Below are 72,089 nucleotides of genomic sequence, written 5' to 3'. Positions count from 1 at the left end.
TATAACAAACAGACAACTAATAAAAATACAAACCGAAATACTGAACAGAGTCAAAATGTAAAACAGTCTCAAAATCCCAATAGACAACAGAGTCAAAATACGAGACAGTATCAAAATCCGAATAGACAACAGAGTCAGAACGTAAGACAAAATCAAAATTATCAGCAACCACAAAATAATCAGCAACCACCAGCAGAAGCAATGAGTGTAGATAATATAAATGAGGAAGTAGTAAACAGCACAGATAATCAAGAGTTTTTTACCAACTAGCCTCGGATGAAAAAAAAATTTTTATAAAAGGAACAATAGAGGAAGATACTTATATTATTTTAGTAGATACAGGATCAAGCATAAGCATTTTAAACACAACTAATGTACATAATTCCAAATACAAAATAATTGAAAAATATTCAAAAACCATACATACAATAAAGGGAAAAATAGAAAGTGACAGTTACTTAGTGAAAACAAAAGTGCCAAGGGAGTTTAAATATATAAATTATGCAAGAACAAAATGGGTGGCTATGCCCCTGGAAAAATCATATGATTTTCTATTGGGTATGGACTTCATTCAAAGGAATTTTGCAAATATTGATTTTCAAAACAAAATTATTAAACTTAACAATGGGGTCGAAATTCCATTCCTTTCCAAACAATCAGAAGATGTTTGCGTAATGGAAGTAAGTGAAATTGATGATCTTAAGTTAAAAGAACTCAATACTGAGGAAGAACAAATAATAAGAAATCTTTCAAAAAAGTACGAAAAGTTATGTTTCAAAGAAGGGGATCACTTAACCAATACTAACACTATAGTTCATAGCATAAAAACTACTACAGACCAACCTATTAATTCAAAACTCTATCGGGTCTCCCCAAAATATGAAGAAGAAATAAAGAAACAAATAATTTATATGGAAAACAATGGAATTATAAGAAAAAGCAAAAGCAAATATAGTTCTCCAATATGTGTCATACCTAAAAAAAGAGATAGCTCTGGAATTCAAAAGTATCGTATTTGTGTAGACTATAGGCGTTTAAACCAAGTAACCGTTCCAGATAAGTACCCAATACCTATCATGGACGCTGTATTAGACAAACTCGGTAAAGCCCAATATTTTACTACATTAGATTTAGCAAAAAGCTATCACCAAATTTTAATGGCAGAAGAAGATATAGAGAAAACAGCATTCATTTCACCAATGGGTTTATATGAATATGTTAGAATGCCTTTTGGGTTAAAAAATGCCCCAGCCACATTTCAACGTTTAATGAATGAAATACTGAGGGATTATATAAACAAAAGTTGTGTTGTATACATGGACGATATTTTGATATTTTCAACAACACTTGAGGAACATAAGATTGCTCTAGAAAACATTTTCAAAATACTTAGAAAGCATAACTTAAAAATTCAACCAGACAAATGTTCCTTCATGAAACAATATACTGAATATTTAGGACACATTCTCACAAAGGATGGGATTAAACCCAATCCACATAAAATAGAAGCAATAAAAGCAATGCAGCTACCTAAAACAGAAAAGCAATTGAAAGGATTTCTGGGTATGACAGGATTTTACAGAAAATTTATTAAGGACTATTCCAAAATAGCTTACCCAATGATCAGATATTTACAAAAAGGCACACAAATTAATACAAATGACCCACAGTTTATAGATGCCTTTGAAAACCTTAAAACACTTATAAGCTCACATCCAATCTTAAAATATCCAGAGTTTGATAAACCATTTACCATTACAACAGATGCCAGTGACTTCGCAATAGGTGCAGTATTGTCTCAACAAGAGCAACCAGTTCCATTCAAGAACTCTAAATAAACACGAAAAAAACTACAGTACAATTGATAAAGAATTTTTATCCATTATACATGCAGTAAACTATTTTAGACACTATGTGATAGGTAATAAATTCCAAATTATAACAGATCATGCTCCGATAAAATATCTAAACGCAAAATACAAAGGGAAAGAAATGACAGCAAGACACCAAAGATGGATTTTAAAATTACAAGAATTCGATTATGACATAATATATTTGAAAGGAAAAGACAATAAAGTGGCAGATTTTTTAAGTAGACAGGAAACAGCTGAACTAATAAACAAGGATAAAACAAATGAGTCAAACTTTGAACTATCAGATACACAGCATTCAGCAGAGGAAGGAGAAATTTCTAATATAAAATTACAAATTTCTATATAAAAGACGATATTGTAAACAAATATAAAACTCAGATAATAGTAACTTATACAACAACGGACAATATTAATATTCAGCATGGTAGAAAAATAATAGAAGTAAGCCCAGCAGAAACAGAAATTGAAATCGAAATCAAAATGCAAAATAATATAAATAAAGGAACAGTAGGAATTTTTTCAGAAGTTCCAGACTCAGAATATTATAAGATACAATGTATCTTAATGAACATTTTTTCACACTGTAATAATATAAAATTTTTTAAATGTACTAAGAGAGCTCAGGAAATTTCAAGCGAGGAAGAGTTACACAAACAAATAGCTATTTACCACACCAAAGATTCATTACATAGCGGAATAAATGAAGCTTTTAATTCGTTAAAGAACAAAATATATTTCCAAAGCTAAGAGACCATATTCAGTTGATAATTTCAAATTTTAAAAAATGTAAGGAAATTAAATATGACAGAAAACCAATCAAACCTAAGTTTCAATTCACAGAAACACCGGATGTCAAAAATCAAATTATACATTTGGACATATTTCATATAAAACACAAATCGTTTGTTACAATCATAGACAAGCTCACAAAATTCGCAGTCGCTTATAATATAACAGATAGAAACTGGAAAACTAAAATGGAAATTATGATTGAACACTTTGCCAAATTCAATAAGCCACATAAAATAATAATGGATAATGAATTTAGATCAGAACAGATAAAACAATACTTAAACCAAGAACAAATAGAAATCCATTATACAAAGCCAAATTCACATACAGGAAATGCAGACATAGAAAGACTACATTCTACTCTCATTGAAATAATAGCAGGAATAGATGATGATTTATCAATTTCATCCAAAATGCAATTAGCAATAACAGCTTATAATAACCGTTATCACTCTACAATAAAATGTACACCAAATTATGCAAAAAACATAGAAGATGAGGAAAAACTAAAAAACACTATTATCAAACACAAAGAAAAAATTTTAAGCAAACAAAATAAAACAAGAGAAGATTATGAGGAGGAAAGACAGGAAGGACCAATTAAAAACTATAAACGAGTTAGGCATAAGGATGAACCTTATTTTAGAATTACAACATTAAATAATATTCATCCATGTAATATAAAAAGACCGTCAAAGCAGGAAAAAATTAATTTCCAACAAAATACAGATTGACATCTTTGAAACAAAAATTTTTTTTTCTCTTATCCTCAGATTTTCATAATTTTTTATGTTATAATGTGTGTTCAAGGCAGATTACAAATTGAACCAATTCAATCAAATGCAGGATATGCACCTATACAAACTTATTCCACGGAAATAGTTAATGAAACAGTAATTATACTACACATTATTAATATCGACCCTTTAAATAATATAATAAATCAAATGGAGACAAACATTAAAAATTTTAACATCACAGGAAAAAAGGAGCTATTAGCCGAAATAAATCTAATTAGAGCTAAAATAAAATCCATAACCCCAAACAACAGAATAAAAAGAGGAATGTTAAATATTGTAGGAACAACATACAAATGGCTTTTTGGAATTATGGACGATGAAGATAGAACAGATATTTTAGACCACCTTAACAATATTGACCAAAACAACCATAATATTATACAAGACATGAACCAACAAATTGTTATAAATACACATTTTAATAAAACAATACACAACTTAGCAGAAACAATTAAACAAGACAGAACAATAATCAAGGACATACTTACAAGCATGGACAATCAAAATCAAGAAATAGAAATGAAAATACTTCATAATGACCAAATGGGAAAATTAAAAAATATAGAATTCAAAATAAATTATATTCAGGAAAACATAGCATCAGCAAAAAATAATATAATCGTACCAGAAATTTTATCAGAAGAGGAAATAAATAAATTTGACATTGATTTTTATAAATTAAAGCTAATCCGTATGGGCATTTTAAAATATAAGAATAATTGCATCATAATCGCAATTAAAATCCCAAAATCATTTATAACCATAGATGTTAAGTTAATTATTCCTATACCAAATATAGATTATATACAAATAGACCAAGAAAATCAGTTAATTGCAGAAATAAATAATAAAACATTTACATATGAACCCAACAAAATTTTAAAAGAATTAAAATTAAGTAAAAGTTGTACCATTAATAATAATTGCAAATTTATATTCAACAATATAACGAGTATTGAAGAAATTGACGATGATACAATTATAATCAAAAATGCCAAGAATACAAAAATATATCAAAATTGCGATAAAGAAATATTATACTTAATGGAAGTAACTTAATTCAATTCGGTAACTGTAAAATTCAAATTCTAAATGAAATATTTTTTAACGAAAAAACAGAATTTCACGAAAAATTTTTTTATCCAACAGAACTATTGAATCAAACCTATAAAAACACAATTAACTTTGATCATGTAACAATAGATAATTTTGACAATTTAAAAGAAATCACAGAACTTAAATACGAAAAGAAAATGACAAATGGCATATTTTTAACACTTTTTATTATTATTATTATATGTTTATCCATTTATATACATATATACTGTAAAAAGAAAAATATAAACATTAATGTAAACAGAATTCAGGAGAATTCATACTCTCAGAGGGGAGGAGTTATGCCATTAGCAACACTTCCCATAACAGCCGACCCAAGAGGTCTACACTCCACATTAATGTAAACATAAACAATACCATTCCATTAAACATAGAGTGTCACAAGATAAGTGACAGTTTCCCTAAACATAGAGTGTCACAAGATAAGTGACAGTTTCCCTAAACATAGAGTGTCACAAGAAAAGTGACCAGAAGAAAACATTATAAACACTTAGATGTAAGCCAAACCAGAATATGATTTGATTCAATAAAGCAGTCTTGATTTAACACTCAACCAGAACAGACTCAATCTTAATTCGCGCAAGAACGTCTTGTCTGCGTACGTGCAGTCCAGTCTAGCAATAATGGCGTCGAAATTAAGCACTGTGTTGTGCGACGTAAGGATTGCTCGAGCCGGCCCTGTGATTTTGTTTTTAAAAATGGCCACAGCCTCGTAGTGCGCCTCACTGCCTACGTATCTTCTGAAAATTTCATATGCGTTTGTAGCCGCTAGGCACTAGGCACTGACTTTACAATGTCTAACTTAATTTCACACTTCACACTAGGGTCGATTGTCACTCTCTGATATGTCTCAACCTGTGGAGTCTCTATCCTTAAAGCAGTAACTTGACCTCTAATGGTTTTAAGTTCCGCTCGGAACTCGTCTTTCAGTCTCCTCTCTTGTTCTATGAGTGCACTGTTCACTGCACCTTCCACTAATGCTTTTAGCAGAGACGGGTCTATTTCTAATTGATTGTTTACTTCTGGCCTAAATCTTACTTCTTGTTCTTCGTCACTGTCGTACTCTACCCTTATATTTCTATAAGCCCAAGTCATGAGCAACCAACGAAGCGTAAAATATTTATTTGTTTTTCTTGTTTTTTTCTTTTTTTCTGTTTTTTTTTTAATACGAACTTACACGTCAACAATATCACAATTAACCTGTACCGCAATGCACAATTTCGCGCTGCCAACTCACTCACAAATTCTTTACTTTTTATTTTTATATTTTTAAAATTTTATAAATTTTATTCCAAGTTTTACCAAACATTCGCTTACATGTTCTTGTTTAGGGCCATGGTATTCCTGTCTTAATATCGTCAAATATAGTTGTGACGTCACCGGTGTAGCGGCGGTTAGAGTTGTATATCAAAATATTTACGGTGGAGGACTTGACTTCGTCCTCTTGCTGAACGGTTGGCCTTGTAGCTCAACGGTGTATTAATAAGGCAAATATTTAACGGCAGTGTGCCGGAGTAAATGTTAATTGATCAATATCTTTATTAGCCAATCGTCTGACAAAAACTGATTATAAGAATGGAATGAAATAAAGACTAAAGCTAAGTACATAAAATGGAAATACGAATCTACACAAAATACATAGGATGTACATAAAAGATCATGACCATGCTTGTGGTCAGCACAGCCGACTCAGCATATTCCCGACAAGAACTCAACGCTTGCGACACAACTAAAACGGCTGACCGTTGCTTCGGCCAATATTATTTTGGTTACGTTGCATTTGGCCGTTCGTTGACTTGGCTGTTAACTTGTATGTATGTACGTATGAGTGTGCTTACCGCGTTAAAAATTATTACATATGTATGTATGTACATATGTACCTATGTATGTATGTATGGATGTACAAATTATATGGCATAAATAATTTATGCCGATGGACTAATGTTCAGCCCGTGGAGTGTGCTTTACACTTTAAGTAAAGGTAAGTGGTACTTTATAAATTCTCGATTATTAAACACTTTTACATGCAGGGTAGAAAACAGCTGTTTTTAAATGTATGTATATATGTATGTGTTTTTTTTTTTTTTTTTTTTATGTGTATATACATACATATGTATTGCTATGCAATTGGTCTTTGGGAAATCAGAATTTCGAATCATGTAGATATTTATAAAATGCATTTCATAAACACAAAAATGATCAAGTATGCAAAAGTGTGTAGGTTGCTATGGAAGAGCGGGAAACCTCACACTTTTATAAGTTTGTAATGGGATATAATGTGAATGCGAGTTTTAATAAGAAATGTTGTACTTATCAGGAGTTCCGCCGATGCAAGCTGGAAGAGCGTAAGGATATCCGGCTCGAAGGACCAATGTTCGTGGAGGGGCGGAAGGATCCAAATAAAAATACAAATAATTGGCAGGTGCCAATTTCTTCTGGTCGGTGAGCTGGTAAATAATTAAAAACGCGCGGGAACTTCGTTTAAAACTATGATTTTTATTTACTGTACAATCTCACACACGAAAAGGTTCGGTTAAAGTTAAACTGAATGTTAATAGCAATTGGAAAAAAAGTGCGGGTATTCGGGGGAAAATCTCGTACTGGATTGAATATGGCGATTTACCGGAGAACCCTTCGTCACTCTCCTCAGTATGACCGATTTCGGTTTTGGGAAAAAACCCTACCCCTCACTCTCTGCTGTTCACCCGGTGGCGTGAACATCAATTATCAATTTTTACATCAATCGCAACAACAACAACTTCTCTTGGACCACATACCTCCACGCAGCGATCGATAATTGTATATCTCAATACACACTTCATTCATACTGTCTATTTCAACAGCTTAAGTACCGTCTGTTTCAATGGTTTCCATACTGTCTATTTCAACAGCTTCCATACCGTCTCTTTCAACGGTTTCCACCTGGCAATCTTCTAAAGCTTTCATGTAAATATTTATATTGTCTCTTGTTCTTTAGATTTTTAACAAATACCATACTCTTATGCATCACACGCCATGATCAAAACATTTGTTTTGCACTTGTGCTCGTGTAGGTAAAGATATTACCACCATATTAATCATGTTTTTACAGGTCTTAACTTTATTATCTAAATCAAGTACATTTCATCTCTCTCTTAGACGGATAACATTCGTCCCTCATAGACGGATAACCATCGTCTCTCATAAACGGATAACCATCGTCTCTCATAGACGGATAACCATTCTGACATTCACACATCCTCGTGTAATGACCAAATATCAAGTTCAAAGACACCTTTTGTGTTTCATAACATAAACTAAACTTAAGCTTTTATTCTTAACCATAACATACAGAGTATCTTCTTTTTTTTTTGTTTTTTAACAAAATTCATAAATTTACTTAAATTTTAACGAAACAATTAATCATTGTGCTTGCACTATGCAACTTCAACAAAACACCAAAGTATTTGCTTAACTTTCAAATGATCGTGTTCCAGAAAATGAATGTCCATATTATTAAATTACATATGTATGTACCTATGTATGTACTTATTGTGGAGGGGCCTTGATTAAAACTTGCAGCTCAAAAAAAAAGAAACAAAGGAAGGCCGAATTTAAATGACCCGCGAATGCACTGCTTTGCTAAGCTTTGCTTAGTCTCGGAATGTTCATTCATACTGCCAAAATAAGGAAATTCAAATGTATGTGATTAAGCAGAAGGTAATTATACAGCTCTAGAAAAAAAAAACCCATTAACGACATTCATATTTATCCCATATATGTATATGATTTTTTTGTTAAACAGATATAAACCCCGAATTTTGGTATCGATGATTTCCAAAGCCAGAATTCCAAGATATTCATGTTGGATAGTGCAAGCAGCGAAGAAGTTATTCACCAAAGGGTGTAGTATCCAGTTTCTGCCGTTAGATTTATTTTAAATTTTAAGGAGTTAGTTTGTATTTCAGTAAGTGGTGGGTAATTGTGTCGATAAAAATTATCAGCTGAGCTTAGAAGTTCGATAGATTTACTAGTGCAACCCTAGCGAAGTCGCATCGTGCGCGATCGCATTCATTGGTCACACTCTTTTCTGACGAACTTCCGCCCTGGCTAGACACATAAACCACGCTGCTCCTCCAGAAAATAAATAAAAATTTAAATCTTAAATTTTCTTGGCCTTCAAGCCAAATTATTAATTAATTACTAATCTGGAGCATCTAGGACAACAACTATTATAAAGTTTTGTGAATCTTATTATCGTAAGTTAATTTTTGTGGATATTTGAATCTTTGGAAGTTTCTAATAAGTTATTTTGAAAACTTAGCCATAATTGAATTGAATATATGAATTGCTTGAATTGCTGAAAGCCTAAGCAAGGAATTTCATATTCGAATTCCGAGAATTTGCCAGGGATAATTTTTGAGACACCGTAGGCTCAAAAGCTGCACACCGTGAAGGGCACAGAGACATTTCGACAAACACAACCAGCTTGGAATATCCGCCCGAATCGGATACGGGCAGAAAAAGTTTCTTCGTTACGGATTGGGAGTCCGTTATATCACTAACCATAGAACACATAGATGGGACAAACTCATGATTTTTTGATTTCAAACGCTAGCCTAGTCATGGAACCCCAGAGAACTTCGGGAAAACCCGAACGCTCGTACTCTCAATGAGAGCGTAAAGTGGGGAGAGGGCCAAGCAGCTACGAAAATAATTTAGTCTAGCACAGACTACAGAACGACGAAGGCAGGCCTATGTCGCTTGTGATTTTGTTCTGTCTATGTATGTGTACACTCGTCGGTACATGCTCAGGCTTCGTAGTGTGTGTGTGACGTGAAGTTGTACAACATCGCATTTCAACAGCTCGCTCGACCAAAATTTTTAGTTTTCCACAAAACAGCGACAATGCGAATAGGATATGCCCCTGTGGAAAGAATATCAAGAAATATTGGCATCTGCTTTGTGTGTATCCCGGTGGCTGTACCGATAGAGTGCTCGCTTGGCAATAGGAATGTCCCTGGTTCGATTTCCAACTCGAAATCGTTGGCTTAAATAAGGTTTTTTCTATTTTATAATTTTGTTTTTTTTTGTGGATTTTTTGTTTCTTTATTTTTTGTTTATTTTTCTTTTTTATTCATTTATTATTTATTTATTTTTTATTTATTTATTTATTAAAAAATAGAAAAAAAAAACCATATTGGTCGGTTCTGAAATGGGAATCGAACCAGAGATATTCCGATCGCCAAGCGAGCACTCTATCGGTACAGCCACCGGAACATATACGAAGCAGATGGCAATATTTCTTGATATTCTTTCCACAGGGGCATATCCTATTCGCATTGTCGCTGTTTTGTGGAAAATTAAAAATTTTGGTCGAGCGAGCTGTTGAAATGCGATGTTGTACAACTTCACGTCACACACACACTACGAAGCCTGAGCATGTACCGACGAGTGTACACATACATAGACAGAACAAAATCACAAGCGACATAGGCCTGCCTTCGTCGTTCTGTAGTCTGTGCTAGACTAAATTATTTTCGTAGCTGCTTGGCCCTCTCCCCACTTTACGCTCTCATTGAGAGTACGAGCGTTCGGGTTTTCCCGAAGTTCTCTGGGGTTCCATGACTAGGCTAGCGTTTGCAATCAAAAAATCATGAGTTTGTCCCATCTATGTGTTCTATGGTTAGTGGTTATATCGAATCTATTGCATAGAAATGCCAGACGCTTGATTTAACCTAAAATGTTATTAAGGTAAGGTAACGCTTTTTATTAAGTAAGCATCATCCAGCGGACGTCGAAGGCCTTCGACGGACCGGACGGATGGGTAAGTCCTTAGTTCTTGACATAAATCATGTTTGATCTGGTATTTCCCTGTTTGTATGCAAAAAGAAAGCGAGTTCAGTGCCAAATAATCAGCAAATAAGAAAAATTCTCTCAAGTACAGTAAAGCTAAAACAAAATATTAAAGAAAAAAGAAAATTGCCAATCATTGTTGAAAAATTAAAACGATATTAAGAATCGCCTTTGACTGTGTGAGAGAGCCTGCAGTTATTTATAATTAATATCGTAATCTGAGTTTGAGACTTCCAAATTCCAAATTCGAATTGACATTTTCATTTTTGAATATCTATAAGTTTATATATATCCACCTTACAATTAAGATTCACAAAACAAAACATATTAACCCTAATTTGGATTTTGGATGCCTGAAATGATTCAATTATTTAATTTGATTACCCTATATTATAAGAATCATCATTTTAGTTTAGTCAACTCGGATTATGTTTCCGACTTATTGAAGTATTTTGGTATTCCGTAACCCTCGTGAATAAATATGATTTTGTAATGTTTGAGTAAAAGTAAAGAGTAAGTAAAAAGTAAGAGTAAAAAAGCGGTGAGCTGAATTATTTTGGGATTTTTCAGAATTTTGCGAAAGGAAAATCATTGGTTGGGAGGGCTTAGACGCGAAGCTATAATAACATCCTCATAGCTTCCCTATTCGTGCGACACTAATATACCGTTTTTGTCTATCCTTCTAGTTCATCTCTTTTGGTTAAGTAATTGTGTAATATTCGTGCTCTAGGGACTTTGTTTTATTTTATGTACTACGGGTGTATTGAGTAATGCTGGTCCAAAGAACCCCCCCAAAGACTGTTTGCTAGCCGACAGCCAGAAGTCCCACCCGGACTAATCTTTTCGATACATTAAGCCCGTAGATGTGTTGGCTTTGGCCTAATTTGTGGTACTCTTGCCCATCATAACATCTGATGATTAGGGACTGCGAGAGAGACTACCAATATAGGCTGAACCTGACCTCTTCTTGGATCAAAGAAGATTCTTTGACTAAGAGGGGATGTACATGATCTGGATTCATTCCGGGTTGTGTACATTATAAGGGGACGAAGCAACTACATTGGCGACCAACTGAAAAAACGAAAAATATATCAGAGTTAAAAAAGTATAAAAATTGCAAAAAAAAAAAAAGAAAAAAAAACCAGAGGGCCGGGGCTAACTTCGACCGCGTCAAAGTTTGTATACCCTTGCAACTTTTTTGGTAACTCTTTCCTTACCTATAGCCATCAAAGTGGAAAAACGTTTAAGCTAAAAAGGCTAATGTTTGCGAAAGAACGGCCTACATAGAAAATAACGGAGATATTGATCAGTCACTGTTTTCCACCGATCGTTCCTATGGGAGCTATATGATATATTTACCCGATCCTTATCAAAATTGGCACAGTCATTAACAGATATATTAAACTAACAAATGTTTAATTTAAAAGCAAACGCGTCAAAAGTAACGAAGTTATTCACCAAAGTCACCGTTTTCGAAAGATCGTTCCTATGGGAGCTATATGATATAGTCACACGATCTTGATCAAATTTGGCATAGTCGTTTGTATGTATTATAAACTCACCAATATTAAATTTCACGACAATAGCTAAGGAAATAACGAAGTTATTGAGAAAAGTCACTGTTCGTGACTTTGCGGTTTGTATGGGAGCTATATGATATAGTGGTCCGATCCGGCTGAATCCGAGATATACAACGCCTGCAGTATATACAAGCCTACATGCAAAATTTCAACTTTGTAGCTCTAACGGTCTAAGAGGAGTTTGCGTTGATCCAGACGGAAGGACAGACAGACGGACGGACATGGCTATATGAACTCGTCTCGTCGTGCTGATCAAGAATATATATACTTTATATGGTCGGAGATGCTTCCTTCTACGCGTTGCACACTTTTGACCAAAATTAATATACCCCTTTTGCAAGGGTATAACAACCCATGTGAAAAACAGTCTAACCAGAGTGAAAATAAAGTAAAAAGGTTGAAGCAAGATGAAGAATGTTGAAAACGAGTGAAAACGAAAAGTGTTAACTTCTTTTTTTGTTTAAATCTAGGTAATGTTATACGATCGAAAGTTAGAACAAGTGCATGAGAGGTTATTGTAAAAGTAATAATTGGTAATAAGAAAGAGAAAACAGAGGGAGTGAAGCAAGTGAAAAAAAAACCAGAGGGCCGGGGCTAACTTTGACCGCGTCAAAGTTTGTATACTCTTGCAAGTTTTTTGTCTTAATGGTCTAATGTTTGCGAAAAAACGGCTTAGGAAATAACGAAGATATTGATTGAAGTCAGTGTTCACTACCGATTGTTCCTATGGGAGCTATATGGTATAGTCACCCGATCTTAATCGAATTTGGCACAGTCATTAATTGTTATGCTAAACTGAGGTATATAAATTTTGATGGCAATTGCTTTTAATGTAACGAAGTTATTGACCAAAGTCACTGTTTTCGACCGATCGTTCCTTGGGAGTTATATGATATAGTCACCCGATCTTGATCAAATTTGGTACAGTCGTTTGTTAGTGTAATAAATTCATAAATATTTAATTTCACGACAATAGCTCAGAAAATAACGGAGTTATTGAGAAAAGTCACTGTTCGTGACTTTGACGTTTGTATGGGAGCTATATGATATAGTGATCCGATCCGGCTGAATCCGAGATATACAAACTGTGCAGTATATACAAACCTACATGCAAAATTTCAGCTTTTGAGCTCTTACGGTCTAAGAGGAGTTCGCGTCGATCCAGACGGACGGACGGACGGACGGACGGACATGGCTATTTGAACTCGCCTCGTCGTGCTGATTAAGAATATATATACTTTATATGGTCGGAGATGCTTCTAATATACCCTTTTTGCAAGGGTATAAAAAGGCAAACAAATTTACAAAGAAGAAAACGCAAAGCACACACATTGTGCAAAAACAAATTTTTTTTTTGTCAAGTCGCGAGGTAACATACACTGAAAATGAGAAAAAAAATGAAGACATAAATAAATAAACAAAATTTAAGCAGAATAAAAGGAAAGGAATGAAATCTAATGAAAAATTGAAAGGTCAAAAAAAAAAATCTATAACAAAAAAAATGAAGAAAGTGAAAACATAGAAGAAAAGAAACTGTTCACGCCACCGTGTGAACAGCAGTGAGCGGCGAAGAGCAGTGAAGAGTGAGGAGGGTTTTTTGATCCTCGGCATCTACGGTCACACCAGGAGGAGTGACTTGATTTTTCCCAGGCATCGCCATTTAATCTAATACGAGCATCTCACCCGAACACCCGTTCTTCTCTTGTAATTTGCTTTTTCTCGATTGTAATATTTTCAAACCCGCAGCCATCTCGTGTGTGTCGGGACATATTGCCACTTAAACAAATATTAGCGGACGTTGACGATACTACCAGGACAAAGCCTGTTACGCGCGAGCCCAAGCAGATAACTGCCCACCTCCCACCCGACCGACCGAGGGGTGCAGCCGTATAACGCACGGCACGAATCGCGTGGACAAAATACACAATAGAAAACAGACAACAGACAAACACATAATACTAAAGCTATCTATTAACTAAATGGGATAGGATAGATGTCTTAAGCATATTAATAGAAAACTCTGAGCCGATTACAGTGGATAGAAGATTGTAATCAGAGCAGAGGACCCTAAAAGGTTCATGCATAGCATAGTTAGAAGAACAACGACTAAGGGATAAAGGTATTAAAGGATGTCTACTCCGTCTACATGGTACCGACAGATTCACCTGAGCTAATAACTCAGGCGAGTCGATATCACCAATTAGGAGCTTGTGCATAAAAATGACACCAAGCATAATTCTACGGTTAGTTAGGGACGGAAGGTTAATCAAGAGAAGTCTACTAGAATACGAAGGCAAATTGACGTTGCGATCCCAGCTTAAGCCACGAAGAGCAAATAGCAAGGACTGCTTTTGAACGGATTCTAGTCTAATCTGGTGCGACTCATATTGAGGTGACCAAATGCAAGATCCATACTCTAAAATAGGACGGACAAGCGAAGTAAAAAGAACTTTAGTTGTAAAGGGGTCATCAAATTCTTTCAACCATCTTTTAATGAAACCCAGGACACTCATGGCCTTTGCGACCGTGGTGGAAATATGGGTGTTAAAATTTAACTTATGGTCCATAAGTACGCCCAAATCATTCATATTATTTAGACGTTCTAAAGGGCTGTTGTTTAGAAAATAAGTGACCCGTTGAGGAGAGTTACGAAAAAAAGTCATTACCTTACATTTGGTAGTGTTAAGATTTAGTAGATTAAACTGGCACCAGGATTGAAAGTTTTTAAGATCAGCTTGTAACCGACTAAATGAATCTGTATCTTTATAAGTAAGACAAAGCTTGACAACGTCAGCATACATAAGCACACGCGAATGAACAATGACTGATGGAAGATCGTTAATAAATAGTGTGAAGAGCAGAGGGCCAAGATGATTACCTTGAGGTACACCCGAAGTCACAGAAATGGAAACGGAAAAAGAAGACTTAAAAAGTACCTTCTGTTTTCTATTTGTTAAATATTCTCGAACCCAAGAAAGGAAAAGGGGTGGAAACCCAATGTCGCTCAGCTTAGAAAGTAATTGGGTATGATTAACGGAATCAAAGGCTTTGGTGAAGTCATTGTATAAGACATCAGTTTGTTTACCATTTTTGAACCCCTTGATAATTATTGATGTAAATTCTAAAAGGTTAGTGGTTGAAGATCTACGTTTCACAAACCCATGTTGGGATGGCGAAATAATAGAGCTTCAAAAATGTTGCAAATGAGAAGTTATAATTCTCTCAAAAGCTTTCGGAATAGCGGACAATTTTGAGATACCCCTATAGTTAGAGGCTTCGGACTTTTTGCCATTTTTATGCAGAGGAATAATATACGACTCCTTCCAAATAGATGGAAAAGAGGAAGATTCTACAGACAATAGAAACAATTTTAAAATGGGTTTACATAATGCGTTTGCACAGAACCTGAGTACACATCCAGGAATACCGTCTGGCCCAGGAGAATAAACAGGTTTAACTAATTTAAGTTCGCTAAGAATAGAACTTTCATCAATCACTGGATTGAAAATGCAATTAGCCTTTTTTAAATGATAAGGATACGGACTTGCTCGATATTCCGTTGAGGAATAAGTTGTTTTGAAAAAACTTGCAAACATATCGGCAATTGCCTGATCAGTGCTCGCTTTTTTATTTTGAAAAGACAAAAAAGATGGGTGCACAGAGGTCTTACGTTTAGAATTAACAAAATTATAAAATTGTTTAGGGTCAGAAGAAAACTGAAGTTTACACCGCTGAAGATAATTCTTATAGCATTGTGTATTAAGCATCATGAATTTTGAACGAGCGACTGTATACATAGCATAATCTGATGAACGACGTGTTTTTTGAAACTTCTTATAATATCGTGTCTTCACATTTTTCAAATTGGATAGCTCGCGAGAGAACCAGGGAGGTTTGTTAAGCCGCTCCAGCCTACCAAGAGGCACACAAATATCAAAGAGTGAATTCAGAGTATCATAGAAAAAACGAACAGCCGAGTTCATATCACTACAATTGTACAGATACCCAATCGGTAGTAGCAATGTTTTCATTAAGGCTGGCAAAGTCAGTCTTACGAAAGCACCTAGTTAGTGGTAACTCATTTGAACCAAGTAATGGTGAAAGCAAGGGCAAATCAATTTTTAAATTTAATGTAGGATGATATTTGTCTTCTGGAAGAACAAATGGTTCGATCCTAGAAACCTCATAATAAGAAGAATCCAATACAAAAATAAGATCTAACGATTTTCCATTAGAATTTAAGACAGGATTGACTTGGGATAAAGATAAGCCTAGAAGGCCATCAATAAAGTCATGTGACAAAGAGGGCAACAACGTGGTAGATTCATCTGTTAGTGACCATGCTAAAGCGGGTAAATTAAAATCACCTACAACTATGAGCATGTCTTGACTCGAAACTAAAGAGGAGACAAACTGAATTGTCTCTAAATGATTAAAATATACCACCATGTCTGACAATGGTGGAATATAGGAACAAGTAATGAAAGCATTAAAAGATTTAAAATTTACTTTAACACCGACAAACTCAATCTCCTGGGTACTAGAAAATTGAATCATTTCAGATGATAAAGCAGCATCAACAGCTATCAGAACGCACCACCTATGCGAGAAATCCGGTCACGTCTGAAAATAGAAAAGTTTGTGTCAGGTTTTAGCCACGTCTCTGTGAAAGCTAGAATGTTATGCTCAAAAGAAAGACTATCTACATAGAGATTAGGAAGTTTAGATTTCAGTCCTCTAAGGTTAAGGGACGAAGCTAGTTTTTTGACACACCAGCAGATGCTGATGTGGCAGGAATAGTATTAGGTGTTGTTGTAGGCAAGCGAATCGGTTGCCGATTTTTCTTTTTTACAGTATATTCCTTAAGTATTATATGTTTAGGCCAAAAATTTTCTCGACATATAGTGTCGAAGATATTGGCAAAAACACTAATTTTAAAGGACGAAATGTTCCGAGAATAAGAAAATTTAAACTTCTCCACCGCAATATTCGAGACGTTAACTTTCTTCCGAATATAGGCTATTATGTACATCATCAGATGTGACAACAGGGTCTAGCCTAGAAACAAATATATGTTTCTTTGGTGGTATGCCAACGAGAGGCCGCGGTCCCGAAGCGTCAGCCGCAGCAGTAACGTTGGACAAGTCACCCACTGCAGCAGTCAACTTGTTTACGGGGCCCTCGATACTTTTAGAACTATCGGCAATTTCCATTGGAATGGGTAATTGCCCAGACACATCGGACACTACAATAATAAAAAGAAATGAAAACACAAAAACAAAAACACGTATCACAGAGTCGCGGGTAGGCAAAAGACGAGAGCGCAAATCAATTAAGAATAGGAAAGAGCGGGAGAGCGCGTCAAATTGAACACATGCAACAACAATTTGTGTGCAAGAGCGCGAGAGTTAGTTAAAACGGTAAAGACACAAAAGCAAAAGAGATAAACAAAACAACAACACCGCTAATGCAAGTATTGTTGTAAGTTTTGATTTTATTTAAATTTAAACAAAAACGACAGAAAGAATTCGCGAAATGAAAATAAAATTCGGAAGTTGTAATTATTATTAATTAAACCGATAATTTAAGAGCTATGTAAAAGTATTTAATCGCGAGAAAAAATAAAAGTTGATAAGCGCAAAAAAAACACGTCCGTCCTCTGCAACGAGTGAAAGTTTTGATGAAGAAGACAAATAAATCGTAATTAATTTAAAACGAAGTTTTTCGCGCGTTTTAATTATCTTACTCACGCACCAGACCCCTGAAGACATTGGCACCCGCCAACCACTTGCGTCTTATTTGGATCCTTCCGCCCCTCCACAATCATTGGTCCTTCGAGCCGGATATCCTTCCGCTCCTCCAGCTTGCGTCGGCGGAATTCCTGATAATATCCTGATAATTCCTGACAAAATTTCATTATTCATTTCATTTGCCCCTACATACTAATAAAAGTATGAGGTTTTCCCGCTTTTCCATAGCGACCTACACACTTTTATATATTTTATTCCAAGGTTACATGGTAGTTCCTAATTCTTAGCGTGTATGTCCAACGTTTTCGTTTTCCATTCCACGATTACCCATTTTTATTTATGTTCTTTTCCTCGCACTTGTCCAATTCCACTTTTTACATATGCATTCACATGTACATGTAATTTCCACAGCTGTTTGCCAAGTCCGCGTAAAAGAAGAATTTAAGACAGGATTGACTTGGATAAAGATAAGCCTAGAAGGCCATCAATAAAGTCATGTGACAAAGAGGGCAACAACGTGGTAGATTCATCTGTTAGTGGCCATGCTAAAGCGGGTAAATTAAAATCACCTACAACTATGAGGTGGAATATAGGAACAAGTAATGAAAGCATTAAAAGATTTAAAATTTACTTTAACACCGACAAACTCAATCTCCTGGGTACTAGAAAATTGAATCATTTCAGATGATAAAGCAGCATCAACAGCTATCAGAACGCACCACCTATGCGAGAAATCCGGTCACGTCTGAAAATAGAAAAGTTTGTGTCAGGTTTTAGCCACGTCTCTGTGAAAGCTAGAATGTTATGCTCAAAAGAAAGACTATCTACATAGAGATTAGGAAGTTTAGATTTCAGTCCTCTAACGTTCTGGTAACCCAGGTTAAGGGACGAAGCTAGTTTTTTGACACACCAGCAGATGCTGATGTGGCAGGAATAGTATTAGGTGTTGTTGTAGGCAAGCGAATCGGTTGCCGATTTTTCTTTTTTACAGTATATTCCTTAAGTATTATATGTTTAGGCCAAAAATTTTCTCGACATATAGTGTCGAAGATATTGGCAAAAACACTAATTTTAAAGGACGAAATGTCCCGAGAATAAGAAAATTTAAACTTCTCCACCGCAATATTCGAGACGTTAACTTTCTTCCGAATATAGCCTATTATGTACATCATCAGATGTGACAACAGGGTCTAGGATAGAAACAAATATATGTTTCTTTGGTGGTATGCCAACGAGAGGCCGCGGTCCCGAAGCGTCAGCCGCAGCAGTAACGTTGGACAAGTCACCCACTGCAGCAGTCAACTTGTTTACGGGCCCTCGATACTTTTAGAACTATCGGCAATTTCCATTGGAATGGGTAATTGCCCAGACACATCGGACACTACAATAGGCATCGTTTTTAAGAGATCATTCCCAGGTGATACCGGTAATTCATTACTAATAGCATTCACAACCGGGCTCTTAAACGATATCAATTGCTGTACATTAGGAGTGGACGGTGCATGAGACCGGTCGGGGACGATAAGAGACGCTGGCGGATCTACAGATACAGAAACACCCCAAGGACTGGTCCTTTTACGTTTCGGAGACTCATTCATAAGCGATAAACTTCTGAACTGAGTCTCCACCGCAGTAAACTCCGCTTGGAGTTTATTAAAACCTGCCCTTAAAGTGTCAAAACTATCTCTAGTCCGCCTCATGAAAGAGCGCATCTCATTCTCGACCTCCCGGCAAGCATCACATCCATATTTTAAGCCACCACCTTTAGCAATAGACTCCTTGATTCTGCCTGTGTAACCTGCACACTTAACGTGAACCGCATTGTCACACAACCAACAAAGAATATAATCATGGGAGTCAACCGCATTAGTGGCAACTATGCAATTATTTTTTGAGCAGACAACCATTTTATCAAAAGTTTAATTTAATTACAAAAGGAAATACAAAAAAATAAAAAATAAAAATTCTAAAGGTAAAAAATCTGTGTATAAGAATATACTGACCAGTTCTGACACAAGGGTTAATGTGCAGAGTAAGCCTTCACTAAAGAATAAAAAGAAATGAAAACACAAAAACAAAAACACGTATCACAGAGTCGCGGGTAGGCATAAGACGAGAGCGCAAATCAATCAAGAATAGGAAAGAGCGGGAGAGCGCAACAACAATTTGTACGCAAGAGCGCGAGAGTTAGTTAAAACGGTAAAGACACAAAAGCAAAAGAGATAAACAAAACAACAACACCGCTAATGCAAGTATTGTTGTAAGTTTTGATTTTATTTAAATTTAAACAAAAACGACAGAAAGAATTCGCGAAATGAAAATAAAATTCGGAAGTTGTAATTATTATTAATTAAACCGATAATTTAAGAGCTATGTAAAAGTATTTAATCGCGAGAAAAAATAAAAGTTGATAAGCGCAAAAAAACACGTCCGTCCTCTGCAACGAGTGAAAGTTTTGATGAAGAAGACAAATAAATCGTAATTAATTTAAAACGAAGTTTTTCGCGCGTTTTAATTATCTTACTCACGCACCAGACCCCTGAAGACATTGGCACCCGCCAACCACTTGCGGCTTATTTGGATCCTTCCGCCCCTCCACAATCATTGGTCCTTCGAGCCGGATATCCTTCCGCTCCTCCAGCTTGCGTCGGCAGAATTCCTGATAATATCCTGATAATTCCTGACAAAATTTCATTATTCATTTCATTTGCCCCTACATACTAATAAAAGTATGAGGTTTTCCCGCTTTTCCATAGCGACCTACACACTTTTATATATTTTATTCCAAGGTTACATGGTAGTTCCTAATTCTTAGCGTGTATGTCCAACGTTTTCGTTTTCCATTCCACGATTACCCATTTTTATTTATGTTCTTTTCCTCGCACTTGTCCAATTCCACTTTTTACATATGCATTCACATGTACATGTAATTTCCACAGCTGTTTGCCAAGTCCGCGTAAAAGTTTAAAAACCAAAAAAAAAAATTATTAAAGTGTAATAAAAAAAATAGGAAAAAATAGTAATCAAAGTGTTCACCGCGATTTCTTATGTGTTCGAATTATTTCCATGCCAAACTAATTTCCTCACGCGCGTATCTACTTACATACATACATCGTCATCTGTTGATGTACGCGCATAGGTACATATCCATATACATATAATTCCTTCGCACATTTACCACAAAACAAACAAAAAAATAAATAGCAATTAATGTATGCACCGCGAATTCTTGTGTCCGAATTGGTTGAATTGCAAAATTAATCTTCTCACGCGCGTATCCACTTACATACATACATAGTCATCTGTTGATGTACGCGCATATGTACATATCCATATACATATAATTCCTTCGCACATTTACCACAACACAAAAAACAAAATTTTAATAGCACTTAACGTATGCCACGCGATTTCTTGTGCGTTCGAATTGGTTGCGAAATTAATTTCCTTACGCGCGTATTTGAAAACCGGTGCACTTGCATATGTACATACATACTTACATAGTCATACATTGCACATATGTACATATCCTTAACACATAATACATTTCAGTGTCGCGCATTGATTTAACAAAAAAAAAAGGAGGGGAAAGGAACCCAACATCCAACTAAATGACAAATTACTTACGTTTTTTGTGAACAACTGCGTTTGTCACTCTGCACCATCGTGGTGTGGATCACCATATTCGGGCGTTGATCGACACTGGGGACGATTCAACTTTTCTCTCCGAGCGTGTCTTCAACATGGTCCAGCCCCCCTTTTACCCAGTAAACGCCGCGGTTACTGGCATGGGCCAGAGTGATGGAGGCTGCGCCGACAAGGTGTGTCTGCTAATGCTGTCTCCCCCGTGTGACAGACTGAACAAGATTGAGGTCTCCGCCCTGGTCGTATCCAAATTGTCAGGGGCCATTCCAACGGCTCCATTCCTTAACACGGTTCCGACGCAGTGCCTCGATCGTCCCCTGGCTGACCCGTACTACAACAAGCCCGCGCCTATTGACATGATTATCGGTGTAGACCTGTTTCCTCACATCCTCGGAGAACGGATCAAAAAACCATCTTTGGATGGGTTCTGTGTGAGGCTATCATGCCTGACCCTCCGGTGTCTCGATTAGTTTTCGCTGCACAGACGCGAGTTAGTCCGGAAGCAAAACTTGAGGTACTCCTCACCAAGTTTTGGGAGGTGGAAGACCTCCCGCAAAGCCGGAAAAGGATGTTGACGTATTCTGCGAGCGGAAGTTCCAGGCGACCACCCAAAGAGGGAATATGTTGTGTCCCTACCGTTCAAAGGTCTGAACAGCGTCGACTTGGGCCACTCAAGACCGATCGCGCTGGCTCAATTCCTGCGGAATGAAGCACGCCTTCTCATGGATCCCGTCCTAAAAACGAAGTACGATGCCATTATTCAAGAGTACGAGGAATTGGGTCATATGATTCGGGTGACGCCCGAAAACTTCTATCTCCCCCATCACGCGGTGTTTAAGCCCGATAGCACCACCATCAAGGTACGCGTGGTATTTAACGCGTCGAGCCCCTCCACACGAGGCGTCAGCCTTAACGATGTCTTGCACACCGGCCCTACTCTTCAGGCCGATCTCATGCTTCAGGTACTGAAATGGCGGTTCTTTTAATTCGTTTTCAACGCTGACATAACGCAGATGTATCGACGAATCCGAGTCGACCCCAGGCATACCACCTTTCAGCGGATCCTCTACCGAGACCGCTGCGGCAATATTCAGGATTATGAGCTACAAACTGTCACGTTTGTGGTTAACTGCGCGCCATTCTTGGCGATCCGAGTCCTTTTTCAATGTCACGAATTTCTGCAGGATTACCCAAGTCTCAGTCAACTCCGCATCCCCCGTTGGCTAAACACCAGCGATAAGCTCTCGTGGGAGCTTCATGGCTTCTGTGACGCGTCACAGAAAGCGTATGGAGCAGCCCTATATGTGCGGGTTCGGTACGGCGATCAAGTTAGAGTCCAATTATTAACGGCTAAGACCCGTGTAGCTCCAGTCAAAACAGTCTCGCTGCCTCGGCTGGAGTTGTGCGGAGCGGTTTTGCTAGCCGTGTTGTCGTGTAGTCGTGTTGGCTAAACCCCCATGTAGTTGGTCCACCCAGACACCCAGCTGGAGCAACGAGATCGCAGAGATACGGGCCCTGGGTGAAGGGCGACCCCTGCCATCATCCAGCACGCTACTCAATTTGAATCCATTTCTCGACCAGCATGGGATACTCCGCTCCTGCGGACGACTCCGGGCCGCTGAGTCCCTCCGGTATGATGAACGTCACCCTATTCTTTTCCCCTATAGTACTCATTTCACTCGCCTGCTTGTCGAATTCGCCAACCGCATCACGTTGCATGGCAGCAATCAACTGATGGTGCGGTATCTGCGCACCAAATTCTGGATCCCACGGATCAAGAACCTGGTGAAGTCCCACATAAAGGGGTGTTAAGTCTGCATCGTTCATCGTCGACGACTACAGACTCAGATGATGGGTGATCTCCCTCGAGAGCGCATCACGTACTCCAGGCCCTTCACCCACACGGGCATTGACTTCGCAGGGCCGTTCGAGATCAAGAATTACACCGGGCGTGCGAGTCTCATAACTAAGGGTTATGTCTGCGTCTTTGTGTGTTTCAGCACGAAGGCGATCCATCTCGAGGCTACATCCGACCTCACCACTGAACGATTTCTTGCAGCCTTCTCTCGGTTTGTCGCGCGGAGACAATGTCCACAGAGCATTTACTCCGACAATGGCAAAACCTTCGTAGGGGCCTCAAAGGCGCTCGAAAAAGATTTCCTGAACGCCACCAAGCTTGATATAATGAAGGCATTTCCCCAGCACATTTTATCCTGGCAGTTCATTCCGCCAAGCGCGCCCCATATGGGAGGACTGTGGGAAGCAGGGGTCAAAAGTTTTAAGACCCTGTTTTACAAGTCTTCGTCCACTGTCAAATACACCTTCGAGGAACTTTCCACTCTCCTGTGTAGGATCGAAGCGTGCCTAAACTCCAGGCCAATCTCTCCCATGAGCGAGGATCCAGAGGACCTGCTGGCCCTAAGCCCGGGACATTTCCTGATTGGAGGACCGCTCTTATCCATTGCGGGGCTGACGGTCTCGTCCGAGTGGCTGATGTCACCACAGCGCGTGGGTCTATCCGAAAACCCGTAGCGAAGCTCATCCTGTTGCAAGACAGCAGGAGTCCTGAGCCTAAAACTCTATCGGGACTCCCAATCCCTCTATGTTCCGTCCGAATGTCCTCGACTCCGTGTATGTTGTTCGTTCCCGTGCATCGACTAATCCACTCCCCTACGTAATTTGTTTCGTTGCAGTTCGTTCAGCTCGCCCCTCCATAGCGACATGGCCCCCACGCCGCACCACCGCAGCAAACGATCTGCTCCGCAGGGCACGAACGTGTACCGATGCCGGGTCTGTCGGGGGGTTCATGCACTCCGGCAGTGTCAGCGCTTCCTGAACCTCCGAGGGGAAAAGCGGCTCCGGGCGGTGCTTATAAATAAGTACTGTCCCAATTGCTTGGCACACGAGCACTCATCCGACGCGTGCCGGACTCGCCATGGTTGCCGACAATGCGGGCAAAGGCACCATCCCCTGCTCCATATGGCTGACCAACCGCCGAGACAACGGGCCTCAGCCCGGCGTCGCAGCCAATCACCCTCCCCCGGGCGTGCTGCACCACCGCTACAACCCCGTTCCCGAGCATCGTCCGACCGCTCCGCTTCCCCAGAAGGCGCACCCGAGATCTCTCTCTCCTCCCTGCTCCATGCCAGGACGACGACTGTCATGCCAACAGCAGTTCTCCGGTTGGGCAATGGCTCGAAATCCTTCGAGACCCGCGTCCTCCTCGATGCGTGTTCGGCTGAGAGCCGCATCAATCTCTCCTTTGCCCGGTCCCTGGGGTTGGCTGTGATCAAGGTCGGGGTCGTCCAAGCCTGCACGGCCGTCCTCGAGTCGAGGTCCGACAAGACGTTCCCACGGAACGTTATCTTCCGGGTCGAAGAGGACCTGCTCATCCGCACTCCCATCCGGGAAGTGTCGGCGCCGGTCCGGGAGAAATTCGCCACCCTGATCCTGGCCGACCCCTATTTCTATCGGCCGGCGTCGATGTCCGTGGTGCTCGGGGCAGACCTCTATCCTGAGGTCATCCAACCAGGCTGTGTGGCCGGTCATAGCGGTACTCCCGCAGCCCAGAGCACCGTGTTCGGATGGGTCGTCTCCGGCTCCTGTGGGATCTAGGCGCTCCAGGACGCTGCCGTCCCCCATCATTTATATGTCCAGGGTGGCAATTGCAACATGTTGCAAGGGGGGGCGGTATGTTCACACCACCGGGTGAACAGCAGTGAGCGGCGAAGAGCAGTGAAGAGTGAGGAGGGTTTTTTGATCCTCGGCATCTACGGTCACACCAGGAGGAGTGACTTGATTTTTTCCATGGGCATCGCCATTTAATCTAATACGAGCATCTAACCCGAACACCCGTACTTCTCTTGTAATTTGCTTTTTCTCGATTGTAATTTTTTCCAACCCGCAGCCATCTCGTGTGTGTCGGGTCATATTGTCACTTAAACAAATAAATCGTAATTAATTTAAAACGAAGTTTTTCGCGCGTTTGAAATTATCTTACTTACGCACCAGACCCCTAAAGACATTGGCACCCCCCAACCACTTGCGGCTTATTTGGATCCTTCCGCACCTCCACAATTGGAAACAAAAAATTTAAAAAAAAGCAAGCATGAGCAATTGCTTTACAAGACTTGGTAACAAAATCAAAAACAAAAAAAAAATGTGAACATAACTAAATAATAAAAAAAAAAAAAAAATTAAATTAAATCTATAGCCTCTACAGCAGTTCCTAGAAGGCCTTCGTCGGACGCTACAAGGGTGAGTTTTTCTACTGAATTTTTTTGTTAACAAATTGTATATAAAGCGAAGTAGGAGAGATTAAGCAAGTGTATTCAATGCAAAGAGCGAAAACAATTGTCGTTGCTTACCTCCACTCCGTTTGTCCCACTATATATTTTATATACTTCTAATTTTGTTTCAAATAAAATCATGCGTAAAGAAAAGAAATAAGAATGAACTGAAAAAGTGAAAAGAATCAAAAAATAGGAAAGAGTGAATAGATATATGCATAGTTTGGAAAAGAATTGAACACTTGATTTTATACGCTGCATATGTGACGACGCATATGGCGTGACATTTTGCTTTTGCACAGTGGGTCAAAGTTTGAAAGAAATGTTCATAAAATTATGCCGAGTGTTTAGAATATTTTTTTTTGATTTTGGATTTATTAATCTTTGAATATGAATCGTTATGCGGTAAAGTTTCGAGCTATATTTTTTTTAGAAATTACAAATTAATATGTTGATCATTTATGAAATTGTAAATTTTCTTATATATTATAGAAAGATTTTGTGTTTTTTTTTATGAGTTAACTTTGTTCTCAGAGATACTACTGAATGAACTATTAGATTTTAAGAAATGAATGATTGTGGAAAATTTAATTTAAGTGCAAAATAATGATATTTATAATGAGGTAATTTTCCGATTTTTCTTTTTGGGCAATCTAATGTGAATGAGGACGTTTGCTTTGGGATTTTCCACTAGCGCTGAAAGGAAAATGATGGTAGGGTGGGTAGAGAGCGCGGTTGTAAAAACACCTATGCAGCCAACACTAGGACTATTTTCTTCTATTCTTTTCTCTCTATTCTATTTCGAGTTTCAGCACAGGGACTTTAAATAAAGTTGCTGAAAGTTGTGAGTGGGTGAAACACATTCATCAAAGAACCACCCCAGCCGATTGTCTTGCTAGCCGCATTAAGAGTCCCTCAGATGAATCGTGTTAACATCAAGATAGGCCTCACACAATAACGTATAGTTGCCGATTGCAATGGTTGGTGGCCTTTGTGGTTTCGTATTTATGGATATTTAGTTGCCCATCAACAGCATTGAGGCTTTGTACGTTACAGTAATTTTTGGCGCCCAACTGAGGGGCCTATTCTAAATAGAAAATTATCTCGTTAAGTTTTTTTTGAGGTAGATAATTTATTTGGTTGATTGACCCCGTTTCTTCTTTTAATTTCTTTGTGCATTCTAATCTTTTATTCTATACTATCAACAATTTAAAGTCGTGAAAGTTAAATATCATTGGAATTACCGTCTCCGGCAATGCCCAGAGATCTGGTCCGGATATTCAAATAGCTTACAAATTGTTTCAGATATTTTAAAGCTAACTGCCAACATGAACTCAAGTCTAACGAGAACAGTCAAAACAGCAGAAACAACTAACTTTTGGCAAGTGACTGAGAGCTAGACACTGGTTTGAAAAGTGTTGAGTAAACGAAGGCGTGGTGGTAGTCTAGACTCTGTATCTCTTTCTTTGCTATAGGATGCGTATCACCTGGAATTATGTCACAAACACATGGCTGAAACATCATCCAGGGATCATGCAACCGCTAGTATTATCGTAGATAGTATTAAGTCATTCCAGTTTTGTTATTTCTTATAGTATAGCCCATAGCAGCTGAATTGTGAGTGGTCAGGACATTGGTGAGAACATTAGAGGTTTAATGAGCCAACCCCAGATCATAATTGGCATAGCAATAGACTATATTACAAAAGGTAACAAATCCATTTTTTAAATTCATTTATGTAGGTGCAACTCAAAAAAGAAAGGAAGATGATTTTTTTTAGAGAATGGAACTATTGGATTTAGAGGCAAGAGACCCCAACCCAACCGCTTGAAAGAATGATACGACCAATTTATGAGTGTACCTATGTAAATTTCGATTTCCCGTTACTAAGCCAAAAAAAAAATAAATAAATAGTAGTAAATAAATAGTGATAAATTAAATTATTACTCCCGAATTCACTTAGAGTAAGTGAAAAGAAAAATTATTTATAAATTGATTTCAAAAAAAAAAAAGAAGGAAATTTAATAACATTTGGTTGATTTGAAAACGATATCAAATATTTAAAATGCCATTAACACATAGTGATAAAGATTGCGAGGAGGCACCACGATCATCCTCATCACAAGTGTGTAGCATTTGTTCACAATTTATCTCAGACTTACACGAGAGGGCAACAACCAAGTGTATGCACTCATTCCACAGAAATTGTTGACAAATCAAGAATGCCCGGTAGCAAGTCTTTATGCCACCTTAGAGATGTACAAGTTAGAACTGAGTTATCAACCAGTCAAAAACAAGGAGCAGTTGCTAAAGTTCATAATACACGAAAGCAGGCGCAAGCACACCTTTTATCTGGTCCAAAACAGTCAGCAATACATTATGACACTAGTCCGCAAACCAGAAGAGGTAGAAACTCTACGAACAGCGAAACGACAAGGAAGACCACCTAAGCGAAGAGTACAACGTGCTCAACCAGAGAATTTTGAGAGACATCAGGCAAAAGTCATCGCAGCAGCTAGTACATCGGCAGCAGCGAAAGACTACGAAAGATTGTTTGAAATAATAGAGAATCTTATAAATCAGAAGTTTGAGAGTTTGCAGACAAATGAAGCAGCAGACAGCATGCAAGAATTAAATATCTACATTAAGTTTCAGGAGCGAAAAGATTACACAGATTATTCAGAGTTGGGGTATAAAGTTCGACGAATCACAGAAAGGCCGTTCAAGAATTCTTGTACAGAGTGCGTGCATTAACTATGGATAGTTTAGATGGAGACTTTTCAGTAGTCTGTAAGAATCTACATATTCTCCTAACTGGAAAAGCTCGAGATTGGTATTGGAGATACCGTAAAGAAATTACTCAAGTAGAATGGACAGATTTTTGTGACAAACTCAAAAGACAATATCGTGATAATAAGGATGATGATTTAATTTTCGAAGAAATAAGAAGCAGGAAACAAAAGATTGGAGATTCATTTGATCATTTTTATGAAGGTGTAATATCCATTGTTAGTAGGCTTTCGCTTCCATTAGAAGAGGATAGACTAGTGCAGCAGTTACAGCTTAACCTCATACCGGAAGTGCGTGAAGCATTTTTATATATATCAGTTGTTTCGGTGTCACATCTACGACAGCTAGTTCAAAGAAGAGACACTAGTCAAGCGCGCGATCAAGAGTGCAAATTTTTCTAAACCTGTTTACAAGTCCGTAGCTGCAGTACTAGAGACCGCAGAACATTCAGAAGACGAGTTGTCGGTGAAAGAGGTAGATGCAGTTCAGCGAGTGCCGAATTCTTTAGTTTGTTGGAATTGTGACGTAGAAGGACATCGTTGGGACATGTACCTAGAAGAGCAGATTATCTTTTGTTACGGCTGCGGAACAAAAGGAGTATACAAGCCGCAGTGCATAAAATGTTCAAATCGGACGGAAAACTATCGGAAGGGGCCGCCGTATCTCAATAAGCGGACGGACCCTTAGTAACTGTTGCTCAAAAAAGATAAAATCCTAATTTCACCGAAAAAGAAAAGCAAGAAAAGATTTCAGATTTACAAAAAAATAGAAAGAATATTAAGTTACATCCAATAAAACCATATCACATACGCTTTAAGAATATACCCGCGAAAGAATATTTTCCGAAGGTAGTAATGTCGCATGCGTCAAGAGAGCACCAAAACGCTCAACCTTGCGTATGCGTAACTTTTGGAAAGCGTTACGGAATACCAAAAGAAGGTTAATTTGTTCAGTAATTAATGAAGCCGTAGATGGCCGATTTTATGCTTCAATTTCATTTTCACAATTTTTAGAATTAGGCGCAAATTAGAAACAGGGGCAAATATTAGTTGCATTGGAGCAGACCTGGCTTAGACTGGTCAAACAAAAATTAATTCTTCAGTAAAAACGGCTGATGGACAGTCACAAACAGTTATTGGATCCATAAAACTGAACGTAAAATATAGGGAACAGATGAAGGACATTAATTTCTTTATAATCCCTTCGATTAAGCGAAGGTAGTATTAGGAACGGATTTTTGGAAAGCTTTCAAATTGGCCCCGGGTGTAATTTCGTCGATTGAAACTTCAAATAGCATCGTGCCTAGATTACCAGATAAAGACGGTGAGGAAAAGTTTCCGCTGACAGCAGAAGAAGAAAAACGTTTAGGCGGAATCATAAGTTTATTTCCTGACTTTGAAAGGCAAGGCCTCGGAAGAACAAAGCTTCTGCAACATCATATAGAGATAGGCAACGCCACCCCAATTAAACAGCGATTTTATCCAGTTTCACCGGCGGTTGAAAAGGTTATGTTTCAGGAGATCGATAGAATGTTAGAGCTAGGAGTTATTGAGAAGTCAAATAGTGCTTTGAGTTCGCCCATGCGTTTGATGATTAAACCCGGAAAAGTTGTTTATGCTTAGATGCACGACGTATTAACGAGGTTACCAACAAAGACGCATACCCACTGCCCAGCATCAACGGAATTTTTGCAAGACTACTAAAAGCTAACATCATCTCGAAGATAGATTTGAAGGATGCTTTTGTCAAATAGGTTTGAGTGACGAATCAAAAGCAATCACAGCATTTACAGTGCCAGGTCGTCCATTGGATGAAATAATACCCCTCGAATTAAAATATTGTACTTTTGGATACTTAGACGATTTATGTGTAGTATCAGAAAGCTTTGAGGAACATCTATTTGTTTTAGCCAAGCTAGCTGAGCAATTTTAAATAGCGAAGGTGACATTAAATGTGGCAAAGAGCAAATTTTGTGTCACAAAAGTTGCATTTTAGGATATATAGTTGGCAATGGAGGAATTTCAACTGACTCATCAAAAACAGACGCGATTCAGTCATGGCCAATTCCGAAAACAGTTAAACAAGTAAGAGCGTTTATGGGAGTAGTCGGATGGTATAGACGATTTATACCTAACTTTTCAGATATTAGTTTTCCAATCACCAAGCTTCTGTCGTCGAAAGAGAAATTTGTCTGGAACAAGCAAGCTCAGAAATCCTTTGAAAAGCTTAAATCTGCATTAACTTCAGCTCCAGTGTTGCAGAACACGAACTTCGAACGGAAGTTCTATGTGCATTGCGATGCGAGTGATGTCGGCATAGGCGCTACGTTAGTTCAAATGTCAGACGAAGGAGAAGAAAAACCAATTGTATTTATATCCAAGAAACTGAGTTCAGCTCAACGAAACTACAGTGTAACTGAGCGGGAATGTTTAGCAGCACTAGAAGCAATCGATAGGTTTAGTTGCTATATTGAGATGCAGGAATTTGAATCGATTACTGATCATACGAGCCTTTTATGGCTAATGAAGCAACCTAATTTGAAGGGACGGTTGGCTAGATGGGCCATGAAATTGCAAAGTTACAAGTTACGATAAGCCATAGAAGAGGTCGGGACAATGTCGTACCTGATGCACTTTCGAGAATGTTTTCAGATGAGATAGGCGCACTAGAAGAAGTTTATCCTGGTGTTGATTTAAATTCCAACTGTTTTAGTGATAGTGAATATTAGAATTTGAAAAAAAAGTTTTTAGATAGTCTGGGAGAGTATCCAGATATACGAGTAGAAGATGGTTTTGTCTATATACGAACTGAACATGATAGTGGAAATTTAGAAAATCAAGAATCGAGGAAACTTTGGATTCCATATGGTTTGACGACTGAAGTCATATCCAGTGCTCATAATAGTGTTATATCAGCAAATGGAGGAAAGGCTAAGACCCTAGAATTAATAGGGAGATTTTTTTATTGGCCAGGCATGGTGTCACAATTACATTTACACGAATTACATTTTAACACCGCCGTTGGGAAAGCCAGCAGTTTCAATGCGTCCTTTTCAAAGGTTATACATAGACCTGCTCGGTCCATATCCACGCAGTAAGCGAGGCCATATTGGGTTGGTAATAGTTTTGGATCACTTTTCCAAATTTCATTGGCTGTGTACGTTGAAGAAATTGACATCTCGTTTAATTCAGGAGTTTCTTCAGGATCACATTTTCTTTATGTTTGGTATTCCTGAAATCCTAGTGAGCGATAACGGAGCACAATTCAAAGCGGTCGAATTTAACGCGTGGCTAACGAAGCTTGGTATTAATACATATTTACAGCGTTGTATTCACCTCAAGCCAACGCCTCAGAACGGGTAAATCGACCTGTTTATGCCCAACCGGGCAACACAAGGGTTAAAGGAGGCGGAAGCTTTCACCTCGCGCCGCTCTCCCGATGGTGCCCATCGCTCTCCCCACGAAAGAACTCCCCACACTTCGCTCCAAGCGGGGCTTGGTGCCCTGCTCTTAATTAAGCTAGTTTTAGTGTCAAACTTACAAGTGAATAAAAAAGAACATTGAAGTGAGATTGCTGCAGTGCCCAATTTCTTGAAGGAAGACATTTTAAGGAAAAAATTCATTTAGCTGCCTACTTAGGAAATTCAACCCCCCTACGAATACATTTGGTCCTTCGAGCCGGATACTAAGATCCTCTCGAACCACTAGCATCGGTGGAATTTCATCCATATTTCAAGCTAAGTAATTTTTTTGCAAATTATAGGTATATGAGTACATGTACATGCCTCCAGCATCCGTACCCATACTCACATACATATAATTGTTGCCATTGATTCTCCTAATCCAAGTAAAAATTACTTTCGCGCAAATTTTTCCTCCTCAAAGGAGAGAAAATTTTGGTCCCCAAATTTTCATACATATATATGTGTCCAGTACATAAGGCGCCATATTGGTTCGCCCACTTCAAGTTTTTCCTCGCACTTTGGCATATATAGGCCAAGTATATAAGGCGCCATATTTTATTTGCCTATTTCCAATATATATTTTTTCGCAATTTCAAAAAAATATTAACACATATGTATGTATGCAGTGAATCAAACCTACGAAAAAAGTGATCTCCTACATATAAGATATATATGTATATGCAAGCAGAGTGTGTGAATGTGACAAAAATTACAAACATATCCAGTGCTACATTAAATCCAAAAATAAAGGTTTTGTGCAAATACAGTCCACTCCTGGGAAAAGTGTGCGCGCAGTGAAAGGTGGTTTTCAACGAAGAGAAGAAAATTTTCAATACAAATAATAAAGATTTTTAAAAAAAAAAAACGAAAGTGAACCACCCTCTCACATATAAAAGCCACACTTAGACATTTCTGGTGACCAGACACCCTATAAAGTTGGGGGCATATCGGTTAGACACAGCAAAAGAAATCATATTAAAAAAAAAAAAAAAAAAAAACATTAATTTATATAAAGAAATCCGATCCATTCACACCTCTGCATATCGCCATTCCATATTTTCATATTTAAAAAAAAGAAAAAAGAGAAAAAGAAATTTTTAAATACATATATATATACTCCAACATTTTACATATCCATACACATACATATATATACATATTTTTCCATACATAAAATTTTACATATATATATACATATCCATACACATACATATATATACATATTTTTCCATACATAAAATTTTACATATATATATTCATATCCATATACATATACATTCCACAAAATTTCTAATTTTTCGCACACAAATATATTTTTCCACCACCGCGAACAAATCCCGCTATCCCTTGCAGCCTATATACATACATACATACGAGCATACATAAGTACCGCTTAACTGCAGTATACCAGCACAGCTGCAAGCTCATGTGCCAAAGACCGGCACAAAGCAAACGACCAAAAGTAGCTGTGCTGTATACCCTAGGTTGGCAGGCACTTTGTGGGGTATATAGGTTGAAGGGTCACGTTGAGGAAAAAAATCGAATAATATTTAATTGGTAAAAATTTGTGTTCCGCGTTTTTGTTTATTCTATTCCCACGCGTTCCAAGTCGTATTTTTTGGAGTTATATTTCAATTCCAAAATATTCCCACGTGTTCCAAGTCGTATTTTTGGAGTTCTATTTCAATTCCAAAGTATTCCCACGTATTCCAAGTCGTATTTTTGGAGTTACATTTCAAGTCCAAAATATTCCCACGTGTTCCAAGTCGTATTTTTTGGAGTTATATTTCAATTCCAAAGTATTCCCACGTGTTCCAAGTCGTATCTTTGGAGTTAGATTCCAATTCCAAAGTGTTTCCAAGCGTTTCAAGTCGTATCTTTGGTTCTATTGCAATTCCAAAGTATTCCCACACGTTCCAAGTCGCATCTTTGGAGTTATATTGCAATTCCAAAGTATTCCCACACGTTCCAAGTCGTATCTTTGGAGTTAGATTCCAATTACAAAGTGTTTCCAAGCGTTTCAAGTCTTATCTTTGGTTCGATTTCAATTCCAAAGTGTTTCCACCCGCTCCAAGTCGCATCTTTGTAGTTATATTTGAATTCCAAGGTGTTCCAAGCCGTTCCTAGGGTTTTTTGGCAGTGTTCCAAGTCATTCCAAACGTACCAGCTCGTTTTCTGGTTTTTTTTTTTCAATCTATTTCAAGGCGTTTCAAAGCCGTTCTTCAAGTGGTTTGGTAGTGTTCCAGTTTTTCCCAAACGTTCCAGTTCGTCTTTTTGGCTAATTTTCAAGCCGTGCCAAGCCAGCTCACCACTTTATAACCGCCACTCTCTGGGTTATGAGCACGAGCCCGTCAAAAGACGAGAAAGCAGCTGAGAACACTGCAGCCCCGAGCAAATCCTCAATTGCTGCTCCAGGTCAGCGCCAGAGGAGTACCAGCCCTACTACTCCTCCTTCCCGAGCATTTCAGACCCTCTCTAGTCCACTAACTCTCAAGTCCGCACCATCGAGCACGACCTTTCAGCAAGCCACGTCAGAGCCACGACGAGCAAGCCAAAAAGAGGTCAAATCATTGGTACCACTTCCACAGATTTTGGTAACCGCCCCAAGAGTCACTCGGTCCGAGACCAAAAGGGTTTTAGCTGCTTCCACCATGGCTTTGAAGAAGTTTGGTTCCATTTGCGATAAACTAAGTCAGTTTGAAGTCGACAACCACGTCACGTCACTGTCCGAGGTCAGCGTATTTACGCTCCAAGTCCGTCGTGATCGAGTTCAAGCGTTGTGGGAGAAGGTCGAGCAGGAATATGAGAAATGCGAGGCACTCATAGATGGTAAAGACGATAACTCTGAAGATTTAGCCATCCAAGCTAAATATGACAAATGCTATCAAGTTTACGAGCGATGCACGGCTCGATTAAACGAGCTTATCCATGAAAGGTCTGCTCCGACTCCTCCGAACCGTCATGCGCCTACCTCTGCACCAGCAGAACGAGGCTGTCGATTGCCACCCATTGACACAGAAGTCTTTACGGGAGATTATTTAAAATGGCCCACGTTCCGTGACTTGTTTACAGCCATCTACATAAGCGATTCGCGAATTTCCCCTGTTGAAAAGCTGTACCATCTCCTAGCGAAAACGAGGGGTGAAGCCAACCTCATTGTAGCAAAATTCCCGCTTACAAATGATGGTTTTGAAACGGCATGGAATGCACTTAAACAGCGTTTCGAAAATAAGCGACTTATCGTGAACAGCCAATTCCGAGCACTTCTTGACCTGCCTCAAATTTCCCATGAGTCCGGAAAAGCATTACAGGATCATCAGAATGCTCTGCAGGCATCCATTCGCGCTTTTGAGCACTGTGGCCTGCCAGTAACCACTTGGGGAGGCATGTTCGTATTTTTCTGTTCCATCAAATTGCCAAAGAATACCCTTTCATTATGGGAGCAATCTCTGGGAGACAAGACTGCCATTCCAGAGTGGCAAATGATGGACGATTTCCTCACTGAGCGGTTCCGTACGCTCGAAGCGGTGGAAAATACAACTGCAATGGCTATTTCGGTTCCCACATCGAAACCTCCACGAAATCCGATTCCAGCCACCCGAAAGGCTAATACATTTGAAGCCAAGGTGACCACCAAACCAAAATCCTGTGATCTCTGTATGAAGGAGAATCACCCGGTGCGTCGATGTCCCCGCTTCCTTCAGATGACGGTGCCAGAGAGGGTGGCATACATAAAGAAAAAGTCCCTTTGTCTGAACTGTTTCGCAAGAGGACATCAAGTAAAAGATTGTCCGAGTCAGCACAATTGCTTCACGTGCAAGGGGCGTCACAATACGCTCTTGCACAAGGACGCCCGACCGGAGAATAATCCAACGTCGGTCCCAGCTCAGCCCAGTTCGCACAATATTGTCCGGACTTACTTTACCTCTGAGGCAAGGTCCTCACGAGATAAGTTGCTAGGTACAGCGATCGTGGACTTTTGGCACAAGGGCACTACTTATGCTTCACGGGCGCTATTAGACCCGGCTTCTGAAGCCAATTTCATATCCGAAAGAATGTTCCGACTCATGAAGTTACCATTCCAAACTGTCAGGGCCGAAGTGACAGGCATTAACGGAAAGGTCAATAGAACCTTGAAGGTCTGTCACATAAGCATTCGGTCATCGCATGGACCTCCAGTCCAGATCGAGATAGAAGCGTTTGTCTTGTCCCAAGTTGCTGATGATTTGCCGTCATGTACGATAGCCCAAGCCACACTGGAAGGAATGCCCAATATTCCTCTAGCCGACCCCTCCTTCAGATTAAAGGCAAAGATCGATCTACTCCTTGGCATTGATGTAATACCAGCGGTGACTCTTTCCGGCATCCAGACCGAAGTGTGCGGATCTTTAATGGCTCAAGAGACGAGATTCGGTTGGGTCATTTCAGGCCCGTTGCAAGGGGTCCCCGTCAGTTCATGTGCCGCGTTCACCACGAGGGTCGCAGTTAGCAGAGAGGAGGGACTTGAAACTCTTCTCACAAGGTTTTGGGAGGTGGAGGATCTACCGGGCAAACCGGTAGAAGATTCTGACTCTGTTTGCGAGGTCAATTTCCAGAAGACCACAAGAAGAGATGTTGCGGGGAGATATACGGTCTCACTTCCGTTTCGAGATCCAACCAACATCAACCTTGGTCATTCCAGACCAGGGGCATTGGCTCAGTTCCTAAAAAACGAAAGCCGACTCCTTAAAAATATTCCGGCAAAAACTGAGTATGACGCCGTCATCCAAGAATATTTGGACTTGGGCCACATGCGTCAGGTTCCATTTGACGGCACTAATAACAATTTTTATTTGCCACACCATGCGGTTTTCAAGCCCGACAGCACCACAACAAAGGTACGGGTAGTTTTTAACGCCTCTAGCAAGTCCACCAACGGAGTAAGTCTCAACGACATACTTTACCCTGGTCCGGTACTTCAGTCCGATCTCACTACTCAGATTCTCAAGTGGCGTTTTTTCCGAGTAGTTTTCAATGCCGACATCACAAAAATGTACCGCCAAATTATGGTCGATCCAATCCACACGCCATTTCAGAGGATCCTGTTCCGAAATAAAGAGGGGCAACTTGGTGATTACGAGCTGAATACCGTCACGTTTGGCATTAACTGTGCTCCGTTCTTAGCCATCCGAGTACTTCAGCAACTCGCAAGTGATGTACAATCCAAATTTCCTTTGGCTAGCGATATTATCAAGTCCTATATGTATGTCGATGATGTCCTGGCAGGGGCTCATAATGAAACAACGGCAATCGCAATGGTCAATGAACTTCAAGACGCTCTTGGTTCAGCTGGCTTTCCCTTGCGCAAGTGGACATCGAATGTGAAGAGCGTGCTCAGTTGTATTCCAAAGAGTCATTTACTGAATGCTGATTTCCTCGACATCGAAGAGGCCAGCACAGCGAAAACACTGGGAATCCGATGGAAAGCGACTACGGATGAGTTTTATTTTGTCATCTCACCCCAAGATGTCAAGTCAGCTTATACTAAGCGAGAAGTCCTCGGGCAGATCGCCAAGCTATTCGATCCCGCTGGCTGGCTGGCTCCCTTTGTGATTCAAGCCAAGGTGTTTATGCAAGAGCTCTGGTTACAAGAGCTAGGGTGGGATGATCAATTGCCCAGTGAACTCCATCACAGGTGGCAGGATTTTACAAAGAGCTACTCCTTCCTTGACCAGATCCGAATTCCACGATGGGTTCTTCATGACCCAAATTCCGACATCCAATTCCATTGTTTTTGCGATGCGTCACAGCGGGCTTATGGTGCCGCAATTTACGTGCGCGTTAGCAATGACCAAGGCATATCATGCTGCCTTCTTGCAGCGAAATCTAGAGTCGCCCCGGTTAAAACGGTTTCATTGCCCCGCCTTGAATTATGCGGAGCTACACTTTTAGCGGAACTGGCAGCTGCAGTTCTTCCGCAACTTCCAGTTGATAATGCGGAGGCTTTTTATTGGTCAGATTCCACCGTCGTACTGTCGTGGTTAAACAAGCCACCCTGCACATGGACAACGTTTGTCGCAAATCGGGTAGCAAAGATTGTGACGGCAACAAATGACGCCCCATGGAATCACGTTCGTTCAGAGGACAACCCAGCAGATCTCCCTAGCCGCGGCCTGAGTGCGCAGGAATTGGTACACAAGGATTTGTGGTGGCACGGCCCACCATGGCTACGGGAACCACAAGAGTCCTGGCAGCGAGCGACACCACTCCCACTAGACACTGCCTTGGAGAAGCGGGTAGTGAAGGTCCACGTCGCGATCGCTAAGCCAGCCAACGAGATATTATCTCGTTTTTCCAATCTGGCACGTGCCTTACGAGTGATAGCATATGTGATCCGTTTCGGCAGAAGGTGTCGTAAACTGCCAAACGATTACTCCGGGGAGGTGACCTCTAGCGAGATCAATCAAGTACTCCAGGCGTTGATCCGAGTCACTCAGCGTGATTACTTTCCGACGGAACATCGGTGTCTACAGCAGAAGAAATCTCTGCCCACGTCTAGCACCATTCTCAATTTGAATCCTTTCATTGACGCATCAGGTGTGATCCGAGCATGTGGGCGCGTGCAACAAGCAGCGGCCCTTAGTTACGATGAGCGTAACCCCATTCTGTTGCCAGTAGTAAGTCCGTTGTCCCGGCTGTTGGTGCTTTTCACGCATCAGATCTCTCTCCATGGGGGCAGCCAACTGGTAGTCCGTCTCATCCGACAGAGATACTGGATTCCAAGACTGCGGAATCTAGTAAAATCGGTGGTCAATTCATGCAAAGTCTGTGTGATTTATAAAAGAAGGCTGCAATCACAGCTAATGGGCACCCTTCCGGCCCAGCGAACTACTTTCGCACGTCCTTTCACGACCACCGGTATAGATTTTGCAGGTCCTTTCGACATCAAGAGTTTCACCGGCCGCGCTTGCCGCATATCAAAGGGATATGTGTGTGTCTTTGTTTGCTTTTCCACCAAAGCCATTCACCTTGAGGCAACTTCGGATTTGAGTACCGAAGCATTTCTGGCAGCATTCGCTCGCTTTGTATCGAGGCGAGGGTGTCCCCAGCAAGTGCAGTCCGACAACGGGAAAAACTTCGTAGGTGCATCCAGAGTGCTTGAAAAAGATTTCCTAAATTCTACCCAGCAGAAAATATTATCCCACTACAGCCATCAGAATCTGTCCTGGCATTTCATCCCTCCCGGGGCACCACACATGGGAGGGTTGTGGGAGGCTGGAGTTAAGAGTTTTAAAACTCTGTTCTACAAGGCCACTTCCAACCAAAGGTATACTTTTGAAGAGTTCTCTACGCTGCTGGCTAAGGTAGAGGCGTGTTTGAACTCGCGGCCGATTTCTCCTATGTCTGAAGACCCCACCGACTCTTTAGCTTTGACCCCAGGCCATTTCCTAGTTGGCGGTCCATTGCTATCCGTGACGGAACCTGAAATCAAGGATCAGGTACCGTCTATCATTAACCGGTGGCAGCGTCTGAAGGCCGTGAGTCAGCATTTCTGCACCCGATGGAAAGACGAGTATCTGAAGGAGCTACATAAGCGCAATAAGTGGCGATTCCCTTCTAAAAATCTTGAAGTGGGCGATCTGGTGGTACTCAAAGACGACAATCTTCCATTTAATGAATGGCGTCTCGGGCGAATCCACCAGACACACCCTGGCAGTGACGGCAATGTCCGCGTCGTCGAACTGCTTACCGCTCGCGGTATTGTGAAGCGTCCCGTCGCAAAGTTGATCTTTCTTCCTCCAGAAGAAAGAATTCAAACCCATTACGTAAAACTACAGTAGCGTCCAGCACTTGGTCCTTCCTCCCAAGGAAGAAGGGCCGAGCTGCCAGTAGTAATATGTGTTTTATCGTCCTACATTAATCCGCTTTCTTCATTATTTGTCCCGGCAGCTTCCTGATATTCGTCAACCTAGATCCCGTTTCCATGGCTCCGAGACCGCGTTCAGTACAGGCATCGAAAGAGGAGCGCAGATGTTCGCGAGGAACTGAGTCCTTCCGTTGCCGAGTCTGTCGCGGAATCCATCCTCTGAAGCGATGCCGTCGCTTCCTGCGGCTGAACGTGGAGAAGAGGATGAGGGCAGTGCTGGCGAATAAGTACTGCGCCAATTGCCTGGCCCACCAACATTCCGGAGGAAGCTGCTTAAGCGGTGATAAGTGCCGAATCTGTGAGGAGGATCACCACACGCTGCTTCACTTCCATGAACAGCCACGTCGACGCACTCCAAGCTCCGTCGTACGCCGAGTCACCCCCGAGTCCTCCAGACGAAGGGTCGCGCCAACGCCAGCCTCCGATCCGAAACTGACCTTGACCACACTGCTGCAGCACCGCAATCCGCATCTGATGCCCACGGCGATGGTGCGCATTGAGACGGAGGGAAAAACCTTCGACGTGAAGGCCCTGGTGGACCCTTGTTCTGCGGTATCGTCGATGGCGACGTCATTGGCCACGGCCTTCAAGTTGACAGCCGTCAATATAGGGGCAGAGAAAGCGGTGGCAGCAGTGATCCGGTCCCCAATCAGTGAAGGATGGCGATTGGAGGCGATCCTGAAGGTGGTCGATGGCTTGTGCTGCCGCACTCCAAGCGCTCCGGTGGACCCACAGATCGCCAAAAAGTTTGAGGGCATCGTCCTGGCGGATGAGACGTTCTACCGACCGTCGTCAGTGTCTCTGGTCCTGGGCGCGGATGTGATCACGGAGGTCATGCTAGAAGGGAGTCTACCTGGGGTTGGCGGGCGGCCGATTGCGATGCGCACAGTTTTTGGCTGGACCCTGTCCGGAGCGTGCCATTAAACTGCCTGGGTCTTGCACTCCTGCAAGGGGGGGAGCATGTTTATGCCCAACCGGGCAACACAAGGGTTAAAGGAGGCGGAAGCTTTCACCTCGCGCCGCTCTCCCGATGGTGCCCATCGCTCTCCCCACGAAAGAACTCCCCACACTTCGCTCCAAGCGGGGCTTGGTGCCCTGCTCTTAATTAAGCTAGTTTTAGTGTCAAACTTACAAGTGAATAAAAAAGAACATTGAAGTGAGATTGCTGCAGTGCCCAATTTCTTGAAGGAAGACATTTTAAGGAAAAAATTCATTTAGCTGCCTACTTAGGAAATTCAACCCCCTACGAATACACGACCAATCATAGCAGCGATTAGAGCTTATCTTAACAATGATCATTGAGAGTGGGATGAACATATTCCAGCAATTAGTTGTGGTCTCATTATAGTCTAGTAAGTAAGTTCAATTTATTAGATGAATCACTTAATCCCCTTAGTAAAGACGATCAATTGCAGTTGCTGAGAAAAGGAATAAAACAGCAAATTGCATCAGCAGCAGATAAAAACGCCAAGCAGTATAACTTGCGCACTAGGCAAATTCATTTTAGGATAGGCCAAGAAGTATTCAAAAGAAACTTCAGCCAGAGTAATTTTCAGAAAAATATGAATGCGTAATTCAATCCGCAATGGGTGAAATCTAGAGTCAGGAATGTTTAGGGAATTGTTTTAGAAGACCTTCAAGGGAAATTGCAAGGAACATATCAAGGCAAGGACATTAAACAATGAGGGTTTTCAGACTAATTCCCCAAGAGAACTCTAGAATTTGTCTGTGGTTAAAGGAAAAAAAAAAGAAAAGAAACAAAGGAAGGCCGAATTTAAATGACCCGCGAATGCACTGCTTGATTGCAGAAAGAAAGTTCACCACAGTGGTACATTTCTTTTCCCCATTATGCCAATAGCGGATAATGTCACTTTGATAATTGACTTCGGGTCTAAACGAAGATAAAAGCTAGGCCTAGAGCGTAGGCGACCTATCTTGATAAACTCTTTTCAAATTGGCAACCAAGCGAAACTGTCCTTTGCAGGAAGTGGAAAATTAATAAAATTAATAGTTCATTTTTTGGTTAAAATAACACAAGTAAATTTTAAATCCGAATAAATACAAGCCATCCTTCATGGACTTGAATCGGTGATAAAATGAAACCAATTATGTTGGTGTTCTCTTTTTTAAGAAATACTTCTTGAGTAAGTGCTAAGTTTTCTTTGATTGACTAAAATTTGGTAATTTTGCAAATAAAATTTTTGCACGCAGATTTGCTAAGTCTCGGTATGTTCGTTCATAATGCCAAAATAAGGAAATTAAAATGTATTGCTTTTATATAAGCAGAAGGTAATTTTACAGTTCTAGAAAAAAAAGCATTAACGACATTCATATTTATCCCATATATGTATATGATTTTTTTTGTTACACAAATATAAAGCCCAAATTTTGGTATCGGTAAATTTTTTTTGTTTAAATCTAGGTAATATTATATAATCGAAGGTTAGAACAAGTGCATGAGAGGTTATTGTAAAAGTAATAATTGGTAATAAGAACGAGAAAACAGAGGGAGTGAAGCAAGTGAAAAAAAAACCAGAGGGCCGGGGCTAGCTTTGACCTCGTCAAAGTTTGTATACCCTTGCAAGTTTTTTGTCTAAATGGTCTAATGTTTGCGAAAAAACGGCTTAGGAAATAACGCAGATATTGATTGAAGTCAGTGTTCACTACCGATTGTTCCTATGGGAGCTATATGATATAGTCACCCGATCTTAATCGAATTTGGAACAGTCATTAATTGTTATGCTAATCTGAGAAATATAAATTTTTATGACAATTCCTTTAAAAGTAACGAAGTTATTGACCAAAGTCACTGTTTTCGACCGATCGTTCCTATGGGAGTTATATGATTTAGTCACCCGATATTGATCAAATTTGGTACAGTCGTTTGTTAGTGTAATAAATTCATAAATATTTAATTTCAATAGCTCAGAAAATAACGGAGTTATTAAGAAAAGTCACTGTTCGTGACTTTGACGTTTGTATGGGAACTATATGATATAGTGATCCGATCCGGCTGAATCCGAGATATACAAACTGTGCAGTATATACAAACCTACATGCAAAATTTCAGCTCTTGAGCTCTTACGGTCTAGGAGGAGGTCGTGTCGATCCAGACGGACGGACGGACGGACGGACGGACGGACGGACGGACGGACGGACATGGCTATTTAAGCTCGCCTCGTCGTGCTGATCAAGAATATATATATATTTTATGTGGTCGGAGATGCTTCCTTCTATGCGTTGCACACTTCTGACTAAAATTAATATACCCTTTTTGCAAGGGTATAAAAAGGCAAACAAATTTACAAAGAAGAAAATGCAAAGCAAAATTTTGAACCACATTGTCCAAAAACAATTTTTTTTTGTCAAGTCGCGAGGTAACAAACACTGAAAATGAGAAAAAAAAATGAAGACATAAATAAATGAACAAAATTTAAGCAGAATAAAAGGAAAAGAATGAAATCTAATGAAAAATTGAAAGGTAAATAAAAATCTATAACAAAAAAAATGAAGAAAGTGAAAACATAGAAGAAAAGAAACAAAAAATGTAAAAAAAAGCAAGCATGAGCAATTGCTTTACAAGACTTGGTAACAAAATCAAAAACAAAAAAAAATGTGAACATAACTAAATAATAAAAAAAAAAAAATTAAATCTATAGCCTCTACAGCAATTCCTAGAAGGCCTTCGTCGGGCGCTACAAGGGTGAGTTTTTCTACTAAATTTTTTTGTTACCAAATTGTATATAAAGCGAAGACGGAGAGATTAAGCAAGTGTATTCAATGCAAAGACAAGAGCGAAAACAATTGTCGTTGCTTACCTCCACTCCGTTTGTCCCACTATATATTTTATATACTTCTAATTTTGTTTCAAATAAAATCATGCGTAAAGAAAAGAAATAAGAATGAACTGAAAAAGTGAAATATGTTGATCATTGTGAATATGTTGATCATTTATGAAATTGTAAATTTTCTTATATATTATAGAATGGTTTTGGTTTTTTTTTTATGAGTTAACTTTGTTCTCAGAGATACTACTGAATGAATTATTAGATTTTAAGAAATGAATGATTGTGGAAAATTTAATTTAAGCGAATAATAAATAATGATTATAATGAGGTAATTTTCCGATTTTTCTTTTTTGGCAATCTAATGTGAATGAGGACGTTTGCTTTGGGATTTTCCACTAGCGCTGAAAGTAAAATCATGGTAGGGTCAAGATAGGCCTCACACAATAACGTGTAGTTGCCGATTGCAATGGTTGGTAAGCCTTTGTGGTTTCGTATTTATGGATATTTAGTTGCCCATCAACAGCATAGAGGCTTTGTACGTTACACTATGTATGTATGTATGGTTGTACAAATTATAAGGCATAAATAATTTATGCCGATGAGCTAATGCAGTGCCCGTGCAGTGCGCTTTACACTTTAAGTAAAGGTAAGTGGTACTTTACCAAATTCTCGATTATTAAACACTTTTACAAGTTTACTTAGAAAACAGCTGTTTTTAAATGCATGTATATATTTATGTGTATATACATATGTACATATGTGTATATACCAATTGGTCTTTGGGAAATCAGAATTTCGAATCATGTGGATATTTATAAAATGTATTTCATAAACACAAAAATGATGAAGTATACAAAAGTGTGTAGGTCGCTATGGAAGAGCGGGAAACCTCACACTTTTTTAAGTTTGTAATGGGATATAATGTGAATGAGATTTTTAATAAGAAATGTTGTACTTATCAGGAGTTCCGCCGATGCAAGCTGGAAGAGCGTAAGGATATCCGGCTCGAAGGACCAATGTTCGTGGAGGGGCGGAAGGATCCAAATAAAAATACAAATAATTGGCAGGTGCCAATTTCTTCTGGTCGGTGAGCTGGTAAATAATTAAAAACGCGCGGGAACTTCGTTTAAAACTATGATTTTTATTTACTGTACAATCTCACACACGAAAAGGTTCGGTTAAAGTTAAACTGAATGTTAATAGCAATTGGAAAAAAAGTGCGGGTATTCGGGGGAAAATCTCGTACTGGATTGAATATGGCGATTTACCGGAGAACCCTTCGTCACTCTCAGTATGACCGATTTCGGTTTTGGGAAAAAACCCTACCCCTCACTCTCTGCTGTTCACCCGGTGGCGTGAACATCAATTATCAATTTTTACATCAATCGCAACAACAACAACTTCTCTTGGACCACATACCTCCACGCAGCGATCGATAATTGTATATCTCAATACACACTTCATTCATACTGTCTATTTCAACAGCTTAAGTACCGTCTGTTTCAATGGTTTCCATACTGTCTATTTCAACAGCTTCCATACCGTCTCTTTCAACGGTTTCCACCTGGCAATCTTAGCTATTTGATTTCTGTAGCAATTCAATGGGTTATCGGCAGTTTCTATAGTGTATGTAAGGGATATCTCGCTGTGAACAGTGGCTATGTCTGATTGCGCTCCGTCTTGGAGAGCGTTAAGCTCTTTCCTAGATAAGGCATCTGCGACAAAATTTTCCTGGCTTATAGTGCAACTGGGCGTTATATTGTTCGATAAACGCCTTCCACCTCTTTATTTTCGCATTCGTGTTTTAGCCCACACAATCGCTAACAAATCTCTTTCGTTGGTAGCATAATGAGTTTCGCACATTTTTAGTATTCGGGAGATCATGGTGATTGGTCTCCCACCTTGAGACAACACTGCTTCAATGCCACTCGCAGACGCGTCCGTAGTCAAGTCAAAAGGTTTTTGAAGTCTGGGTACATAAGCATAACGTCTTCCGATGCTAGTATGTTTCTCAAATAGTTAAAAGCGTTGCGCTGAGATTCGTCGAGCTCGACTGCTACTTTTCTAGACATGTGTTTGCTTACAGTGCCATTTTCGACTTTTAGTATATTGGTCAAAGGTCTTGCTATGGATGCAAAATCTTTGATAAACACCCTATAGTAGCTGGCTAGGCCTAGAAAAGATCTCAGAGAATACAAATTTTTTGGCTTAGGGTACGCTTGAATCGCTTTGACCTTTTCTGGGTCTGTCTTTGCTCCCTCGATAGTAACAATAAAGCCTAAGTACTCGACACTTTCTTTTAAAAACCTTGTCTTTTCTTTAGAGATCCTCATAGCATCACAAAGTTGCTGAAGTACTATGTCAATATGGCGGACGTGATCCGCGGCATTTTCAGAGAAGATGATTACGTCATCAACATAGACGTAACATATCTTGCCAATTTGCTCTCGCAAGACATTGTCGATTGCTCTTTGAAAAATGCTTCCCGCATTTTTTAAACCAAAAGGCAGTCGACAGAACTCGTACTTTCCGCCATTTACTGAGAAGGACGTCTTTTCGCGATCGTCCTCAGCCAGGTAAATCTGGTGGTACCCGGATTTAAGATCCAATGTTGTGAAAAACTTAGTGTTGAGGAACCAATTGTCTTTTAACTTACATTGCTATACGCAGCAAGGCAAAGACTCATGAATGATCTTGCACATCTCACAATGCTTTTGTTTTTGTATTTTCTCTTAAGTTTCTAGAATATACTGGCGCCAGTCTGGTATGCTCTGTCTCTGTCACTCTTTATAAACCTATATGACCTGCGTAGTTGCGTAAGAATTGAAAATGTAGTAATAAGCAAGCAAACGAACGATCAAGACGTGTTCTAGCAGTGGCAGACACAGTTCAACAAAATTGAAGTAAAAATAAAGTTAAGTTCTTATGAGATATTAAACACAGTGGTTTATTGTTCATCATAATTTGGTCCTTCGAGCCGGATCGTTGGGCATTGTTTGTTTGTTACTCATTGCTTAATAATTTGTTGCAACGTGGTTGCAATTAATTGTTAACCTCAAAGTTAGTAGTCGATAGTTCTGGCCTACTATCGAATAGACAATCGCGTGCTTATTGGAAAAAGCGCGGACAAACGGTGGCGCCACTCGCCTATCGGTATCTGTTATCGATATAATCGACGAGATCGTGAGGGAACACATCTCTGGGAAAAACGCGCGTCTTGAAATTTTTGGTCCACACAAGCAGTGGAAATTTCTTGACATCTCATCATGGAGGAAATGAAAATATTCATAAAGGCCAGGGGGAGATTGAAGACAACCATTACCCGCATATATGGATATGCAGAGAATCCTGCACAGGATGCCGACGTCTTCGCAATTGACACCAAATTGGAAACTTTGTCCAATGCGTGGAACGAGTTCGTGAAGTCTGGCGACGAATTGGCCAAATACGACAAACTAGAGGGTTATGTGGACCCTACCGAAGACTTCGGGATATACGAGGAGAAATATGAAATAGCAAATGCCCGCCTTAAGGCTTTACGAGCTGCCTTGGCTCCGTCTGGCAAGTTGGAAGAAATCGGCGCGGCTGGTAACGAGGGTTCGCTCTTCCAAGGAATTCTGCAACAAATGCAGAATCAACAGCAACAACTTCAGCTCCAGATGCAGGGTCAAATGGAACACCAGCAGCGTCAAATGGAACTCCAGATGCAGAGTCAAATGGAACACCAGCAACGGCAAATGGAGCAGCAGCAACTATTGATTGAGAGATTGCTCTCGCCACAGCAATCTCCGTCTTCGTCAGGCTCACAGTCGGTTGCAACAGCGGCACCAAGAGATTGTGAGTTACCGAAAATCAACATCAAACCCTTCGGTGGAGATTATAAGGAATGGCATGCCTTTAAAGACCTGTTTGAGAGTACCATTCACGGAAAGACAACTTTGACGAATATCCAAAAGTTTCATCACTTGAAGTCATGCGTCATAGGAGAAGCAGCGATACTCATCCAACATTTGCCCGTGGTGGCATCAAATTACGACGTTGCATGGAAATCATTGAGTGATCGATATGAAAAGCCCCGTTACTTGGTAAATTTACTGATGGACACATTCACCGCATTGCCAAAAGCTGTTGGGCAAAACTCATCATCGCTACGCGCTCTGACTTGCGGAGCCAGTGATGTTATTCGGGCTTTAGACGCTTCTGGACAAACGGGCCGTGACTGTTGGCTCATATACTTGCTCATCAACAAGGTTGATGAGGCTACCCGACGTGAATGGATCGACAAAAGCCAGGATATTGAAAATCCTACCATTGAAGAGTTGCTCAAGTTTTTGGACTCACGATGCGATCGCCTTGAGCTCAGTCAAGTGGTCGATCAGGCAGCGAGCAAACCGAGGGATGAAAAAGGAAAAAGGCAAGCACGCACCATGCTTGCCATTACAGGTAATTGTATGAAATGTCATAGTACTGAGTACATACTGTCGGCTTGTCCTCAATTCCAGAGCTTGACTGTCAAGCAACGTTACACCTTTGCGAAGGAGAAACATATGTGTTTTAATTGTTTGAGAACTGGACATGGAGTAAGCGCTTGTGGCTCGAAGTCTTCTTGCAAGTATTGCAAGCGCCGCCATCATTCTATGCTGCATTCTGAAGGCCATTCTACACAGCAAAATAGCTCAGAGCAGCACCAAGGCAACTCAGGCCAGGCTTCTGAGGATTCACCAGCGGCATCAGCGATAGCAATGATGAATGTTACCAGACCCAGTAAGCCAAATGGCCAACGAAGAAGCACTCTACCTACTGCATTGGTACACGTCCGAAATGCTCAAGGAGCCTTGCTGACGTGCCGTATTTTATTGGATAGCGCCTCAGACTTGTCATTCATTTCGGAACGGTGCGTACAGACGTTGGGGCTTGCACGTTCGCCATTTCGAGTTGCCACATCGGGCATCTCAGACGTCAAGGCAGGAATAACAAGAGGTTTCTGCTCTCTCCAGATGATGTCTCGTGTGTCGAGTCATTGCATCGATATTAAAGCTCACATTTTAGGAAAGATCACCTCACCATTGGCACGTGAAAACATTGATGCTTCATCACTGTCGGTATTTAATGGATACCAAATGGCTGACCCTGACTTCAGAACTAACGCCTCAATCGACATTTTGCTGGGCAATGATTGCATTTGGTTAGTTCTCACCGGAGAGAAGTTATGCGATGGTCAAGGGCACCCTATTGCAGTTAACACCATATTTGGATGGGTAATCACATCGGTATACACTTCAAGATTGCAAACATCATCTACGTCATTGCTGACTACGGTTAATATAGATGGACTACTGCAAAGATTTTGGGAACTAGAGGAAGTTCCATCACACACAACTGTAAACGAAGAGGATGAAAAGGTCGAAACGCACTTCCGGCGTACCCACAACCGCAACTCGAATGGAAGATACATAGTCGATTTGCCCTTCAAGGAACAAAACCCACAATTTGCGGATACATTTCAAGGAGCGAGATCGCGCTTTCTCGCAGTCGAGCGTCGTCTAATGAAGGACTCCAGCTTGAAGTTAAAATATACTCAGTTTATGAGAGAGTATATTCAGCTGGGTCACATGAAGGAAGTAGCTGCAGACGAAGACACAAACGTATGTAAGAAGTCATTCTATTTGCCACACCATCCAGTCATAGGCGCCAAGCTGCGGGTGGTGTTCGATGGATCATTTCAAGATCGGGATGGACGATCTCTTAACGACGCACTTCACATTGGCCCATGTATACAACGCAACCTCTTCAACGTTTGTCTGCGTTTTCGAATGCACAGATTCGTATTTTCTGCGGACATCGTCAAAATGTTCAGACAGATTTTAGTGTCCCCTGAACATCAGAGCTTTCAACGAATCCTTTGGAGAGAAGACCCTGAGGAACCATTGAATCATTACAAGTTGACCACAGTCACCTATGGCGCGGCATGTGCACCGTTTCTGGCAGTTAGAGTGCTGGAACAACTGGCAACTGATCACGAATACGAGTTTCCAAGGGCGGCTAGGATACTTTTGGATGATTTCTACGTCGATGACGTACTGACAGGAGCCATGAACGAACAAGAACTGCTCGACATTAAGGAAGAGCTGATACTCCTTATGTCACGGGCACAATTGGAGCTAAGCAAATGGGTCTCGAATAGTAAACGAATTGCCAGCAACGAGGGAAATGAAATCGATTTCTCAAAGATGGCAGCAAAGGTACTTGGGCTGCATTGGCGTCCTGGAGAAGACGTCCTAACATATAAGGTTTCATTATCGGAACATATGACTTGTACGAAGCGACAAGTGCTATCTGACACGGCACGCATCTTTGACCCAAAATTCTGCTCCAAGAATTATGGCTGCTTAATCTGGATTGGGACTCGGAACTGCCAACGAAGCAAGCACACTTATGGCAAACATTCAGAAAGGACATTTTCACGTTAAGGAACCTGAAGATACCTCGATTTGTAGACAATCAATCCGATGACATCGAACTGCATGGATTTTCAGATGCTTCGTTAAAGGCTTACTCTGCTGTCATTTATAACCGTGTGAAACACCTAGATGGAAGCATCAGAGTGGCACTCATTGCAGCTAAAACAAGAGTGTCACCATTAAAGCAGAAGTCGTTGCCACGATTGGAACTTTGCGGAGCTCTACACTATACTCAGAGACAATGAATAGACCACCAACTTGCTGCTCAATTCTCAAGCCAGCAGCAGAACTTGAGTTCAAAACCAAAATCTTGACAACCATTTCCAAGGATTTTGAGGATTCCCCATTTGAGGTACTACTCGGAAGGACATCATCTTGGATCAGACTGATTCGAGTGGTCGCATATGTATTCCGCTTCGTTCATCGAATCAAATCAAACAAGCCTAAATATTCAGGACCTCTAAAGTTCGATGAAATCACCAGAGCAAGGAAGTTTTGCCTACGACAGGCACAAAATCAATTCAATGACGATAGACAGCTGCTTTTGAGGAAGCAACCTGTGGAGCGACGATCAATTTTGAGCAAACTATCTCCCTTCGTTGACGAAGATGGAATTGTACGTGTGGGTGGACGTTTGGAAAGGTCGCAATTGCCTGCAGATGCCAAGCATCCAGTAGTTTTGCCGAAACAACATCGCCTTGTGGAATTGCTGCTGAAACATGAGCATAAGGTCAATCTTCATCCAGGAGTTTCAGCAATGTTTGTAATAATTCGCCAGAAATATTGGATCATTGGCGCACGAAATCTTATTCGACGTATCACACATGAGTGTTTAAACTGTTTTAGACAGCGCCATCACACAGCAAATCAGTTTATGGCAAATTTACCGGCTGTTCGAGTGCGACAAGCCTTTCCATTTGAGCATACTGGATGCGATTATGCTGGACCTATCTTGCTGAAGGTTCACAAGGGACGAAACCCCAGGAAGGAAAAGGGCTTCATTTGCCTGTTTGTATGTATGGTTACTTTAGCTCTTCATCTGGAGCTGGCCACTGATCTCAGCACCGACACATTCTTGGCGGCATTAAAACGTTTTATGGCTCGTCGTGGGAAGAGCTCCCAAATGTATAGCGATAACGGGCGCAACTTTGTTGGCGCAAAACGTGCACTAGACGAAATGGTACAGCTTCTCGCTTCACGCGAGCACAATGATGTCGTTTCAAAAGCCCTTGCGGATCAAGGCATCAAATGGAATTTTATTCCTCCATATTCACCAAACTGGGGTGGTAAGTGGGAGTCGGCAGTACGCTCGGTTAAGCTGCATTTGCGACGTGTAATAGGAACGAACGTCCTCACCTTTGAGCAGATGCACACACTGCTCTCGCAAATAGAATCTGTCGTTAATTCGCGACCATTGTGCACAGCATCGGATACTGAAATTGCCTACCTGTCACCGGCACATTTCTTAATTGGCAGAACATATACAGCAGTTCCTGAAGACAGCTATTTGCAGATTCCGACCAATCGATTGAGCTACTGGCAGCATGTTCAAGCAATGCTTCAAGGATTTTGGAAGCGTTGGCATCAAGAATACTTGACATCGCTACAACAGCGCCCGAAATGGACCACTAAGTTACCAAACATTGCGATCGGTAATCTTGTACTGATCAAGGACTCTAACGCGCCTCCATCGGCATGGCTCTTAGGACGGGTAACTCAGGTGTTCACAGGAGATGATGGCCTCGTCAGAGCGGTTCAGGTTCTCACCAAATCAGGACAAGTCACTCGCCCTATCACAAATATTGCAGCCCTACCGGGTTCAGAAACGGAGTTTCAGGGGGGGGCGGGATATTGAGGAACCAATTGTCTTTTAACTTACATTGCTATACGCAGCAAGGCAAAGACTCATGAATGATCTTGCACATCTCACAATGCTTTTGTTTTTGTATTTTCTCTTAAGTTTCTAGAATATACTGGCGCCAGTCTGGTATGCTCTGTCTCTGTCACTCTTTATAAACCTATATGACCTACGTAGTTGCGTAAGAATTGAAAATGTAGTAATAAGCAAGCAAACGAACGATCAAGACGTGTTCTAGCAGTGGCAGACACAGTTCAACAAAATTGAAGTAAAAATAAAGTTAAGTTCTTATGAGATATTAAACACAGTGGTTTATTGTTCATCACTTAGCTTTTCCGAGATTAGCTAAAATTAGTTGGTTACTTCGGATAACGGTCGGCGATGATTTTCTCATTTAACTTCCTAAAGCCAATGAAAAGCCGCTTATTCTTATTACCGCTGGTGTCTATCCCCTTCTTATCAACAACCCAATCCGGGCTGTTATACGCAGATCTTGATGGCCTTATTATGCCATACCCACGCCTACTGGGTACGGATAGAGCTTTGAATATATCTTCTTATTGTCTACAGTTCGGATTCTGGCAACGACTGAAGTATTATAAGGCAGCGCCTCGTTAGGGGTCGCGAATGCACTAATTCTTTTTAGTATCATTTTCTTAAATTCGGCTCTTACAGAATTTGGGACTACGATATCATCGACACGTGTAAAGTTCACATTATCGCACGGATGGTGTTTAAGTACCTCCGAAGTATTACCGTAGTTTATGGTGTTTTCCCTTAGGTCCATAGTTACCCCCGCCTGCGTGAGCAGATCGAAGCCTATTATGGCGTCAAAGGTGTCAAGGGTATCCAATAAGAAAAACGTGTCAACTTTCCCAAAAATTACCATTGAAGATTTTTGTTGGATTTTTTTGGACCCATGAATGGAGTTCACAGTAAATGGGGTTCCTTTACGGGTTTAACGTAATTTTTTGCCTCCCCAATGTCGACAAGAATCTTTAATGTTCTGCCAGCCAACCGACGCTCGACGAACGGTTGGGAACATCCCCCCAGTTGGGAACATCCCCTAAAAAATTCAACAAATCGTTGCTTTCAGAACCGGCACTCTCGTCATCTATTTCTGTAAGGGTATTCTCGGCTATCCCTTTGTGTTTTTTATCGTCTTGGCTAGGTGCTTTTTGGGTAACATTGTTAACTTTTTGGCGCCTATTGCCCGATGTACGCTCCGAAGTATTATACATCTTTTGAGCCCCGTCTTGTGTAGAATGGCCTGTGGCTTTCCCCAGTTGGTGTGATGTCTTAATCTGGACATCGAAGGATCAACGTCCATAGGTTGAACCTGATTTCTTAACTGTGCCTCTTTGTCCTTCGACGAGGTTTTAGGGTCACCCTGTTGTGCCCTGTTTTGGCCTTGATTCCCAACAAAATGTGGGTTTTTTTTTCCTGGCTCCTACCTTGTTTAGCCTGGTTACGACTGCCAAACCTAGTATTGTCGCTGTTATGCAGCAAATGCACTCCTTTCAATGCTATTTTCAGCCTCCCGGGCCACTGCTAGTGCGGATGGCAAATCCTTGGGCTTCGCTGGGATGACCAAGGATTTTAGGGACTTCTTGAGTCCTGCCATGAAGGCATGTAGTGCGTCGTCTCTAATTTCTGCACAAAGAATTAGGTCACCCTGCCTTACCAGTTCGAGTTGCTGTCTTAGTACGCGCAAGAACGTCTTGTCTGCGTACGTGCAGTCCAGTCTAGCAATAATGGCGTCGAAATTAAGCACTGTGTTGTGCGACGTAAGGATTGCTCGAGCCGGCCCTGTGATTTTGTTTTTAAAAATGGCCACAGCCTCGTAGTGCGCCTCACTGCCTACGTATCTTCTGAAAATTTCATATGCGTTTGTAGCCGCTAGGCACTAGGCACTGACTTTACAATGTCTAACTTAATTTCACACTTCACACTAGGGTCGATTGTCACTCTCTGATATGTCTCAACCTGTGGAGTCTCTATTCTTAAAGCAGTAACTTGACCTCTAATGGTTTTAAGTTCCGCTCGGAACTCGTCTTTCAGTCTCCTCTCTTGTTCTATGAGTGCACTGTTCACTGCACCTTCCACTAATGCTTTTAGCAGAGACGGGTCTATTTCTAATTGATTGTTTACTTCTGGCCTAAATCTTACTTCTTGTTCTTCGTCACTGTCGTACTCTACCCTTATATTTCTATAAGCCCAAGTCATGAGCAACCAACGAAGCGTAAAATATTTATTTGTTTTTCTTGTTTTTTTCTTTTTTTCTGTTTTTTTTTTAAACGAACTTACACGTCAACAATATCACAATTAACCTGTACCGCAATGCACAATTTCGCGCTGCCAACTCACTCACAAATTCTTTACTTTTTATTTTTATATTTTTAAAATTTTATAAATTTTATTCCAAGTTTTACCAAACATTCGCTTACATGTTCTTGTTTAGGGCCATGGTATTCCTGTCTTAATATCGTCAAATATAGTTGTGACGTCACCGGTGTAGCGGCGGTTAGAGTTGTATATCAAAATATTTACGGTGGAGGACTTGACTTCGTCCTCTTGCTGAACGGTTGGCCTTGTAGCTCAACGGTGTATTAATAAGGCAAATATTTAATGGCAGTGTGCCGGAGTAAATGTTAATTGATCAATATCTTTATTAGCCAATCGTCTGACAAAAACTGATTATAAGAATGGAATGAAATAAAGACTAAAGCTAAGTACATAGAATGGAAATACGAATCTACACAAAATACATAGGATGTACATAAAAGATCATGACCATGCTTGTGGTCAGCACAGCCGACTCAGCATATTCCCGACAAGAACTCAACGCTTGCGACACAACTAAAACGGCTGTACGTTGCTTCGGCCAATATTATTTTGGTTACGTTGCATTTGGCCGTTCGTTGACTTGGCTGTTAACTTGTATGTATGTACGTATGAGTGTGCTTACCGCGTTAAAAATTATTACATATGTATGTATGTACATATGTACCTATGTATGTATGTATGGATGTACAAATTATATGGCATAAATAATTTATGCCGATGGACTAATGTTCAGCCCGTGGAGTGTGCTTTACACTTTAAGTAAAGGTAATTGGTACTTTATAAATTCTCGATTATTAAACACTTTTACTTGCAGGGTAGAAAACAGCTGTTTTTAAATGTATGTATATATGTATGTGTTTTTTTTTTTTTTTTTTTTTATGTGTATATACATACATATGTATTGCTATGCAATTGGTCTTTGGGAAATCAGAATTTCGAATCATGTGGATATTTATAAAATGCATTTCATAAACACAAAAATGATCAAGTATGCAAAAGTGTGTAGGTTGCTATGGAAGAGCGGGAAACCTCACACTTTTATAAGTTTGTAATGGGATATAATGTGAATGCGATTTTTAATAAGAAATGTTGTACTTATCAGGAGTTCCGCCGATGCAAGCTGGAAGAGCGTAAGGATATCCGGCTCGAAGGACCAATGTTCGTGGAGGGGCGGAAGGATCCAAATAAAAATACAAATAATTGGCAGGTGCCAATTTCTTCTGGTTGGTGAGCTGGTAAATAATTAAAAACGCGCGGGAACTTCGTTTAAAACTATGATTTTTATTTACAATACAAACTCACACACGAAAAGGTTCGGTTAAAGTTAAACTGGATGTTAATAACAAAACCCTACCCCTCACTCTCTGCTGTTCACCCGGTGGCGTGAACATCATCGATTATCAATTTTTACATCAATCGCAACAACAACAACTTCTCTTAAACCACATACCACCACGCAGCGATCGATAATTGTATATTTCAATACACACTTCATTCATAGTTCAGCTAAAAGCGTGGCTCCGCATAATTTAAAGCGCCCCGCTGAATGAAACCGTTTTAACCGGGGCTACTCTAGATTCCGCTGCAAGAAGGCAGCACGATATGCCTTGGTCATTGCTAACGCGCACGTAAATTGTGGCACCATAAGCCCGCTGGGACGCATCGCAACAACAATGGAATTGAATGTCGGAATTTGGATCATGGAGAACCCACCGTGGAATTCGGATCTGGTCAAGGAAGGAGTAGCTCTTTGTAAAATCCTGCCACCTGTGATGGAGTTCACTGGGCAATTGATCATCCCACCCTAGCTCTTGTAGCCAAAGCTCTTGCATAAACACCTTGGCTTGAATTACAAAGGGAGCCAGCCAGCCATCGGGATCGAATAACTTGGCGATCTGCCCGAGGACTTCTCGCTTAGTATAAGCTGACTTGATATCTTGGGGTGAGATGACAAAATAAAACTCATCCGTAGTCGCTTTCCATCGGATTCCCAGTGTTTTTGCTGTGATAGCCTCTTCGATATCGAGGAAATCAGCATTCAGCAGATGACACTTTGGAATGCAACTGAGCACGCTCTTCACATTCGATGTCCACTTGCGCAAAGGAAAGCCAGCTGAACCAAGAGCGTCTTGAAGTTCATTGACCATTGCGATTGCCGTTGCTTCATTGTGAGCCCCTGCCCTCAAGTTGCCCCTCTTTATTTCGGAACAGGATCCTCTGAAATGGCGTATGGATTGGATCGACCATAATTTGGCGGTACATTTTTGTGATGTCGGCATTGAAAACTACTCGGAAAAAACGCCACTTGAGAATCTGAGTAGTGAGATCGGACTAAAGTACCGGACCAGGGTAAAGTATGTCGTTGAGACTTACTCCGTTTGTGGACTTGCTAGAGGCGTTAAAGACTACCCGTACTTTTGTTGTGGTGCTGTCGGGCTTGAAAACTGCTTGATGTGGCAAATAAAAATTGCCATTACTGCCGTCAAATGGCACCTAACGCATATGGCCCAAGTCCAAATATTCTTGGATGACGGCGTCATACTCCGTTTTCGCCGGAATATTTTTGAGCCGGCCTTCTTTTTTAGGAACTGAGCCAATGCCCCTGGTCTGGAATGACCAAGGTTGATGTTGGTTGGATCTCGAAACGGAAGTGAGACCGTATATCTCCCCGAAACATCTCTTCTTGTGGTTTTCTGGAAAATAACCTCGCAAACAGAATCAGAATCTTCTACCGGTTTGCCCGGTAGATCCTCCACCTCCCAAAACTTTGTGAGAAGAGTTTCAAGTGCCTCCTCTCTGCTAACAGCGACCCTCGTGGTGAACGCGACACACGAACTAACGGGGACCCCTTGCAACGGGCCTGAAATGACCCAACCAAATCTCGTCTCTTGAGCCACTAAAGATCCTCACACTTCGGTCTGGATACCGGAAAGGGTCACCGCAGGTAGGACATCAATGCCAAGAAGTAGATCGATCTTTGCCTTTAATCTGAAGGAGGAGTCGGCTAAAGGAATATTGGGCATTCCTTCCAGTGTGGCTTGAGCTATCGTACATGACGGCAAATCATCAGCAACTTGGGACAAGACAAAAGCTTCTATCTCTATCTGGACTGGAGGTCCATGCGATGACCGAATGCTTATGTGACAGACCTTCAAGGTTCTATTCACCTTTCCATTAATGCCTGTCACGTCGGCCCTGACAGTTTGGAATGGAGCCGGAACATTCTTTCGGAAGCCGGGTCTAATAGCGCCCGTGAAGCATTAGTAGTGCCCTTGTGCCAAAAGTCCACGATGGCTGTACCTAGCAACTTATCTCGTGAGGACCTTGCCTCAGAGGTAAAGTAAGTCCGACAATGTTGTGAGAACTGGGCTGAGCTGGGACCGGCGTTGGACTATTCTCCGGTCGGGCATCCTTGTGCAACAGCGTATTGTGACGCCCCTTGCACGTGAAGCAATTGTGCTGACTCGGACAATCTTTTACTTGATGTCCTCTTGCGAAACAGTTCAGACAAAGGGACTATTTCTTTATGTATGCCACCCCCTCTGACACCGGTATCTGAAGGAAGCAGGGACATCGACGAACTGGGTGATTCTCCTTCATACAGAGATCACAGGATTTTGGTTTGATGGTCACCTTGGCTTCAAATGTATTAGCCTTTCTGGTGGCTGGAAGCGGATTTCGCGGAGGTTTCGACGTGGGAACCGAAAGAGCCATTGCAGTTGTATTTTCAACTGCTTCGAGCGTACGAAACCGCTCAGTGAGGAAATCGTCCATCATTTGCCACTCTGGAATGGCAGTCTTATCTCCCAGAGATTGTTCCCACAGTGAAAGGGTGTTCTTCGGCAATTTGATGGAACAGAAAAATACGAACATGCCTCCCCAAGTGGTTACTGGCAGGCCACAGTGCTCAAAAGCACGAATGGATGCCTGCAGAGAATTCTGATGATCCTGTAATGCTTTTCCGGACTCATGGGAAATTTGAGGCAGGTCAAGAAGTGCTCGGAATTGGCTGTTCACGATAAGTCTCTTATTTTCGAAACGCTGTTTGAGTGCACTCCATGCCGTTTCAAAACAATCATTTGTAAGCGGGAATTTTGCTACAATGAGGTTGGCTTCACCCCTCGTTTTCGCTAGGAGATGGTACAGCTTTTCAACGGGGTAAATTCGCGAATCGCTTATGTAGATGGCTGTGAACAAGTCACGGAACGTAGGCCATTTTAAGTAATCTCCCGTAAAGACTTCTATGTCAATGGGTGGCAATCGATAGCCTCGTTCTGCTTGTGCAGAGGTAGGCCCATGACGGTTCGGAGGAGTAGGAGCAGACGCTTCGTGGATAAGCTCGTTTAATCGAGCCGTGCATCGCTCGTAAACTTGATAGCATTTGTCGTATTTAGCTTGGACGGCTAAATCTTCAGTGTTATCGTCTTTACTATCTGGGAGTGCCTCGCATTTCTCATATTCCTGCTCGACCTTCTCCCACAACGCTTGAACTCGATCACGACGGACTTGGAGCGTAAATACGCTGACCTCGGACAGTGAAGTGACGTGGGTGTCGACTTCAAACTGAATTAGTTTATCGCTAATGGAGACAAACTTCTTCAAAGCCATGGTGGAAGCAACTAAAACCCTTTTGGTTTCGGACCGAGTGACTCTTTGGGGCGGTTACCAAAATCTGTGGAAGTGGTACCAATGATTTGACCTCTTTTAGGCTTGCTCGTCGTGGCTCTGACGTGGTTTGTTGAAAGGTCGTGCTTGGTGGTGCGGACGTCAGAGCTAATGGACTAGAGAGGGTTTGAAATGCTCGGGAAGGAGGAGTAGTAGGGCTGGTACTCCTCTGGCGCTGACCTGGAGCACGTGCTCGGGCTCGTGCTCATAACCCCAGAGAATGGCGGTTATAAAGTAGTAAGCTGGTTTGGCACGTCTTGAATATTAGCGAAAAAACAGAATGGAACTTTTGGGAAAAACTGGAACACTACCAAACCACTCAAAAAACGGATTTGAAACGCCTTGAAATAGGTTAAAAATCCAGAAAACGAGCTGGTACGTTTGGAATGACTTGGAACACTGCCAAAAAGCCCTAGGAACGGCTTGGAACGCCTTGGAATACCTTGGAATACCTTGGAACTCAAATATATAACCAAAGATACGACTTGGGACACTTGGAATACCTCAAGTGAATAACCAAAGATACGACTTGGAAACGAGTGGAAACACTTTGGAATTGAAATATCTCCAAAGATACGTCTTGGAGCACGTAGATACACTTTCGAATTGAAATCTAACTCCAAAGATACGACTTGAAATGAGTGGAAACGCTTTGGAATTGGATATCTCCAAAGATACGACTTGAAATGAGTGGAAACGCTTTGGAATTGGAATATCTCCAAAGATACGACTTGGAACGCATGGAAACACTTTGGAATTTAAATCTAACTCCAAAGATACGTCTTGAAATTGATTGGAACAATTTGGGAATTCAATATTAAAAACCCAAAATACGACTTGGAAACGATTTGGAATCAGAACAAACAAAAGCGCGGAACACAAATTTTTAATAATTAAATATTATTTGATTTTCCCTCAACGTGACTTTTCAACATATATACCCCACAAAGTGCCTGCCAACCTAGGGTATACAGCACAGCTACTTTTGGTCGTTTGCTTTGTGCCGGTCTTTGGCACATGAGCTTGCAGCTGTGCTGGTATATTGCAGTTAAGCGGGACTTATGTATGCACGTATGTATATAGGCTGCAGGGGGTAGCGGGATTTTATGTATGTATTTTATGTATGGAAAAATATGTTTTTTTTTTTTTTTTTTTTTATAAATAGGGGGAAAGCATTGAAAGCCGAAGTGTGGGACTTGGTATCGACCTTGGTTAGTGGTCACCGCACCGCACTAAAACCTACCCTATGCTCCGTATCCCTCTCGCGGAACCAACGCTGAAGTACTACTTCACGCGGGGGAGATGGCACCTATGCCTCGTCTAGAGTTTACCTAGAACTGAAGTTTTGGTTACGCTGACGTTCAGCGCGACGCAAGGATTGCATGATGACTGCTGCCATGTGGCTAACAGCTAGCCAATTGTTTTGCGAGCTAAGTAGGATATCCATAAAGTCGTTGACTATAAATGGCCTCCCAATGCCTAGGCTTAGCTCTTCCCGTTCAGCAGAATATCTAGGACAGACAAACAGGACGTGTTCTGCGTCTTCTATATTCCCCGCACAGTGTGTGCAAAAGGGATCCGTCTCATGTTTAAACCTATGCAAGTAGGATTTAAAGCATCCATGTCCCGTCAGTAACTGTGTCAGATAGAAGTCAGTCTGGCCATGTTTGCGATTAAGCCTTGGCCGAATGTCGGGGAGAAGGCGCCTTGTCCAGCTCCCATGGTTTGAGTCACGCCATCTGCGTTGCCAGTTAGTCAGAGTCGTCTCTCTTCTAACTGGCGGCGGATCTCTATTTCTAGCCTCGTTAGCCAAGAGGTCTAGTGGGGCCATATCAGACAGCACCAAGGCGGCATCTTCGGAGACTGTCCTAAACGCGCATATGGTCCTGAGCGCGCATGTTCGGTACGACGATCTGCAGTCCCGGCTGTAGGTGGGGGATGACATCGCTGGTGCCCATATGGCGGCGGCATATAGGATGATGGACCTTACCACCGTCGAGATGAGCCATCTGCTCCGTTGCTTGGGGCCGCCGACGTTAGCCATGAGCCGAGTTATAGCTGACGTGGCCTTCGCAGCTTTATCTGCGGTATACTGCAGGTGGGCTTTGAATGTTAGCCTATGGTCCATCATGACTCCAAGGTATTTAATGGCAGGCTTTGATGTTATTGAGCATCCGGCGACTTCGATCCTGGCTGTTTCCACTTTTTTCCTGCTGCTTATGAGCACGGCCTCGGTTTTGTGTGCGGCTATGGATAGTGAGTTGGTCTCCATCCATTCCAGAATCCTGAACACTGCTGCATTGGTGTTTTCTTCCGCTTGCTGGATATCCTTGGCCACAGTGACGATGGCAATGTCGTCCGCGAATCCCACTATGCGAGTGTCAGTTGGCATGTCCAATCGCAGGACAGTGTCATACGTGACATTCCACAATGTTGGCCCGATCACTGATCCTTGGGGTACTCCGCCTGTGATGGTGTGTTTCCGTGGACCAGCTGCTGTGTCGTAGAGTAGCACCCGATCCCGGAAATAGCTGCATATCAGGTTAATGATGTACTCAGATATGTTTAATCGCTCTAGGGACGCGATAATGGAGTCCCAGCTGGCCGAATTAAAAGCGTTCCGTACATCCAACGTTGATATAAGGCAGTATTTTTTGTTGCCGCCTTTCCAGCGTTGCCCTTCGATGGCTTTAGCGGCTATCTCTACCACCGAACTGATGGCGTTGATGGTGCTGCGTTTCCTCCTGAATCCGAACTGCCAGTCCGACAGTCCATGACGTTGCTCCAGTTCCTTCTCCAGTCTGTTGCAAATGATGCGCTCAATAAGTTTCCCAATCACATCAAGCATACACAGGGGTCTGTATGCAGATGGGTCATCTATTTTGTCACCTTTGGGAAGCAGGACCAACCTTTGTAGCTTCCACCTCGTAGGGAACTCCCGTTGCAGCATGCATGTGTTGAAAAGTTCCACAAACGTCGACGCGAGTTTGCAAACTAGCAGTTTGATTACAAGAGCCGGGACCCCGTCCGGGCCCGGGGCCTTTTGTACGTTTATCCTCTTCCCTGCTTCCACGACTTCACCAACATCTGTGAATATCGGTGCACATGGTGTTCCGCTCGCTGCTAAGTTCCTCGTCGGCCTTGAAGGGAATAGCGTTGCTACAATGTGACCCAACTTGGTTGGATCCGTTGGCATTATGCGCTTGGCGAGTTTGCCCATAACCAGTTTATAGGCAGTCCCATGTGGCTGCGCATCTGCATCTGCGCACAGCTTCTTCCAGCAGTCCGCTTTACTTCTCTTGATCTCCATATTTAGGTTGGCTCTTTTCCGCTTGTAGTCTGTAGTATCATGGCTGCATCACATGCTCTGCGAAGAATGTCGCCCATGTGGTTGGCCTGGGTGTCCGTGTCCGTGCTGCTGCTCCTTGTCGCTTGGGTCATCATGGTGAATAACGCTTCTTCGCTCAGCGTGCTTGGGGCCCAGCTGTAGAACGTCGTTGGTGTGTGTGCAGGTGGATAACTCTTGATAGAGCACACAATGGCGAAGTGGTCGCTGTGCGTGTAGATATCCGAAACTGCCCACTGCGCTGCGGGCTAGGCAAGGGCTAGCAAACGTGAGGTCGATCACGGAGCCTCTGCCAGCCTTATTGTAGGTGTGGGTGTTGCCTACGTTGAGCAGACTGATGTTGAGTGTGGCAAAAGCGTCCAGCAGGGCCCTGCCCCTTCTAGTGGTCCTTTGGCTACCCCATTCCGTTGCCCATGCATTGAAGTCCCGGCTATGATGGTTGGCGTGTGGGTTCTGGCGTCCTCCACTAATCCATCCAGTATGCTGCAGAATTCGTCGATGTGTTTGCTCGGTGCTATGTAGCAGCTGTAGACATACACTCCATTGTACCTCGCCCTTACATATCCGTCCGCGCTGTGCTGATTCTCCAGATGTGTCCTGCTGTTGCTCCAAATTGCCGCGCCATAACGGTGGTTTTGCGTCCAGCTGTGGTCCTGTATATGGGAATATGGCTCGCACAAGATTGATAAATCTACTTTCAGGTCCCGCACAGTTTGTTTTAAGAGGTCCTGTGCCGACCTGCAGTGGTTTAGATACTTGCACGCCCCTGAATGGGGGCATACAATTCCATCAATTGTGTGGCGGTAGTAAACCATGTTGAGAAATCTTCACGGCTACCTGAGAATTTGTCAAGATTCTTTACGATGTCTGGCACTTTATCTAGTTCATGCCAATCATCCTGAACGCCAGCTGTCTGGTCCCTAAAGGGTATATGTCCTGACTGAGAATGATTTAATTGTTTCACTATTTCCTGTAACTGAGACGACAAAATTGTCTGGATAGCTACATCTAGTCCCTGTATTGACAGTGCTTCGATTCTATTTGCGGTTGATGCACTTGAGGTGGATGCTGTCGGAGCATCAGAACCTGCTGCATGAATACCACCCTGCTGGAGGACTGCGGCTTTAACCCAGTTGTCTTTAGTCATTTTGGAAATGGATTTTTTTTTTAATTAGGATTAATTCAAGGTGTTACGGTATCGCGAATACGAAAAATATAATCCGCGAAAATTAAATTTTTTTGCTTATATTGATAAAAATATAGCGGTATGTCCGCTAATCTTGGATTGATAAAAATATAGCGGTATGTCCGCTAATCTTGGATTGATAAAAATATAGCGGTATGTCCGCTAATCTTGGATGGAATGGCTTGTGGTATTATACAAAAATTTCAATATTATGTGGTTATTTTTTATAAAAATATTTTTTTCAAAATTTCAAAATTATTTTCTCTTTTTTTTCCAATATTACTTATTATTATTTTCTTTCTTATCTTTTCATTATTTTCTTTTTCTTTTTGAATATTACTTATTATTATTTTCTTTCTTAATTTTTCATTATTTTCTTTTTCTTTTTCGAGTGGGGAAAAAATTTAATTAAGGATTTTATATAAAAAAAAGTTAACTTCTACTTTTCTTTGTTTCTTTTTCTTTTTTAACGAGAGTCTATTCTTGATCTTGATTCACAATTTTTTCACCCACTGTGTTTTCACAATAAAAAATTTTTATTTTGATTTACTTTTGCTTAAATTTATTTTACTTAACTTACGTGAATGCTATCATCCTCGTGCTTTTTACTGATCGGTTTGTAGGAGGTCTCGCTTTTCCAACGTTGAAGGTACTAACGCTCCTGGGCAAACACTTTTGGGTTTTCAGTTTTCCTCCGAACAGGTCTTAGAGGAATTCGCAGCGATTAAAATGACCCTGTCTGGTTAGTGGTATAGTTCTATATAGTGTTTTTGTTTCACTGACTCTAAAGGCCTTTAACGCGTTTTTTGGTCACGAATCACTGGTATCTTTCACTAACTCACGATCACGTTGTATTTAGCAGGGTCCCTGCTCGGGCGCCAATTAAACACTTCCTTCACTCACGGGTTAAAAAAATGAATTTTTATTTATAAAGTCACTTTTATTACAATACAGTATGTTTTAATTATAACTGAAAGATGCTGACTTTGGTGAGCGAATTCGGCGGAGTTTAAGCGAAGTTACCGGTTGGTTTGTACTTAGGCTCAAGACTGATTTGCTATGGTTCAATTATGTTGGATGAAGGCTTGGGTAATCGACGTCATCGCAGGCGGCGGCGTTGGCTGAGTCCAATAGTCCACTTTAAGTGCGTGGGACCATTCTTTGTTTACACAATTGTTCACGACCATTCTTTGTTTATTGCCGAAATTTGTGGCGTGATTCTGCGTATGCACCGAACCCGACACCATTCTTCTAGGGCCTGGGAAAATGGGGTGCAGGCTTATTGTTTATCCTAGCGATCGGACTGTTACTTGAGATTGGCGATCATGCGACAAATGGGCATGTGACGATTGAATGGGGTTGACCAATGGGTATTGCATGTGATGATGAAATAGGGTCGGCCAATGGGCATGCGGTTAATGGGCATGTGTTGACGGACTTGGGTCTATGGCTTCTATGTTATGGTATGAGTTGTGATAGAAGTGCTTAACTTATTATATATGTATATAGGAGATCACTTTAATTTTCGTAGGTTTTTTTTTTCAATGCATACATACATATGTGTTAATATTTTTTTTTTGGAAATTGCGAAAAAATATATATTGGAAATAGGCAAATAAATATGGCGCCTTATATACGTGGCCAATATATGCCAAAGTGCGAGAAAAAAATCTTGAAGTGGGCGAACAAATATGGCTCCTTATGTACTGGACACATATATATGTATGAAAAAAATTGGGGACCAAAATTTTTTCCCCTTTGAGGAAAATTTGCGCGAAAGTAATTTTGCTTTGATTAGGATTGAACTTCCTAAATAGGCAGCTAAATGAATTTCTCCTTCGAATTTCATCCTTCAATAAATTTGGGTAATGCAGCAATCTCACTATGTGTTCTGTTTATTCACTTATAAGTTTTTACACTAAACCAGGGCCCGGCACAAAGAGAGCGCTAAAAAAGTTTAGTTGTATATGTGCACTTGCTTGTGTGCGTATGTTGCTTTACACTGCGCAAAATTAAACTTCATCAAATTCTGTCTCAAATCAAGAAAACGAGTGCAGCAAATAATCTTATGCAAGAAAAAGATAGAGAAACAAAGCAGCGATCAATTTTTTATGTGTGTTCTCTCAACAAAGCGACATAGATCTGCTTGCGTCGAAATGCTGAGGGAAACTAAAACTCACCCTCTCGCTCAAGATAATTTTGTGTGAGGACTTCGGCAGCCGTTCGGTTACACGCATACGAGGTGCCGAACAAGTTCGTCCCCCGGGGATATGAGTGCCGGGTACTGCACTATACCTAGCTTAATTAAGAGCAGGGCACCAAGCCCCGCTTGGAGAGAAGTGTGGGAAGTCCTTTTGTGGGGAGAGCGATGGGCATCATCGGGAGAGCGGCGCGAGGTGAAAGCTCCCGCCTCCCTTAACCCTTGTGTTGCCCGTTTGGGCTTAAACATGAATGAATTTCAACAGCTTCTGTCTATTTCAACAGCTTCTGTCTATTTCAACAGCTTCCATACCGTCTCTTTCAACGGTTTCCATCTGGCAATCTTCTAATGCTTTCATGTGGATTCTATTGTCTATTGTTCTTTAGATTTTTTAACAAATACCATACTCTTATGCATCACACGCCATGATCAAAACATTTGTTTTGCACTTGTGCTGGCATTATGACACGGCCATTCTGACAAACAACACGTCCTCGTGTAGGTAAAGATATTACCACCATATTAATCATGTTTTACAGGTCTTAACTTTATTATCTAAATCAAGTACATTTCATCTCTCTCTTAGACGGATAACATAGACGGATAACCATCGTCTCTCATAGAAGGATAACCATTGTCTCTCATAGACGGATAACCATAGACGGATAACCATTCTGACATTCAGACATCCTCGTTTAATGACCAAATATCAAGTTCAAAGACACCTTTTGTGTTTCATAACATAAACTGAACTTAAGCTTTTATTCTTAACCATAAGATACAGAGTATCTTCTTTTTTTTTGTTTCTGTAACAAAATTCATAAATTCACTTAAATTTTAACGAAAATTAATCATTGTGCTTGTACTATGCACTTCAACAAAACAACAAAGTATTTGCTTAACTTTCAAATGAACGTGTTCCAGAAAATGAATGTCCAATATATAAAAAATACAAAAACAAAATAATAAATTTAATTCATCGTCTCACTTGGACGAAACACTCTCAGTCTCAACTCTCTTAGCAGAACATAGTCACCAACATTGAGCCTTACAATCATGGACTTGGTTTTGTCAGAGTGTTGTTTATCATAATCAGCCAAACTCTTCATCGACTTCAAACTGAATTAGTTTATCGCTAATGGAGACAAACTTCTTCAAAGCCATGGTGGAAGCGACTAAAACCCTTTTGGTTTCGGACCGAGTGACTCTTGCGGCGGTTACCAAAATCTGTGGAAGTGGTACCAATGATTTGACCTCTTTTAGGTTTGCTCGTCGTGGCTCTGACGTGGCTTGCTGAAAGGTCGTGCTTGGTGGTGCGGACGTCAGAGCTAATGGACTAGAGAGGGTTTGAAATGCTCGGGAAGGAGGAGTAGTAGGGCTGGTACTCCTCTGGCGCTGACCTGGAGCAGCAATGAGGATTTGCTCGTGGCCGCAGTGTTCTCAGCTTCTTTCGCGTCTTTTGACGGACTCGTGCTCATAACCCAGAGAATGGCGGTTATAAAGTAGTAAGCTGGTTTGGCACGGCTTGAATATTAGCGAAAAAACAGAATGGAACTTTTGGGAAAAACTGGAACACTACCAAACCACTCAAAACGGATTTGAAACGCCTTGAAATAGGTTTAAAAGTCCAGAAAACGAGCTGGTACGTTTGGATTGACTTGGATCACTGCCAAAGAGCCCTAGGAACGGCTTGGAACGCCTTGGAATACCTTGGAATACCTTGGAACTCAATATATAACCAAAGATACGACTTGGGACACTTGGAATACCTCAAGTGTATAACCAAAGATACGACTTGGAAACGAGTGGAAACACTTTGGAATTGATTATCTCCAAAGATACGTCTTGGAGCACGTAGATACACTTTGGAATTGAAATCTAACTCCAAAAATACGATTTGAAATGAGTGGAAACGCTTTGGAATTGAATATCTCCAAAGATACGACTTGAAATGTGTGGAAACGCTTTGGAATTGGAATCTAACTCCAAAGATACGACTTGGAACGCGTGGAAACACTTTGGAATTTAAATCTAACTCCAAAGATACGACTTGAAAATGATTGGAACAATTTGGAATTGGAATATCTCCAAAGATACGATTTGGAGCGCGTAGAAATACTTTTGAAATGGAATCTAACTCCAAAGATACGTCTTGAAATGTGTGGAAACGCTTTGGAATTGGAATCTAACTCCAAAGATACGACTTGGAAACACTTTGGAATTTAAATCTAACTCCAAAGATACGACTTGAAAATGATTGGAACAATTTGGGATACGACTTGGAAACGATTTGGAATCAGAAAATGATTGGAACAATTTGGAATTGGAATATCTCCAAAGATACGATTTAGAGCGCGTAGAAATACTTTTGAAATGGAATCTAACTCCAAAGATACGTCTTGAAATGTGTGGAAACGCTTTGGAATTGGAATCTAACTCCAAAGATATGACTTGGAAACACTTTGGAATTTAAATCTAACTCCAAAGATACGACTTGAAAATGATTGGAACAATTTGGGATACGACTTGGAAACGAGTTGGAATCAGAAAATGATTGGAACATTTTGGAATTGGAATATCTCCAAAGATACGATTTGGAGCGCGTAGAAATACTTTTGAAATGGAATCTAACTCCAAGATACGTCTTGAAATGTGTGGAAACGCTTTGGAATTGGAATCTAACTCCAAAGATACGACTTGGAAACACTTTGGAATTTAAATCTAACTCCAAGGATACGACTTGAAAATGATTGGAACAATTTGGGATACGACTTGGAAACGATTTGGAATCAGAAAATGATTGGAACAATTTGGAATTGGAATATCTCCAAAGATACGATTTGGAGCGCGTAGAAATACTTTTGAAATGGAATCTAACTCCAAAGATACGTCTTGAAATGTGTGGAAACGCTTTGGAATTGGAATCTAACTCCAAAGATACGACTTGGAAACACTTTGGAATTTAAACCTAACTCCAAAAATACGACTTGAAATGAGTGGAAACGCTTTGGAATTGAATATCTCCAAAGATACGACTTGAAATGAGTGGAAACGCTTTGGAATTGTAATATCTCCAATGATACGACTTAGAACGCGTGGAAACACTTTGGAATTTAAATCTAACTCCAAAGATACGACTTGAAAATGATTGGAACAATTTGGAATTGGAATATCTCCTAAGATACGACTTGGAGCGCGTAGAAATACTTTGGAAATGGAATCTAACTCCAAAGATACGTCTTGAAATGTGTGGAAACGCTTTGGAATTGGAATCTAACTCCAAAGATACGACTTGGAAACACTTTGGAATTTAAATCTAACTCCAAGGATACGACTTGAAAATGATTGGAACAATTTGGGATACGACTTGGAAACGATTTGGAATCAGAAATGATTGGAACAATTTGGAATTCGAATATCTCCAAAGATACGATTTGGAGCGCGTAGAAATACTTTTGAAATGGAATCTAACTCCAAAGATACGTCTTGAAATGTGTGGAAACGCTTTGGAATTGGAATCCAAATCCAAAGATACGACTTGGAAACACTTTGGAATTTAAACCTAACTCCAAAAATACGACTTGAAATGAGTGGAAACGCTTTGGAATTGAATATCTCCAAAGATACGACTTGAAATGAGTGGAAACGCTTTGGAATTGTAATATCTCCAATGATACGACTTAGAACGCGTGGAAACACTTTGGAATTTAAATCTAACTCCAAAGATACGACTTGAAAATGATTGGAACAATTTGGAATTGGAATATCTCCTAAGATACGACTTGGAGCGCGTAGAAATACTTTGGAAATGGAATCTAACTCCAAAGATACGTCTTGAAATGTATGGAAACGCTTTGGAATTGGAATCTAACTCCAAAGATACGACTTGGAAACACTTTGGAATTTAAATCTAACTCCAAAGATACGACTTGAAAATGATTGGAACAATTTGGGATACGACTTGGAAACGATTTGGAATCAGTAAATGATTGGAACAATTTGGAATTGGAATATCTCCAAAGATACGATTTGGAGCGCGTAGAAATACTTTTGAAATGGAATCTAACTCCAAAGATACGTCTTGAAATGTGTGGAAACGCTTTGGAATTGGAATCTAACTCCAAAGATACGACTTGGAAACACTTTGGAATTTAAATCTAACTCCAAGATACGACTTGAAAATGATTGGAACAATTTGGGATACGACTTGGAAACGATTTGGAATCAGAACAAACAAACGCGGATATATGTGTGCATGTATGATATCAATATGTAAATTTTATGTATGGAAAAATATGTATATATGTATGTGTATGGATATGTAAAATGTTGGAGTATATATATGTATGTATTTTTTTTTTTTTAAATATGAAAATATGGAATGGCAATATGCAGAGGTGTGAATGGATCGGATTTCTTTATACAATTTAACAATTTTTTGTTTTTTTTTTCCTTTTGATGTGTCTAACTGATATGCCCAACTTTATAGGGTGTCGCGGGACACAAGAAATGTCTAAGTGTGGCTTTTATAGTGAGAGGGTGGTTCACTTTCTTTTTTTTTTTTGTTTAAAAATCTTTATTAATTGGTATTGAACATTTTTCTTCTCTTCGTTGGAACCACCTTCACTTCGCGCACACTTTTTCCCAGGAGTGGACTGTATTTGCACAAAAACTTTTATTTTTGGATTTAATGTAGCACTGGATAAATTTTGTAATTTTTTGTCACATTCACACACTCTGCTTGCATATATATATATATGTATATAGGAGATCACTTTAATTTTCGTAGGTTTTTTTTTCAATGCATACATACATATGTGTTAATATTTTTTTTTGGAAATTGCGAAAAAATATATATTGGAAATAGGCAAATAATATGGCGCCTTATATACGTGGCCAATATATGCCAAAGTGCGAGAAAAAATCTTGAAGTGGGCGAACAAATATGGCGCCTTATGTACTGGACACATATATATGTATGAAAAAATTGGGGACCAAATTTTTTCCCCTTTGAGGAAAATTTGCGCGAAAGTAATTTTGCTTTGATTAGGATTGAACTTCCTAAATAGGCAGCTAAATGAATTTCTCCTTCGAATTTCTTCCTTCAATAAATTTGGGTAATGCAGCAATCTCACTATGTGTTCTGTTTATTCACTTATAAGTTTTTACACTAAACCAGGGCCCGGCACAAAGAGAGCGCTAAAAAGTTTAGTTGTATGTGTGCACTTGCTTGTGTGCGTATGTTGCTTTACACTGCGCAAAATTAAACTTCATCAAATTCTGTCTCAAATCAAGAAAACGAGTGCAGCAAATAATCTTATGCAAGAAAAAGATAGAGAAACAAAGCAGCGATCAATTTTTTTATGTGTGTTCTCTCAACAAAGTGACATAGATCTGCTTGCGTCGAAATGCTGAGGGAAACTAAAACCCACCTCTCGCTCAAGATAATTTTGTGTGAGGACTTCGGCAGCCGTTCGGTTACACGCATACGAGGTGCCGAACAAGTTCGTCCCCCGGGGGATATGAGTGCCGGCTCTGCACTATACCTAGCTTAATTAAGAGCAGGGCACCAAGCCCCGCTTGGAGAGAAGTGTGGGAAGTCCTTTTGTGGGGAGAGCGATGGGCATCATCGGGAGAGCGGCGCGAGGTGAAAGCTCCCGCCTCCCTTAACCCTTGTGTTGCCCGTTTGGGCTTAAACATGAATGAATTTCAACAGCTTCTGTCTATTTCAACAGCTTCTGTCTATTTCAACAGCTTCCATACCGTCTCTTTCAACGGTTTCCATCTGGCAATCTTCTAATGCTTTCATGTGGATTCTATTGTCTATTGTTCTTTAGATTTTTTAACAAATACCATACTCTTATGCATCACACGCCATGATCAAAACATTTGTTGTGCACTTGTGCTGGCATTATGACACGGCCATTCTGACAAACAACACGTCCTCGTGTAGGTAAAGATATTACCACCATATTAATCATGTTTTTACAGGTCTTAACTTTATTATCTAAATCAAGTACATTTCATCTCTCTCTTAGCGGATAACATAGACGGATACCATCGTCTCTCATAGACGGATAACCATTGTCTCTCATAGACGGATACCATACACGGATAACCATCTGACATTCAGACATCCTCGTTTAATGACCAAATATCAAGTTCAAGACACCTTTTGTGTTTCATACATAAACTGAACTTAAGCTTTTTATTCTTAACCATAAGATACAGAGTATCTTCTTTTTTTTTTTGTTTTCTAACAAATTCATAAATTCACTTAAATTTTAACGAAAAATTAATCATTGTGCTTGTACTATGCAACTTCAACAAAACAACAAAGTATTTGCTTAACTTTCAATGAAGTGTTCCAGAAAATGAATGTCCAATATATAAAATACA

General features: G+C 40.6%; 1 protein-coding gene across 1 annotated transcript; it reads left to right on the top strand.

Annotated features, from left to right (window-relative positions):
- The first annotated feature begins 31,991 nt into the window (after positions 1–31,991).
- LOC124461911 lies at positions 31,992–40,837 on the top strand. The gene is made up of 2 exons (XM_047013327.1): positions 31,992–32,211; positions 39,864–40,837. The coding sequence occupies exon 2, from the start codon at positions 39,898–39,900 to the stop codon at positions 40,762–40,764; it is 867 nt and encodes a 288-aa protein (XP_046869283.1). The 5' UTR covers positions 31,992–32,211; positions 39,864–39,897; the 3' UTR covers positions 40,765–40,837.
- The last annotated feature ends 31,252 nt before the right edge of the window (positions 40,838–72,089 follow it).

Source organism: Drosophila willistoni, unplaced genomic scaffold (assembly GCF_018902025.1).
Source record: "Drosophila willistoni isolate 14030-0811.24 unplaced genomic scaffold, UCI_dwil_1.1 Seg737, whole genome shotgun sequence".
Classification (NCBI taxonomy): domain Eukaryota; kingdom Metazoa; phylum Arthropoda; class Insecta; order Diptera; family Drosophilidae; genus Drosophila; species Drosophila willistoni.
The sequence above is the reverse complement of the archived record's forward strand: the minus strand, read 5'-3'. Positions and strand labels throughout refer to the sequence as shown.

Bases quoted from the DNA above. Each gene is read 5' to 3' on its own strand.
- LOC124461911 (XM_047013327.1), top strand. From the start codon at position 39,898: ATGGCTCCGAGACCGCGTTCAGTACAGGCATCGAAAGAGGAGCGCAGA.